General features: G+C 43.5%; 2 protein-coding genes across 11 annotated transcripts; both read right to left on the reverse strand.

Moving 5' to 3' along the window:
* Positions 1–31,621: 31,621 nt before the first annotated feature.
* On the reverse strand, positions 31,622–38,401 carry TMEM174 (transmembrane protein 174). The gene is made up of 4 exons (XM_010127934.2): positions 38,280–38,401; positions 36,945–37,858; positions 35,025–35,676; positions 31,622–34,067 (listed from the first exon to the last, which is right to left on the reverse strand). The coding sequence occupies exons 3-4, from the start codon at positions 35,654–35,656 to the stop codon at positions 33,965–33,967; spliced, it is 735 nt and encodes a 244-aa protein (XP_010126236.1). The 5' UTR covers positions 35,657–35,676; positions 36,945–37,858; positions 38,280–38,401; the 3' UTR covers positions 31,622–33,964.
* A 2,626-nt stretch (positions 38,402–41,027) lies between these two features.
* TMEM171 (transmembrane protein 171) lies at positions 41,028–57,288 on the reverse strand. 10 transcript variants are annotated; one of them, XM_086771339.1, is made up of 7 exons: positions 57,144–57,284; positions 55,719–56,243; positions 55,421–55,607; positions 51,328–51,456; positions 50,166–50,892; positions 48,297–48,438; positions 43,391–43,716 (listed from the first exon to the last, which is right to left on the reverse strand). In XM_086771339.1, exons 5-7 carry the CDS (start codon positions 50,794–50,796, stop codon positions 43,488–43,490), a joined length of 1,002 nt encoding a protein of 333 aa, XP_086627465.1. In that variant the 5' UTR covers positions 50,797–50,892; positions 51,328–51,456; positions 55,421–55,607; positions 55,719–56,243; positions 57,144–57,284; the 3' UTR covers positions 43,391–43,487. The 10 variants fall into 10 exon arrangements, with proteins under 10 accessions (XP_086627468.1, XP_086627465.1, XP_086627466.1 ...); XM_086771340.1 differs by having other exon boundaries at positions 55,421–55,612; XM_086771342.1 differs by lacking the exon at positions 43,391–43,716 and adding an exon at positions 41,028–41,188 and having other exon boundaries at positions 55,421–56,243; positions 57,144–57,288.
* Between the last annotated feature and the right edge of the window lie 3,660 nt (positions 57,289–60,948).

Genomic DNA, 60,948 nt, shown 5'->3' on the forward strand with positions numbered 1-60,948 from the left:
CATTAGCATAGTGAAGAGCAAAATTTGACCTAAAACTCTGAAACCTTTTTTATATATATTTTTACTGGTATGTCAGCAAAGTATAACAAATACCCTGCCAGCGGTCAGTCAAGTGGTATTTTCAAAATTCCCATGGAAAGAACAAGAATACAAAGCCTGTTCTGAAAGGGATTGTTTCCAGCACTGTAACCAATTTCATGGCTGATAACACACACGTCTACCAGCAGATAAGCAAAGAAAATATGCTTGTGTGATTAACTACATCTCTGATGCACTGCATGGTGCATGAGTTGCACTTTTCTCGTCTCTTAACTTCGGAGCTAGTTAGCAATGCTGTTCCCATTGGATTCAACGGATTTCTATTAGCTTATTGCAAACAGGTCTTGTATACAACTAAGCATTTTAGACTGCAGGATATCAGAAGTGATGCCGATAATCCAGTGGGACACTACACAAGCACTTCTAACAAAACCTGGTTCTCCTATGTTCTTAATCTGTAGTCATCCCTAAGTGAAGTGGGGCCATCATAAGCAAAGTTTTGGCTGCACAGCTCACAATAAGCAACTTTCCAGCTCCTGGTGCTTATACATTACAACTAAATTGCTTCAGCCACTTCTGATACAATTCAGAAGTAGCATTTACAAATATTCCCCAGGATCTTCTCAAGTTTTCTCTTGAAGAATTTCAAGAACATCAATACATAATATTTAAATTTAACTTTAAATAGTAGATTTTAACTAAAGGTAAATAAAATTTTCTTCCTAAAGAAAATTTCCTCCAATCTCTTGTTCTATTCTGTTAATTTGCATAAATCTCCATCAGATAATGTGAAACAAAACTGTCAGTAACACTATGGAAGTGACAATAAAAGAAAGTAAATAGCTTTATGAATCCTATCTAAAAACATCTTGCAGAGAAAGGGAGAAGGTCTACCTGAATGTACTATTCTGGTTTAAGCCCTTTTCCAAAGACAATGCCTTCAGAAAATTTCTGGTTTTGTATCATCTCCAAATAGGCACTTTCCATAAGGCTGAAATTGCTCCTACTGAAAAGGAGCCCAAAGAACAAAAGATCAGAAAATCTCATTACTTACATTCCTTTGGCCAAGGATGGTGGTAGATGATATGAAAAGAGCTGACAAATGTATTTCTCAGAAATAATGTCATTCACTGAATATACAAACTAGAGTCAGTATGGGCAGCTTGCACTGAGAGAAACATAATATGTTAGTACTAATATCTGCTGGATGAAACTATCTTTAGGATTTGTTGTATTTTTTGACATTGTATGTTGGAAAAAGTGCTAGAAATATTTTTATAAGTAAGGCTAATTATTCCTAATGTAGAGTCAGCTGTGCCAGCCAACTGGTTTCTTGCTGATAAAGCCTCTTTTCGTTATTAAGGTTAATATGTACAATAACCGTAAAAGTGCCTGTTAGTGGTTTAAGTTGCATCCAATAGCTCATTGTCAGTGGTACAGTTTTACCTCTACTCTTGTCTGCTCAATTGTGGCCACTATAATTCTCCAGTAATTCTTGCCCAGCACACGTTTCCTATCACCAAGTTACTACCAGTGGCCCACTCTAGGGAAATCACTGCATTTCTGGAACATTTTTCTCATGCAGAGAGAGCAGTGAGCTCCCTATTGCTGCTGTCTGCTGCAGCAATACAGTGCTAAACAAGAACAGAAAGTATGAAATAGGCCGATATTTATAATCTGACAGAATATATTTCAATAACCAGCTCATGAGCAACATTCATAACTATCTGTCATGCAAGAAGTATGACAGGTAACTGATTTTATGATTATGCAGGACATGGGAGGAGTTAAGACAAAGTTCTAAGAAGTCCTAGATATCCCTAAATTTAGGCTGAAGTCAGAATTCTGGCAATGATGATCGATGCAATATATGCAAAAAATAGCTTGCCTCTCTCAAATGATCTTTCAAGAACACATAATAGGCCATTGACTATATGAAATTACTTAGATCAACACTCAGTATGCTTTTGGGTGAAACAAAGTGAGTCATAGCAGTTGAGAAACGTTTTGGGCAGAAAGGGTATGTGCACTGTAATCAGCTGAAACAAGAGACAGAGATCAGAAAGGCAGAACAGGTCATGTGTGTGAATGGTCACAGTCTTACTGCTGTGCTTTAGCCAGAGACAGCATCTTTCAAAAGTGTAAGCACATTTTCCACAAGATTTTTAGGCAACTCACTCTTTGTGGGACATACATATCCAGGTACTATTGTACCAGATGGCCTCCCAGTACAGTTCTGGAGTATTGATTTATTTTTAATACCTAAAGAGGGGTGCTGCTTGCTGAATCCCTCACTATCAGCTTAGTACAACTCAGTAACTCTTCACTGCAATTTCTTCCCACTGCTTCACAGTAAATCCATTTAAAGTTCAGACTAACAAGAGCACACTCCAGAGAAGTATTTGCCTGTTTCAATACACAGTGATCAGCATCTTTCTGTGCTGTCTCAAAAAAAATATGGCAATACGTACTAAAAGATCAAAAACTTCTCACACTGCACTTGATATATTCAGAAACTATACCAGTGGCAAAATATAAAAGTGAAGGATAAGTAAAATTTTACAAGGAAGGTGAGATTTATTGTAAGGCACATTTAGAGACACTTTTATCTGTAGCAGATCTGCTCTCATGAGATGAGATCCTGTTTGCTTTCCCTGTTCTAAACAGTTTTACAAAGTTAAAAAGTAGAAGGACTATTATCCCTATCTTCAGGGTGAAGTTAAGTTTACTGTCCATGATTCCTGCAAATATTTCCAGTTAGCATAATCAATGATACAGAAGCTAAGAGATATATTCTATTCTGGGAATGAAAGAGTGAAACATATAATTAGTTGCCTCAGATAACAGTTTCAGCAGATGGGTAGGAGAGTGATGCTTCTAATGGGCCTTTTTTTTGACCCAAGGGAGGCTGGCAATCACTTTTGCTGACTGGATGCAGTATTGAGGGCATCTGGGAGATGAGTCTCTGACAAATGTGTTTACAGAGTTTGTCAAACAAGTGCATTTGTGAGCAGCGCTTTCATGATCATTCCCAGAAAAGAATCACAAAGATCACTAATGGTTGTGAGCACCTCTCATGTTCTGCTGAAGACATACAGGTGTATGAAATGTTCCTTTAGTTATGACATAAATGCTGCACATCATCTCCTGTGTATAGACGTTTAGCTGTTACTTTCTCCCTCCCTATTCTCTGTGCTCTTTCCCCTTCTCCCTTTATCCAGTTATAGTACCATTTTTTAGAGGATCCCTTGTAATTTCAGAGACGCATTTTGAAAGTTCCTTACAGATTCTGTTTCTTACGTCTTATTTTTTAGTATTCATCTTAAAGGCTTCACAGAGTCCAAGTAGCATCTAAAGCTAGCTGGCACTCAGAAGTTTCACTGTACAGATTGTAGTGAGACTTTGAATTTTGTTTCCACTGAATTAGAAAAAGTAGATATTTTGAATTCCCTGAGAATCAGAAATGTAAAAATACTTAAACTAAAATTGTTTCTAAAAATGCATTTGCTATTTAACTGCAAAATATTCTGTTGATTCAGGATTTTTTGTGACTGTCTTATCACTTTCTTTGTTTTCCTTTACTTCATGCTTGTCATATTTTTACAGAATAATAATAAAAATATTCTTTTCAATTTTGTTTTTAAATATACTAAAGGCAGCAGCTACATAATACTGACAACTATCTTATCTTATCTTTAGATCAAAGTCTCTCCAGTTCATGCAATAATGGCAAATTTTGACACTGATATTTTGATATATAGAGCAAGACGATAAGCATCCGGTGCACTAACAGGAGAAAGCTGGTTTCAACATCTTTGAATACTTTTTTTCTAGGACACCAAAAACTAACATAGCAACATCTGTAAACTGAGCATGCCTGTAATATCCTGCTTTCTAGGTTCTAATCTACAGCACATCATCACTGCAGCTGATCATAAGTGACTTCAAGTTCAATGATTATTTCAGAAGACATGCTCCAACTGCATTTAAAATGCTGACATCTGCTAAAGTAAATCCAATAGGATTGAGATAAAAGGGCAAAATTCATCTTATGAGGGTTTTTTGGAGATTATTCATGCAGTTAGCTATATATCAGGCTTCCTTTGTCACACTTCTACAAAAGCATTTGTTGGAAACTGAAGTCAAAGACTAAAAAATTTTAGTAGGAGTCATGCAATTATGTGAATCACTTCCTATTGTATAGCAGGAGAAATTTTGCTTTCCTGCTGTAGGTCAATTGGCACTGGTTTTGCATTCTTGAAACTGTTGTTACCAATGCACTCAGGCATTTCTTTCTGGACCATGGACTATTAGAAATAGGCAAGGTGTTCTCTCATCTTGACGTAAACGAAACACAACACACACACACGACAGATATGCATCTTAGTTAAAAATCAAGCATACAACAAAACTATGGCCTTGTTCCTGAGTTGTATCTTCAGTGTTTCAAGTGAAAGTATCTGAAATGTACAATTCATTGAAAAGATTTGTGCAAGCTCAACTGCAGAAAAGCATGTCATGTGTTATGGTTTCATCTAGGAACCTGCAAAGGGAAAATAAGGTATTTTTTTCCCCTAGCACTTTCTACAACATATGTATTCTATTTGGAAGAGTTGTCTTTTCCCCTTGTTTCCAAGACTGGTCACAGGTGAAGGCCAAAGTAAAAGCTGGTGCTCTCAAGTAGCACAAAGAACACTTTTCCTTTTTGCTGCTTGCTGTCAGATTTTGATTGTATGTCACCATTTCAGATCCAGAGGAAACTATCAGGTTAATTTGTCAGGCATATTAAGACTCTATCCCTTGCTTTTCTGCATGGAATACAACTTGCCATCTCTACTTAAGAAACTCAAAGCCTCCCGAGCTTGTGTTCCAAACTTCAGGACAGACGTGAGCATCGCCTCGTACAACAAACTGTATGCCAGGATCTTCAGGAACTGAGAGATGAAAGATATACATCACAAGCTTCTGAAAAGAGAAAAAAAAAGGAGAGCACCTGAGATATGGCAAATGCTAGCTGAGGCTCCACTGGGAGCCATGGCTAGGCTGCATATGATGCTACATTGCAAGACAACCTGGTGTTTTTAAGCTCTTCAGCATCTATTATCTTGTGGTTCATGGGGGATTTGGCCACAGCCAGCCACAGGTCATGAAGCACAGGAGCTGCACTTACTGCTTACAAACTGTGCATTTTGTGAGTCACAGACTGGTCTCTCTGTAGAGTCGTCAGTTTCCGAGGTCTCTCTCTGTGGTTTTTCAGGTGATGCTATTATCAGAGAGAGTTTGACGTCTACGATCTCTTCCCATGTTTCTAAGTCCTCATTTCCGTGGGTATGGAAGCGCTGGTGCAGACAACATCTTGATTTCAAAGCTGCACCAGTATAATGGCATGCACAAATGTATTTCTTTGCCTAACCCAGCTAGCTGCGTAAGATTGCAAAGTCCAGCTCCGCTTGCTGTCATTCAGCCAACTACCTACTGAGCACTTGCCACAGCTCCTTTGTCAGGTCCTTGATGCTTGGATACCCCTTGCATCCCATTCTGCTCTCATGTATGCCCAGAGAAGTTTATACAGGTGTATTTTGAGGATGTGGAGTGAGAGAAGAGCAAGGTGTACTATCAAAACAAAAAGTAAGGATGGAAATAAAATGTCAGAATTGAGAGAAATTAATAAATACTATTATATCCATTAAAAAAAAAACAAACAAAAAAAAATTTTTTTTTTTTAAAAAAAAGGAAAAATATCTCCTACAGTCCTGATGCTTGTCATCCTCCCAGCTTTTAAAAGGCAAAAGTCTGCTTAGCCCTGTTAATTGCTGAAAAGGTTAGAATGAATCTCTAAGAAAGCTAAGGCCCTCATGGTGACAAACTATTCAAAACATCAGCCAACAAGATTCCTTTAAATAAATCCTTTTAAGATTCCTTTAAAGAAATCATTTAAACATGTGTCCCTGTTTGCGTCTATGTCCATGTGTGTTTGGCCAATAGATATGCGTGGAGCTGAAAGGAAGGCTGTGAGCTCATACAAGTTCTGCAGCTGAACGTACAGGAGCGTCTGGGGGATCTGTATAGGCAAGCTATGGTATTAAATTTGGAGTAAAATGTAGGCTTTGGGGAAGATCCATGCCTTTGTGCTGGGAAACAAGCATATTCTTTAGAGTGTGCAAGGAGAAGAGATTTGATTTTTAAGAACTATGTGTTTAGAGGTATTTGAAAACCAGTACTATTTCACACAGAGCAACAGTGGAATCATATGTGAAACAAGTGGTAAAAATAATAATATAAAGAATATAATGGAATTAATTGAGCTATCGGTAATGGACATTAAGTAAAAGATTCTGTAGTAAGATTCCCTTCTGATACAGCCATAGAAAGCAGAATAGTAAGAGTGAGTTAACCCAAGCTGCTGCCTCTGTGAAGAATATTTGATTTTGTACATGTTACTCTGCATATAAGAAAGGTAACCCAACACCCAAGCACCCAACATCACGTCAGCAAAGGGCCTTTTAGCCACTGAGTGATACCTGAGCTCATGGTTGTGCATCTTAACTTGCCTTTGCTTCTATTTTTTTTACATCATTGAAGTCTACTGGCTAGCATTTCCTTCCCTTGCAGTATTTGCATTTAGTTACTCTTTTTGATTTCTTCTCTGTGGCTTGTGGCACCTGATACACACTGAAACATTTGCATTTTTGTCTCTCAGAAGCCACAAAAATTGATGTGCTGTAAAAGTCCTTTCTTAAGTATTTTCAGATTTCTTTGAGACAATTCTTTTTTTCAAATCTTGCTGCATTATATTAAGATCTACAGAAACATAATAATCTTACCTAGGAAAACTTCTATTAAACAAGTAATAACATTCCAAATATTTATCTCTCACTTAAAAAAAAATAAACTTGTTATTAAAAAACAAATGTGAGTCAAGAAACAGAATTCACTTAGAGATAAAAAAGATTCAATGCTTGGCAACTATGTTCCGGATACAAACATTGCTCTCTCTCCACAACACCATATATTAAGTACTTGACATAGCATGTATGGTAACTATTCCCACTATTTTTCATCCTTTGATGGTAATAAATGCTGGAAACAATTGTAGGAACCTATAGAAATGGTCACAAGTGTATAAAACTAAGGACTGTGGAATTTGGCCAATACAGTACTTTCACATAAGAGCTCCCCTTTCTTTCTGCTGAGCAACAACTAAAGCCTAGTTATTGCTTTGCAGAATGAAGCGTTTGTTGACATATGGCAAAGAATAATGCAGTGGAGGGGACTGGACTAGATAGCTGTTTTTGTGGGATTGGACGGCAGATCTATATCAGGAGAGAAAATAGTTATGCCAGTGTTGGTTTCTGCTACTTAAAGGCTGGGCAGAAACATGTTGGAACTCTTTCTGGGTTGTTTAGTCAGTCTATGTCATCAACAGTAATCCTATGATGTGTGGAGTTTATCTGAATAAGAAATACTAATACAGCCTCCTTGCTCTAGGGAACAGGGGCTCTTTTGCTGAGTCTAGAGAGTGAGAGCTAAGACACTGGAAGTGCTGGTATGAATGGGAGGAAGATGCATAAATGGGAAAGTTTAGGGGTTTTTAATGTCATTAATTTTGGCCAGAGGCTGCTAGAGCCAAAACTCTTCCATGTGTCAAGATCATGGAAGATACTGAGCCAGAATACCTTCCTGATCCCAAGAACCTCAGGAGCTTTGTCATTATATTAGATACTGTGGGTATTTCTCCTTTTATGAAAGAGACTACATCTGTCTGGGATGTTAGTCTGTGGCCATGGCTGAGAGCCGGTGTGCTGCAGCTGCTGCTGGGACTGGTAGAGGTGTTGTGGTTATACCACATTTCCACCATCTGCTTGTTGGATCCAAGTGCTGTGTCTCTCTGAGTATATAAATTTTAAGGTCTTTGGGGCTGAAACCAGCCCTTTAATTTTACAAATTGGATGCACACTATTTTATGTTGCAAACTCTCTAACTGTTTGAGACTTGCAGGCAATTCTGAAGTAGCAATGAAATAGCCTTGGCCCCAGATGTCTCTTTAGAGTTGCCAAATACACATAAAGCCACTCTATTCTATCTACTCTAACTATTACAGGTTTCTTTCATCCTATGATGTAAGCTATAAAATTCATATCACACCTGGTTGCTTCTATGGAGAGTATAAACTCTGCAAGTATATTCTTCCTGACAAGTTTTGCAACAGTTTAGTGATGATTCAGGCACTTCACCAAAGAAGAAGAGATCCTGTGCAATGTGTAAATTCTGCTGAGACCCCACACAGCCTGTGAACTACCTAGGATCCATTGCAGAACACTCCAAACATTAAAGCAGTCAGAACAAGTAAAGCTATTATTATTCTTCACAGAATCTCTACAATACTCACAGGCCCCATCAACAGTACGGACTGAATAAGCCAAAATGTGCTTTTCTAATTCCAGTTGTTGTTGAGATATGGTTTGACAAAAGCAAACAAAAAATCTCTAACAATTTTCAACTCAAAATTTTCCAATTGCTATCAAGCCTCCCAGTAAACAATCTACTGGCAAGAAACTTCCATGATAGCATACAAGCTGATTGGATCCTAAACAACTTGGATTTTTGCAGCAATTTAATGCCGCTTAAAAAGTAAAGGTTACTGTTCAGGCACTTGTACCGCCTGTGCAACTGCACAGGCAATTGCAGTTTAATTATAATATTTTAATAATTACAGCTCAAGTTTCTAAATTAATAAGAAAAAAAAAAAATCACGTTTGTGTTCCAGCAAACAAAGGCATTAAAAAGGGCTGAGTTCAGGGTTGTGGAGGTTTTGGTAAATTATATTGGCTGGAGCTTGGATCAGGAGCTGGGAACTTGAGGCATACCAGTAACCAGCAGAGCACTCTAAAACCAAAAATGTTCCCTCCCTCACACGCAAAGATTTTTAAAAAAGGACTTCAAATACATGAAACACTATCAGAGAGAAAAGGTAAATGTAATAAAACATCAATTTTTAAAAACTGACAGTCTGGGTGGTGCGACTACCAGCACTCAACGCGCACTTCCAATAGCCCTGGGCCCAAGCCTCCTCCTAAGGCAGGGAGCATCAGCCAAGGAAGCTGGCTGTAATGCCTCTGTAGGTCATTGTCTACGTTTACGGTAATACAAGTCCTGGCCATGTTGATCTCTTCCCTCGAAGGCAGTTTCCAGCTGTTTTACCAGCAAGCTGTTTGCCCATCACCGTACTGCTGCTACTTCCACTGCCTCTTGATTACCACTGCAGGCTACTGTGTTGGAGAGGGTAATCTTTTACTGTGGGCAGCTCTCACAAAATTCTTTCATTCGTATATTTCCAGACTTGGATATCAATGTTTTATTTCTCTCAACATATAACTGGCATGTCATTTTAATAAGAATGTCCCAAAGTCCTACATGATACCCATATGAATGTTTGGCCCACCCAAACGTCTCTCCTTGCCCGCCAGCAGATACACACACAAAGTTAAGCGTTTTTCTTTTTCCAGCTCAATAGCTTTCTGCAGTGGGTGCCACACTCTTGTCAGCACTTCTCTTGAAGTGGATTGTCTACCTGATGGAAAACGCTTATCTTCTCCTCTGCTTCCCCAAATATTGTCTTCTGTTAGGCCTTAGCCTTCCACAATTAAAATCAGAACCACATCCATTATACCAGAACTGCCTCTGAGCAAACAGACATTCATTTATAAAATCCAGGGTGGATCAGTGCACAGACATTCCCTAAGTCCCAAGAGTGATGGGAGCAGACAACTTTCACTTTTGCATGCAGGCTTTTTCAAAGTCCCCATTCTGAAATGGTAGAAGAGAAAGTATTCAATTAAATATGACACAAGTTTTGTAATTATGGTGACTCTTTACAGAGATGTGTAATTTCAGAATCCAGGACACACACTTCGGGCAGGTGGGGAAGAAGCAAACTCAAGGAGTAAGTGGCTCCTGTTTAAAGAGATCTCATCAAGGTTTCTGTCGTTCTTAAATATCACCTAGCTTTTTTTAGACACACACATACTCATGGCTGAAGGACCTGCATAGCCTCTAGTTTTTCTGTGAATGTCCTCTCTCTTAACTCTTTCTTATGCATGTAAGAGGGTGAATTATTGAGGAAATAACATTGAAGCATGAGTCCTTGGATTACTATTGCAAACCTACAAAAGCAAGAAGCAGACATATGACAGGAGACTGTGGCAGAACAGGATTTATCTTGCACTGACCTGAGTGTTTATGGAATCTCTGTGAGATTAAGAAAATTTTCCTTCTGCCTTCCCCGTGGCCCTCTGGCTGATGTTGCTCATCACCCTTGTGCGCATGGGTGTGTACCTCTGAGAGGATTTTCTGTTTTCCTTCTCCCACCCCTGCCAGTAATTACCAACACACAGTACCAGGGGAATGAAGACGGAGGGAGATCTCCAAAGGGGTCTACCACCAATTCAATAGGGCTTTGATTTAACAGCTCCAAGTCCTTTGAAAACATTTTGGCAAGAAAAGCTTGCCATCAACACGTATAATCTCTTATCAGGGGCCATTGAAAGCCTGGGCTCTGAGGTTAATTCTCCCTTCGCAACGAGTTTCAATCAGTTCAAAACTCACATCGAGATGAAAGCTTCGAAGCCTTCTCGCCCAGTTTGTCCCGCAAAACCCACTGAGATCAACCGACTGGGGAGGATTAGGGCATGCTCATCTGCTGGCTCTCCAGCAGGACGGGCAGGCTCAAAAGAAAAACAATAATTAGGGATAATTGCTTGTGTCCAAACACAGGCATTAAAGCCCCTTTCCCCTTTGGTACTTTGTGAGCTGGAATGAAAAAGACACCCCCTGTTTTGACAGCTGGGCAGGCGAGCGGAGCTGGTGACAGATGAAGCGAGACGTCCCCGGGCATCGGCGGCGCAGCGGGGCGGGCCCGGGCGGGACGAGGCCGAGAGCGGCCGGGGTGGGCCCGGCCTCAGGCCCGCCCCTCTTCCCCCGCCCCGCCCCGAAATGGCCGCCCCGCCCCGGGGTGGTGGCCGGGCCGCCCCGAAATGGCCGCCCCGCCCCGAGACGGTGGCCGCGCCTTCGGGCCGGCTCCGCCCGGAGGCGCTGCCGTTGCCCCCGAGGATCGTAACAGCCCCGGGGCTCGGCGGCACCGGCACCCCGGCACCCCGCCGGAGTGGGCGTTCCCGGGAGACGCGCGGGCCCCGCGGCGGGGCTGGCGGCTCCGTAACGGCGGCGGCTGAGGAAAAACGCCCGACTTTAGGTGCCGCCCGCCGCGGCAAGCGCCGCGCTGCCGGCCCGCCGGGATCCCGACGCCGCGGGCGGGCGGGGGCGGTGGGTTCCGCTCCGGAGGGTGCGGGGGGTGCGCAGCCGGGGCTGGGGATGCTCGGTGCCGCGGGGAGCCGGGTACCGGGACTCCCGTCTACAAGCGCGGCGCTTCTGGTACCCTTAATCGGCAAATGTAAATCAGATGGGAGCAGTATCGCGCTTCAAAACAACTGACTAAAATTACACTCTTGAGCTGTAATGTATACAACGGCATGAGTGATTAATTAGGGAAACCCACATCCGACAAGAAAGATTTTTGAAAGGAATCTTGGAAAGCACTGCAAATGCAGCTGGGATCCAGATTAATACGTTTATCTAACTGAGGTCTTCCCGGTCGCCTCCTGTCTCTCGCCTGGTCCTCTCTCCTTCCTCTTCTGCCTCACGTTAGGGTCGGCTCGGCCAGCACTCCGCCGCCTCGTCGGAGGAGCTAAACTTTTTAACAAGAGAGAAGGTTGGTCGCGCTAGTGGTGACTATGATAGCGCTAAGGCGTTGGACGACAAAAGACCGGGGACAGGCAGATGCTTTGCCTTTCCTTTTGGGAGGAAGTGCTCAGTCCATCCTCTGAGAAGGGAGGTGAACACGGGGCTGTGCTCCGCCGGTGGAAGGAGGCAGAGCGAGCGTGTTCAGCAAACGAGATCTTCGGCAGCAGCACCCCTGCTGCGGCAGCGGCGCTTGCCGACACAAATCGAGGTGCATTTTTGGAGCGGCTCGAGGTGAGGCAGTGCCGTGGTGATGCCGGCTACGCTGTTAATACGGGCGATCACACAAAACCGGTCCGCAGGGCGATGAATAAAACCAGGCGCGGAAAACGGTAACACGTCTAATTCCAGACTCCGCTGCTTGAGCTGACTCCTGTTAAAAAAAAAAAAATTAAAGGATTTTTTTTTTTTTTTTTTTTTTTTACGTCTGTGTAAAATTCCAAACACCCAGAAGCTGGTTGACTTCAGAATACGACGAGGAATAAAATGGATGGAAGGGTTTAAATCTCACAATCTTATTTTACAGTATTATGAGGAGCTCATAAACGATAGCAGTTTTCTTCCCATTTATCCTGGACTTTAAGCATTCTTAGCAGGGAATCTAAATCTGTCTGCGTAGACAAGGTCTCTATAGTTACATATTAAAAATATTTTTAAACGTGTACTAAAGCGTTAAGGATATTTAAAAAAATAAAATTGCAGCCTTTTTCCACAGCTCCACGTCAGTGGCCCCCGGCCGCGCTCCCGCTTGCCCCGGACGAGGCCGGGCTGCCTCCCTCCCCACGCCGCCCGCGCTGGCAACGCCGCGACAGCCGCGACAGCCCCCCCCCCCCCCCAAATTTTTTTTTTAATTGCAGAGAGCAAATTCTGCAAGGAAACACGGTATATCATACACGGGTAATGCCAGCCAGAGTATTCTCGGGGGTGTTTTTGTTGCCACTCCTTTCCTCAACTGCACAAAAATAACGACGGGAAGTTTGAAATGAGAAACATTAAAATAAGTTAATCACAACGCAAAATGCAAGCCCAGTGCCACGGGGAGAGATGGAGCATGTCCCTGTACTTTCTCAAGGCGGTTGCGGATATCTGTGGAGATTTTTCTATGACTAAACCTCCTGCTACCGGACGGGAAAACGGAACAATTATTAAACCGAGCAATTGTTAGTTCGAAAGTATCTCTGAGTTGGTTCAAACGCAAGAGATACCTCTTTGAAGGTCCCGGGGGTCCCCAGGTTGTCATTTAAATGCGGTGTGTGTGGGTGTGTGGGTGTGTGGCGTGTGGTTTCTTTTTTCTTTCCCCCAAGAGTAAAATCTTGACAGCTGTTTCTCACGAGAATCTTGCGGATTATTTTTATGGAGAAAAATTGAGAAAGTACTGGCGATGTTTCCCAGCCCAAATGTCTCACCAGCACCCTGGCATGAGCAAACCCAACTCGGCTCCATCCCTCATCTCCCAGCTCCAAAGTTGCACAGCCAAATCCCCGTCCTTTTTCTCCCCATTTTCGCTTCTCTTGATTAAAAAAGTTTTGACAAGCTGCAGAACCCTGATAGAGACCATACCCTGCCTTCTGGGACTCGGAGGGGTCTACCCAAATTTTTTATTACGCTGCCGTACCGCAGTACTCTTTGCTGCTGGATGGATATATTTTATTGGGAGTCATTTTAATATTCGTGGTTGTGATTATAACGGTAAAAACCGTCCGTGGCTTGCTAAACGCCGCAGTTCGTTCTGAAAAGCTCCTAGAAATCATAAGTATAGACAGGAAAAAACGAAAGGCAAATAACGCACTAAACTACCTCTCTCCAGATACTCCTGGAGAGCCTTCCTGCCCGGTGCGGGACCAAACTCCGAACGAGAAACGCTGCACTTCGGCGTAGATGGCAAGACGAAGTCTGAACGAGAGGGGCCAGAGTAATTTCAGTCTACTGCAAAGCAGCCTCCCAGCACGAACGAGAAAGCACCACGGGTTTGTTCCTCCAGCTCCCCTTTTCCCAGGGAAGCTCCTGAATGTATCAGTAAGAAATTAAAAGCGAGGGGGAAATACCACAGACTCTGGGACGGGATTTGTGCGGGCATAATTCTCTCCTGGTCTTATCGTACACGTTGCAAGTATATATATAGAGAAAGCGTCCTTTAAAACGATATTTGAACGGGTACTTTTAAATTTTCTTTTAAAATGAGGTCTTTTTTTTTTTTTTTTTTTTTTTAACTGCAACTGCGTGACAGCCTGCCGCGGCCAGGCGCCTGAGCACATCTGATGACAAAAATGCGAATCAGAACCGTAGGCTGGATGCTGCATCGGCTTGGGTGGTGGTGGAGGGGGTATTTTAAACGTTACCCTTCGAGGCTTACGTTTCTGTTCGTCTAACACTATTTATGCCGGGTGGTTTTCTTCCAAATTAAGCAAGAGACGCCGACGCTGTAAGAATTAGCTTGTGTCAAGTTTTAGGTGGAAAAAGGAATTTGACAATGCCGCAGTCGAACATTTCAACAGCCATTTACCACTAAAAAGCGCAGCTTCCAGAGTTATATACCTTGTACCACAGTTCATAAACTTGATTTATGATGAAACAGGATTGCTCGGTTTTACTGCTCTGGCCCTCCCAGCTGGTAAGAATTTGCTTGCAACATGTGGGATTTACAGTGAGGGAAAGCAGCATCGCACCGAAAGCTCCCAGCCCGCAGGTAGTGGGACTCGCCGGACCTCACGGACGTCTTCAGAACCAGATTTCCACCGTCGGACGGGGCAGACCGAGCACCCCCGCTCTGTGGTCCGCCCGGTGCACGTGGAGGCGCCCCGGCGGTGCCTCCCAGGGGGGCGGCGGGAGCCTTCCTACAACGTATTTGCATTAACACAACCAAAACGCCGCCCCACAGGGTGACCCCCGCTGCCTCCCACCCTGCCGAGTGGGCCACGGAGGTCTCTTTGCCGTCGCGTAAGAGGGGACCTCGCCGCCGCGGGGCCTCGGCTGTGCCCGCTCTGGGGGCAGGGGGCTTCCGGGGGGACCCGCGGGGCTCCCACGGACACACTCCTGCTTCTCGTCCTCCTCCGACCCTCTCCCTTCATCCCCACCGACCGCTCTGGAGCCCTGTCCTAAAATGCGCGGCGTCTTACCGGGGGTCTTGGCAGAGGGCTACCTCCCACCAGGGAAAAAAAAAAAAAAATTAAAATGATGGTTTTCGAGCCTGTGTGGAGGACGTGGAGTGGCTCAGGAGAGCGGCTTTCGCTGCCTGTACCCCCGAGGGGCTGAGGCCGTGCGGCGGGAGCGGGAGCCCCGGGGTATTTTTATGGGTGACTTGTACGAACCCGTGGAAAGCTCGGGAGAGGGAGGGAGGGAAGCGGAGGACATTCGGGAAAGTGCAAAACGCGTGCTGGGGGGGGAGACCTCGGCTTCGGAAGTACGGAACTGTATCTTGCAAGGTGATAATTGGAAAAATATCTCTGCAAGTCAGCGTTTCTATGGGTTCGGTTTCTTTCTTTTTTTTTTTTTTCCCTTTTCTTTTTTTTTTTCCTTTTTTTTTTTCCTCCTGCTACAGCACAAGTTCATGAAAGCTTTCAGCAGCTGAAGTCGTCAGTTTCCATCCCTTACCCAGAAAGCCACTAATCTGGGTTGCTTTAGCAGTGGCTATTTACAGGCAATCGTAGGATATGCATATGTTACCGAAAAGCAGAAACGAATGTAGTCTTGCGTCCTCTTCATGCTTTTAATTAAGCGGTTCTCTCTGTTCGTTTCGTGCACACTTAAACACTTTTTTTACTTGCCTCCGAAGCCCCTTGCTTAAAAAATACTGCCGTACCACAGGTTTTAAAGAATTTTTTTTTTTTTTTTTTTTTTTTTTTTTCCCCACTGCGGTCCTCTCCGGGCCATGAAAGGTGATGGTTTCGCTTTAGACCATTCATACGCTGGCGAGAAGTGTCAGATAACGATTAACGAGGGTATTTCACTGCAGGGGGTGCCGGGGAAGGGGAGGTTTTGCTGCGCGGCCGGGCGCGGGCTGTGCTCCCCCCACGCCCCGTCCCGCTGGGTGGGTGCTCGCGGGCCGTGGGAGCGCCGCAGGGGCGGAAGGTGCTGTGGAAACAAAAGGTGGCCTTATTATTCGTATTATTGTTATTATTATTACCATTACACTTACTGAAAAGCAATAATGTAAGCAGGCATTTGGAGAGGAAAGTGAGCAACTTCTGGTTTCAGCGGTTTTGCGGGACGTACAGCTTCTCGTATGCGGGTCTTGGTATTTTAATTTTTGCTCCCCTCGCTGTGGAGAAGCGGTCTTGACACAGTGGAGTTGTTAAGTCAAGAAGCCACCAAGAGACAGTCACAGGCAGGGCTGTCTCCTTCGCTGAGAAATAGTAACCGAACACATCGCAAACCCAACGTTACCATCTCAGCGGCAGTTTAAGTCATACTCTCCAGTGCTCTTAGCATAGAGGGGCTATTCCTAAAATTTTCTCCTCAGTAAAACTGTTCATTTTCGTTTGAGTTCTGTATGTATGCCATTTCCGAATCTTCTGTGGTGCACCCTCTTTGTTTAGAGTTCAAAATATTAACAAAAGTGGATTTAAAAACTCGGGAATAGTCCCTTGCTGAGAATAAGTGTTATGTTCTCTGGCTAATATCTGCTATTAAAAAATATCGTTCTTCTTTCCCCCAGACGAACTGTCTGGGGAACAGGATATCAGGCAACTCCTCTTTATTTGCAGCGACGTGAGGGAGAGGAGAATTCCCCGTAATAACACCACCGCCAGTGATCAGGACATTCAGAAATCCTGACGCTGCAATTCTGTTTTGTTTTTTATCCGAATCTCCCCTTCCATCCCCTTTCTCCACATCTCATTTTCCGCTCTTTTTCTTAGCCCAGCCTGGCTTTCCTTTCTCTAGACCCAAAAGTTAATTCTTCATTAAGCTCTTCAAACCACCCCCCTCTTTTCCCTACACACCTTTAGGACCTTCTCCGTCATTCCCGAGAGACGCTCGTTACGAGGAGACATCCCCCCAGGGCGCTGCATTCAGCCTTGACCGCAGCCTCTATGTCTCCAGTCTGACATACTGGGAATTCAAGAGGCACACTGGATGAGGGTCCAGATCAAAAGGAGACAATTCGAACGACGCTGAAGTTTGAGCTGTATCGTTTCACCCTTCTTTCTAAAATATTTATTGGAGGCAACAGTTCATTAATTGCAGTAAGATAGGACAGCCCTACTGATGCCAGTGGTACACCACAATTTACAGCAATCACAGATCCGTATCACAGTCAAATGTCAACCTAACAGAGGCAGACACTTCAGCGAAGAAGAAAGCCTGTTACGGGGTTGGAGAGGAAGGGACAAGGACTAGAACTGGGACTTTTTTTTCGAAATCTGAAAAAGGAGGCAGATCTGATTCCATTTGAGGTTTGTGCCATTTCTTATTTTATCCTTGTGGTTCACCAATTCCTTGCTAAACAATAATAGACATTCTTACATAATTTGATATTTAGCTATTAAAACGATTCAGCATGTTCTATTCGTAATTTCATTAAGATCCCACCTTAAATCAAGCACTTGTGTATAACAAGCCTAAATCCAATGTCGGACAGTGGCTCTGCTGCTTTGAAACCCCGGTGCGGAGTGTGCCCACACAACGTGGGGCAATTCCCGGGCTGTTTGCAGCCGGTCCCTTCGGATCTGGGCCTTTCCCTTTGTTAGACATCTGCCCTGTGATCCGTGTGGAGGACTGGAAAGGGCAGCCTTGTAACAACATTATTTCAGGAAGATAATAAGTAGCCATCATAAATTCCTTTTTTAATAGTTTATTGCCGGTTGTAGTCTATTGACAGTGCCTGTTTTATAGCATGGAGGAAAACAGTTCCTTGTTGGCACTAGTCACTAAAACTGTTTGATAGCTCTGGCCCTTTTTAGTGCCTTCAGAGAAAACCTAGTGTCTCATGAAATGAATCATAAATAGCTGAGTTGAAGTTGAACAAAAGACGGAAAGAGGGAGGAAAAAACCAGTCTTGCACTTACTGAAATATGTTTACTTTGGACAATAATCTATTAACTAGATTAACAAAGATACTTCAAGGCTCAATCCTGCTGTCTTAGCTGGAAGAAAAAATAAATTCCATTAGGATTGTGTCTTTGGCCTTTATACGGAGACTGCTTAGCAAGGATTGTCTTTCTTCTAGCTCACAGAGGAGTATACACAAAACTCTTATGTACTAGACTTCACCTTTTTGAAAGCAGAAGCAACTCAGTCCAATGCTTAGAGCTGTCTTGTCATCACTATCCCGTTGTGTAACATTGGACAATTTATGCAAGATATAACGAAATATATAGGCATTTAGAGAGGGCTGAGAAAGAACTGGATGCCCAGTGGGTTCCACAAAATCCCAACTAGGCTGCTGTGTAACTCTCCAGAGTTACAATCCCTACCCTTTTACTCTGAAACCTAAGACAATCACTCTTATTTAAGTCTGTTCAAAATTCAGAAACCTGGGTGTCCCAGTCAATACTTTGCTGGCCATGTAGAAGGACTTGAAGTCTTTATGGGCACCACTGTACAATTTTGCTAAAGGTTATGACCCAGTCTTTCCCCCTTCCCTTCCCAAGGGCTGATGAGTGCAATGTAGATACCAAGACTTCCGTTTCAGCCTGAAATATTAATTTTATTTTTTGCCAGTTTTCTCCCTAACCAGCTCTTCCCTATGTGACCTATCTGAGCAGGTGACTTTTAAGCTCATGCAGGAGACACCAGGAAGATCTGACTTTGGACATAATTCATTTTGGATGAGATATGTTGCCAGATGCCAGCTTGAAAGACAGGACTAATGATGGAGCCCATTGCATATATAAAACTGAGACAGAAGTGAGGGACCTGGGTTCAATGCCCTCCTCAGCCTCAGAGGCTAAAAAACCTTAAAGGAAATCTATGTCACCCATTGGTTGTGTGAATATCTAAGCTACCGCCCTTCTCAAGCTGAGCTGTACTGCAGAAATGAATCCAAAACTCAGTGGGATGGAGCAGAGCTCTGGATCCTTGGTTTTCAGGCATTTAGTTATGCTCCTGGTACCTACCTCCTGGTCTGCTAATACTTTTAATCTAATGCTTTTATTTTTAATTCTTCAGAAGAGGACTCAAAACCCCAGAACTCCCATGCCTTCCAAGCAATGCTGGTTATGAGGCTACAGCCATGCTCCTTCACCGTGTTAGCCTAAACTCTTCGTTCCGTACAGCTACAAGAGGAATGAGAAAGGTATACGCTTTTATGGATAGGACAGATGCAAGTATAAACCACTAGCCACTGAGCTAAGACAGGAAATTAAGCCATCCTTCCCACTTCCAGATAAAATGCTATAATCCACTTTAAAAACAAAAACAAACAAACAAACAAACAAACAAAAAACCAAACTGTACAGCCAATGGTAACATTTCCTTCATCTGAGATAAACTGCATGCTCTGTGTGAATCATCTGACCCCAAGAGGGTACCAGGCCATGTAGGTCTCATATGGGTGAAGACAGGTTCCTACAGAGATATCCATCAGATGCTTAAACTGCAGAAGATTGGAGAGTATTTCATGTGCTCCCCCTCATTAGCCCATTCTGTACAGCTCCATGCTCTACCTTTTAATTGCCTGGGCCCTCTTCTTTGGTGTGTATGCACTATTTAGGAAACCTGGGCACTTCAGGCTGAATTCTGGATTTCAGTCCAGACTGACTGGTGTCGCCCCTGGTTTGTGACAGCTTTTGTTCCTTATTGTATCACAGTCTAGTGATTTTATGGGGTGAGAATCTGTGATTTTATTTTTTGCACGTAAGCTCATATTACTATAGTTATCCCTGCCTTGTTCACGTCAGGATCAGATTTCTCTTGAACCCTCCTTTTCGACACTGCTCCTGAACATCATCCAGCTTGATCTACTCCATCAGACAACATTGTGCCTATGATTTGTGATTGGCAGTGGTTCTCAGTTTTGTCCTAGTGCCAACACACAGCATTAGCCTTGTCTGATGATCTGAAATCTTATCTCTATAAATGCCTCTCTCCTCATGTCATCTCTTGAGTGTTGGCATTGGCTGAGGATGATGAAGATGATGAAGATTATTAAGACCTAACATGTCTGGTTTTGGTGCAGGAGGAGACAGCTGCCTTTCTTTAAAAACTTTAATGAAGAGTCATTATGGTGGAAATCGTGTACCCCCTAGGGTATGATCTGGGATAGACTTCTCTGAGGAGTGTACAGAGTCTGATTTGTTACAGAATATGTTGGAAATCTGAGGAGCAGATAAGGAAGTCCAAGCAGAAGACAATAATAAATATCAGATCACTCCTTCATTTCTGGCACCTTTTTTTTTTAATTTGCTATATGCTTTGAGTAAGACCCATTAATAAATGAAATAAATATTGCAGTTATCCTGTCTGTTATTTGTCAACCACCCAACACTGCAGATGAAAGATGTGACTGTTGCCAAAATGAGTATACAATGCATATCTTGCTTATTTTTGCTATGCCAAGCATGAGGCTTACATGAACGTATTGTCGCAGCCTCACACAACCCCAGTGAAACCAACTGCGCAGCTGTTTGCATGCAACAGGCTACAGGGTTCGGGCCACAAGTCCTGATTTGCATGCAGTTACACAGAGGTAACTTTGCACTGATGAATGGCTTCCTTTATTTTTATTACCTCTGAAGCAGAGATAATTGTCTTCCTTATTTCATTTATGTTGTAAATGTGAAGTTGCTTGTTATCTTTCAGCACTTGCAGGATCCTGGCCCACAGCAATAAGATAAAAAATAATTTCTTTTTATGTCTCTGTTTCTTTTTAAAGATTCCAGTCACCTGTGAGCACCTGGCGCAACAGCCCATGTTTTATTAGTGTGCTCTACCTTTCTTTCACTCGCATTTCAAAGTCTGCTTATTAGACAGAGTCAGCAAATCCCTTTTTTCCATTGTTGTAGGACACCTACAATTTTCAGAAGTCTGCAGAAATGTCTGTGCATGGAGACTGAGTATAGGTTGGGTGTTCTTTTTTTTTTTTCCCATGAAATACTCCACTTTACATATTCTGGCATAACATTTTGTCTTTGCAGATGGCTCATTCACTATTCCATTTGATATAAAGTCTTAATCCTTTTCCCTCTGGCTTTTTCCCCTGTAAGGTGTGGAAATGCTGTGCAATACTGATACCTGCCAATATCTGTCAGGAGACCACTAACCAAATCACTAGTGTCCCCTCATGACCTGATACTCCTGCAGGGAGGAAAATCCTCTTGACTTAAGCAATATTTGGAGAAGACAGGCAGAAATGTTGGGGTCTTCTACCCTTTTCCTCTTAAAAAATACATATTTTTTTCTTCAGCTGGGGAAAATATGAGTAAAGAAGTCTTCCAAACCAAAGAGAAATTTAGAATAATCGAAGGAAAATACATGTGCACCCAATCATTTTAGTGATATATTACTTTGCCTAATCATTAACTTAAAGTGCCATATAAGAATTTGTAATCCACAGTAAATCATTTGGTAAGAATGATTTAAATGTACTGCTGACTAATGTAAAACAGTCCAGTTTCCACACTTAGTTGGCTGCCAAACATTGTTTAAGAAAAAGGGGGGAGGGGGTGTGATCCGAGTTGACATAAGTTATAGCAGATACAACGCTCAATATAGTGGTGGTTTGCAGATTATTGGTTTTAAGAGATAGGAAGAAGATGACATATTAAGTACCATGAGGATTGCCAGGACTATTTTGTGCCTTAATTAGGATACTTTGCAATTCTACATTTAATCCTTCTCAAAGCCTGCTTGGAAATGCCTTTATGACCATCTTATCTGCAATGATACTGGACAAGTGAAACACTGGTTAATTTACTAACACAACAGCAAAACAAAGAGGCTACTTCTACGGTACAAGCACAAGGTTGCTCTTCTTAGTGTGATGACAGGGGAGTTAGTGTTTAAAAAACAATTAAATCAAGCACACTCTGTGCTGAAGTGCAGAAGGAAACAGGAGACACGTCAAGTGGACGTGTGACGTGTTGTTGAGGAGGGAGACAGGGAATGGCCTTGGGCTTAAAGAATGACCGTGATGTGAAATGCAGCAAGCAGTAGTAAACAGTGTGAGGGAGATATATTCTCTGTCCCCAGGTTTTTAATTTAGGTTTTTCTTTGAAAGAAAGGAGAAGCCCAGGATATATAAAAACTGATTTTATCGTAGACAACAGTCGCTTCAGTGAAGTGCTTCCTATTCACTGTCTTGTAACAGATATATGATTTCTGCTGTCACAATCAAAATATTCTAGCAAATGAGCCACTTACGGATTGGCCAGCATGTTGTGTCTTTTATTTTTCCTTAGACTAAGATTATGTCAGCACAGTGGTGCAAGGAGGGTGGAGGAGGTCTGCTCCATAGCCACTGTAACGTGATGCAGCACAGCTGAATATCAACCTTGACACTCTTAGTAGTCCAGCTGTAGCATCATGGGTGAACTGTTTGAATATTTACTCAGCTTTTCAAACAGTTTGTTCAGCCCTCCACACTGCCCCCACCACATGATTGCTGGTACCTGAGGCAACCAGCTCTGGCCTTGCTGGAACTTCTGCCTCTGGTACTGCAGCGCAGCAGATCCCAGCAATCTGGGCAGGGTACCTATGATATCAGATCCCTTTGGTGAATTGGAAAATACCTACCCCGTGCTGCCTGCCTGCAAATAATGCCATCACAGCTTTACTCTTGCTTGAGGTATGAGAGCATGTTCCCAGCAGAGGAATCATGGGGAAATTAGCTCATTCTGCACAGTCACTATGCAGTTCCTGCAGACCTCCTCCTGCCATGCTACCCCCTCCAATGCTCCTTTTAAAAATACAGCATGATCAAATGGGTGTAACTCTTCCAGACACTGTGCAGAGAACAGCTTTTGCAAACTCAAGTGTTAATACACCAGACAGAATCAATGGGTTTACAGAAAAGCAGAAATATCACAACATTGGGAGCACTGCGTATAGTAGAATGGAAAGAAAGGCTATTCCCTAGGAAGTTAAAAAATCTATTTCATTCATGTATTTTGCAGCCTAAATGGCCACAGGTGACTAATGACTTCTGAATTAATCTTTTTTTTTGCGTACCCAGCTGTAACACCTTAAATCTATGTGGTTTTCAGAGTGTTATTAAGCATTTTCTGACAATCTGGTTGTTCTTAGGCAAAGGCACTCACAAAGCAGACGCATCTAAAATTGGTGTTAGAAAGCAGACAGCAAAGAGGGGAGGAGGCTTGTTAGAAGGTGAGAGTAGGTGACATTGAAGAGGGAGGGAAGGTTTGGTGCAGCAGGAAACAAGCCAGCCAGACAATTACAATGAAACTGAGATAAACAGTTTCAAGAGACCTATTTGATCTGTTTGGACTTACGTTCTCCTGTCACTATCACTAATCAGCATCTGTACGCCCAGGGGTAACTTACCTCCCACAGACCACCAGCGTCTAGTCCTGACGAAGCTTTAGCCCTTACAAGTCAGAAGACCCCAGCAAGACTTGCTTAACATCAGATTGGTTGTGGCTGTGAGTGGAGCAGATCTCTGGAGAAGCAGAAGCAAACACAACTCCACCTGCAATACGAAGAGCCATACTTGGAGACAGGGATGAAGTATTAGGGCAGATCCAAAGGTGAAAACAGCAGGGGATGGCCACCGTTGCCTTTGTGGCATTTATGTGTCAGGTTGGACGCACTGGTGGATGTAAGCACCAGTCTCACTGAGTGAGGGAGCCAGTCACCTTTTCCTTTGCTTTGGGCACTGCACAGCCACCTGATCAGGAGCTGGAGGGGGGTAAATGTACCCTGCAAGGCTCCTGGCTCATGTGCATGTTAAAGTGTGCACTTGTTGGCAGAGTTTTGGCTGCCACTGCCTCTCTTCTTTCTCTTATACCCTCCACAGATGATGATGCAGTGGAGCTCTGATCTTGGCTAGGCTAAAACTAGCCAGTGACATCTGATAGGACCTCAAAGGTCAGCAATTTGGCATCATCTCTGCATGCTACCCATGGCTGTAGGCAGACGGTGTCCAGTGGGGATGCCAGTTTTCCCTGCCACAGAAGAGCAGAGACCCAGTCTTCTGCTCTGGAGCACCAGCTCGGATCCCTCCAGGTGTCCTGGGTTCAGGGTCTACAGCTGCCTCCCACACCATCCCCTCAGTCCCTTTAAATCTTTTTCTCAACACTTTCGTAGCTCCTGGCTCAAAAGGAAGCCATCCACGCAAGATAGCTTTCTGCTTGAAATTCTTGCCTGTGCTTTTCTGCCATTTCCTTTTAATCCCGTGGCTGAACCTGCTATAACCTTTGAGGTCCTCCTGCCATCCCAGTGCGCCCAGCACCTGTGACGCTCCCAAGTGCTCAGCCTGTCCCAGTGGCCTGTTCTCCTGCTGCTGAGGGTGGAAACCCTGCAGAAATGGCACTCTGAGCCATGGCTTTGCTTCAGCAGCCTCAGAAATTTTTGCCTGCTCAGCTGATAGCCCTGTTAGCTGCGACAAAATTAATGCGTGAAGGAGTCATATCCGCATGCATGTGCACATCACTATTTCGTCTAAACAGCGACATCTCCTGACACCCCAGCTGCAGCTGTGTTAGTGGGTTACCACTCCAATAAAGTTGTTGTTGTTGTTACACACAGTAAATGGCCTCCCGAGGGCCACCCCTAACAAGAACCATGTCTGCTCCTGCGTTTCATTCAGTGCCAAGCGTGCTGTCAGCACTTAACAGCTATTAATAATAACAGAAAGAATTACAAAGCTTCATGGGACAGAATAAAGCCTGCCTAAAGACAGTTCTTTGAGGTCTGTCCTGCTTTGCTTGTATTCATACATTCAAACTGGATCTATTTAAGATGATAAAGTTAAAATTACCAATGTAATTCTGAGTTTGAAGCTTTGCCAGACACTAACTGCTAAGACTATTTCTATAAACAAAGTGCACTTTCTAAAGGAACGTTCACTTCAGCTTTTAACTGTGATTTCCTGGGGAAAATAGTTGTGTTGGTAAAATTTCAAATATGCAGTTTATTCATATGTTAATTACAAACCGTTTATAAAAGCAGTAAATATTTCTGTTTTGAACATTTTCTGGCAGTCTTTTGATGAAAGCTATCTTGAAGAGTTCATCATATTCTTCAGCTCCCATAGCTGGCTGGTAAATGGCAGCAAACACCTGATATGAAGATAATTATTTTTCATATGTATCAGGCCAATCTGGCATAACTGGGGGCAAGTGACATTATTTTAAATGACTGTGCCTAGGGAAACAGGGCTGAATTTATTCCAATGTTGCAGGTAATGAGCTTCTTCAAAGTTTTAACAGAGGGCTGAAAAACATATTAGTGTATAAAGCATGAAAGGTAGTGTGTAATTTTCCACTTTTGAAACAGATGCATTTATCCCTGTTCTCTGTGACAGGTCAGGCAAAGTTAGTCACGCTGGTGAGAGGCAAGAGAGCAGGGTAACATAAAATTCTGCTGTTGAGGGCCATCAAATTAGGATTAGATGTCTCTTTAGTGAATGGAAGATGGAAAATTTATCTGCGAGATACAAATTCTGAAATATTTTTATTATTATAAAATGTATTTCACTCCTAGGAAACTGAACAATGAAAATGGTTTCTGCTCTGATAACAATGAACAATAACATCAACTTCTGAAAAATACCAATGGATACTATTTTCCTAATAGTTCCATTCTTGTTTTTCAGTCTTCAGCAACTTAATATAGAGGTATGTTAATAGGTTAAATCAAGATGTATGTATTTTAGGCATGCTTGCATGTGCATATCAACTACCTAAACTCAGGCACCTCAAGATGATATAAACGGACTCTGCAATCACACCCTGTTTTCTGTCCTCGTTGCTTGTCTGAAATACGTGTCCTAGTGCAGCAGAGAAGCACAGAAGCAGAAATCCTGTTCCACATTCAGGATCCTGTTATCATATCTACGCCTTTGACAGTGAGTTCTTCAGACTAGACTATTTCTTTGGTACTTCTACATTGATTTTCATACACTGTGGAAACAATAGCAAAAAATAATAGCCAATTGAAAATTATTATAATCAGTTCTGTTTGCTGGATGTGTACAAGCACATGATGAATCTGGCAGCCATAACATTTTTGTTAGTTGTTTTATGGGGTCTAAGAAAAACCTCTGATTATATTGCTCTGTGGCAGTTTAATGGTGTTGCTGGTGGTGAAAAATTGAAGGACTTCCAACACCAATATAAGCAGCTAAATGCCAGGTAAAATGAGCCTGAATTCATTAAGTTACACCTGCACCAACAATACTCAGGCTGATACTCATTCTGAGCTGATGATATTACAAGTGAGTTATTATTCAGTTAGATCACAAGCCCGGCTGTGATTATGAGGGCATGTTTATTCACATTAAGGTTTCATTATTTGTTTGGAACCAGGGGCATAGTTGTGCAGGTCATTTGGACTTTTTTTTTTTTTTTACTAAGCAGATGGAGGAGGGTTTGTTTTTTGTGAAAATAACAGAAAGGTGACATAAAATACTTGAACACATAATGTAAAACTAAAACATCTTAGTAATTCTACCCTGTGGGTCACCACCTCCTGGTCTGTATGGCTAAGTAAACATTAAAGATTAACACATTTGTTGCTTGATTTTGATTAACCGTCAATATTAAATGCAACACACAGAGCATGGGCTGAGAAGGTAGAGGCATTTAAAACAGGTAGCATAATGTGTAAAAAGAGTTATTATTTTTTTCCCCCCAGCTGTTTCTTGGTTCTCTCTTTTCTGCCATGTTGGGTCTTACTCTCTCTTCTTAACTTTTTCCTACCTTCCATTAAAAGCAAGGCCAAATCCTAACTAATTTTCACACGGAGCTTGAACAATTTATGAAAGGGTCTGTGCAGTTGCCTACCACAGCAGGAGTCGTGCAAATCTTTTCCACTTTGATGCTCCCAGTGCTGCAGTCTCATCAACTGCCACATTAGTCCAGTTCCCACTGACACAGCCCTACAGTAGGTGATTTTAAGCAAGTTATTCTACTCCGTGAGTGTGCGTGCTGGTGTTCCTCTGTATCTATATTTGTGTGTTTCTGTGCTTCGCACACCTATCTAGCAGCTTTTTAGAATATCATGCAATTTATTCAGAAATGCAGTTCTAGGAGGAAATCTCAAATGTGTTCACTTGGAAGAGTTAAGGAATTATTTTTAACCAAAACACTATTTAGGAAAATGTTCACTTGTGTCATTTTGTGGGGTGAAGAGCTCCCCATTTTTGTCCCTCCTCATTACTTGCTCTTTTTTCCCTGTCTTTCCTTCTCATTATGGAAGTATAAGAATAGAAGCCACCCTTTGCTGGCATTCCCACAATTCACTATTTTTCTATTTTCCCACTTTTCTGGATGTTTATTCCTTTGCCCTGTGGCTTTCTTGAAGCTGGGTGGAATTTGATGCCACTACAGTTAAGGGAAGGATTTGCAGATGTGTTTTGTGCTGCAGCTTCTTTGTGTTCCTCCTTGTTCTTTCCCAGCATATCCAGGTTTTAACAGGCTGGAAAAAAACCCAATAAACACATAAGAAGCATTAAATGTTTCATACTACTGCCTTTATTCATCCAATCAAGCATTCTGTGCCTCTCAGGATTTGGTAAGATATAAATAAAGGCCACATTTAAGGATCTTAAAACACAAGAATAAAGTCCATGTCTGATGTGATTGATCTGTAAAGATGAAGCATGTGTGTATTTGCACAGCTTTTACAGACACAACTGTGCTCATTCTGGTTGTGAAAAAAAGGCATCTGGTCAAAATCTAATCCTGATGCAAGGGGCTCTGCGCCCTATGGGTGTCCTGATCAGCCCCTGACCAGCCAGCTTGGAGGGCAGGAGGAGCAAGCACCTGAGTATCTGCAGAAGACCAAAAAGACACAGAAGACTCTGTAATAATGTGGAGTGTTGGCACATTGCAAAACACTCAAGTACCTCTGATTTTGAGGGCAAAATCTGGGGAAGTGGAATATAGAAGCCTTATTTGAGCAAATACCGTTAAAAACAGTATTTATTTTGCCTTAATGTTTTATCAGGATTAGTAAAACTATAAAGTTCATTGATTACATATGTGCAAATTTGGAGCTATGTGACTTCACTATTTACCATAATGTGCCCCAAGAAGGGCACCCCAAGTGATGTCTGTTAGCATGGAAGCTACAACCAGTTTCATGGTTAGAAGTTTAAAATAGACATCTATTTATTTTCTGGCAGTCACCTACTTGGACTGCATTATTGTCCACTATTTCTTTAGGTATGTCTTCAGGCTGACAAAGCCTGAAGCTTCACCTTAAAGTTAAGCTCTTGATAGTACCCACTGAATGGTAAGTAAAGAGGAAGCTGTAGCTATTTAAAACACAAAAATAGCAGGCCATCTACCCAGGGCTGTTAAATAGCATGTCCTGTTCTCTAAGCAGCAAGCACAGCATCTAACAGATTGGTGATTCACCTGAAAAAAATAAACAAAAAGCATCCACTATCTTTTAAAAAAAAATCTGACTATATAACCCAAATATAACCCAAACAGGAGAGCAATAATCTCATCCTAGGATTTTATAAAAGATGCTACAGCATGTCCCATAATATTTGCTAAACAGCATGTGTAGCTGCAATCAGTTGCTCATTTGGCACATACGGCACAGATACAAGCAAATATGGCATTGCTGATTTCCCCTCGACCCCGTGCTGTTATCACATATGGAATGAGGCTCAGGAGGGCATTTCCTGACTGATCACATGAGCGAGGGAGCCATTTTTGTCCGTTCCCTGTGGAAAAATTTTTCCACTACTTTGCAAATGTTGCTCTGAAAGACACAAGCCTGCTCCATCTCAAAATCAGACTCCAGGTAACTTCAGAGGTGCCCTAACACCTCTCAAAATAACCTCCATCAATACTGGGAGAGGCTCTCCCATGAACTCACTGGTGTCAGGAAGCTGAGGCAAGCCTTTCTTGTAGGTCCACATGGGTCTGCTCCACCACATGTGACTCCTGCAGCTGCTGCAAGTCATCCAATGCCTGTAGGGCAATGAGTGTTTCTAAATCAGGCACTTCTGAAAGAGACTCTGACTACAGTCCCCACTTACCCTGTAAGGCTTTGCATCACATCACTAGCGTGAGCTGAATAAAGTCTATTGGATGAAGCTGAACCAGAAAAGACGCACTAGGAGAACCACTTCTGTACTTCAGCTGCTAAGCAGTATTGAGGCCATAGGACTGATGTCTGACATAAACCTCTCCAACCTGCTCTTCGCACATGCTGTTTCACTTTGCGGACCCACTCCTGCTGAGTTGCGCTGCTCAGCTAATGCAGGCACAGCCCATGAGAGCCCACCTGGCTGTGCTGTGTGCGTCTCTGCCAGACGCGCTGGTGCACGCTTGGGGATGCAGCGGCAATAGCGACGTTCAAGCACATCTTGCTGATGTCTATTCGCTCTGACAGCTAAAGTGGAGCCAATAATGATACTTGCAGCAGGCACAGATTATCTTACGTGCTGTATACAAGCAGCATGCCCTAGTTCTTCGCAAATGACCCTTGGACTCCTCCCTGCTCCTTCATGCAGAGAGAAGTCTGTCCCATTAGGTCACAGGGGTGAGGACAAGGAGGAGGAGAGTGCATGTGAGTGCACTGTGCAGCATCCCTCCCCAAGCTGAAGTCATTCCACATGTCCACTCTTCCTATGAGAGTGGGGATACGTAGTTCCTCGGTGATTTCACTGGGTCTTTCACCACAGGTATTTTTTTTCCTTAAACAAGCCAACTCTCAGTTGCGCGGCAGCTCAGGGTGATTTTTAATGGCACTTTTAGTATTGGTAGTACGGGAGAAAAGCTCAAAAGCCAGGCGGCATACAGGAAGGCAGCAGGTTAAAATGTACCCAGCTCCGCATCCTTCCCGCCTGCTGAGTCCCTGGGGACACCCGATCGCGTTAACGCCGTCCAGTTTCAACTCGGGCGGGTGAGCAAAAGCAGAGGACCCGCCGGCTCCCGAAAGATGCCGGGCCGCGATGAGGAGGCAGCCGCTGCTACAGCAGCCCCGCGGCCCGTGGCTGCACCCGGCCCCCGGCCCGGCCCCGGCCCCGGCGTCACCCCCGCCAGCCGCTTCGGGACACTGTGGCGCCCCGGCCAGCCGCTTCGAGACACTGCGGCGCCCCCTGGCGGCGGTGGGGCGCCAGCAGTGGGGGTGAACCCCCTCGGCCGCGGCCCAGGTCGGGCAGGGGGGCCAGCGCGGCCCCGTGGGAGCCGGGGCTCGGGCTCTGCTCGGGATTGAGGGCGAGCACCCCCGCGGGGACGCCGCGCCGGAGGCTGCCGTGTGCCTTACTAGGGCTCTCTGGAGGGGAACGAGCCCTACTTACAGGTTTATTTTTCTCCGATACCCCAATTTCCTAAATCCCAGTTCGGTTTAAAAATAACTCTTTAAAGGATTTCGGCACAACTACTTCTGAGCACCCGCTTGCACGGGCTTTCGGCTTGGCTATGTATATGCTGGCACTTGCACAGGAGCATTAGTGGCAGAAACAGGTACCTGGGTCGAAGTTTGTCTTTTGTGATGAAAGTGCTACAAGACCAAAGCAAAGCAAACCTTGACTCGTATATTCCTGTGCTTCCTCACAGATACGGTAGCGCTGATGTTAAAATAAAACTTCAGATTTTGATTTTATCTGAGAAGAAATTCGCACCCTGCAGCTGCATTTGGCACGTGGCATTTAGTGTTTTGAAATATCCCCTTGATCTTAGAGCAGCTCTATGCAGAATTTTTACTGCAATGAACAGATCGTGCTCAGCTTTATACCAACAGACATGTCTCTACATGTCTCAACTAGCTTATGGTCAAAATCTTATAAATGGAGTCATAGTAGGAAAAATCCCAACAGCCCATTCAGTGTTACATAGTCAAATACTCACATACAACATTCTGTTGCTATAGCTAGAATTTGAGGTGCATCTAACTATGATAAAGCATCATTCTGCACATCTGCAGCAGCATTGCACGCAATGTGGGAGAAGGTAATTTTGCTTAAACAGCACTAGTTTAAAGTAAAGCAGAATGAGTAAAATCTCAAATACAATCTTCCAGATGCTCTGAGGAATTAAATCAGTAAAATCAATCAGAGCTGCATCAGTTCACCTTGGTTGAACGTAAGTCTGGTCAAATAAGTCTGTTCTTTAACTTGCCATAGGGCAGAGAGATCATAATGCTGAGAGGCAAATTCATGTGACGGCCATATCACTGAGGATACAGTGACAAAAGCAAAAAAACCCCCTCTAAATATAAAAAAAAATACTGTTATAATAGAAAAAAAGGATGCAAGTAGAAGCTGGAAGGGAGAGGAGTAAGAAAAGTCTTCACAAAATATTGCTCTATTCTTAAAAACAATAATCAGCAGTCAGGCCAGCAAGGAAATGTCATAGGACTAGAGCTTCTCAAACATCTGTGCAGCATGAAAAGACTCCTACAGAATTCAGGCAGAATTAATCTGATGGGTCAAGATAATTTTAATAGTAGTTATTTAAATTTAATTATTCAGCCTTCTCTCTAAAAAGAAACCCAGGGCTCTTTCAATCAACTTAGTGTCTACAGAAGTAGACTTTAAAACCAGTATGGAGTCCACAGTGCAACCTTCCAGATTTCTCATATTAACTCTGACAGTACGATTTGATGTCATAAAAAGAAAGCTATGATTACCCCAAGAAACATGTTTATGCCATATATTGGGGGGGGGAGGCGGGGGAAGAGCAGGAGCAAAAGTCTATGGTTTCTGACTGAAGGAATTTTCTTGTTGTGGGGGAGGGTGATCGGGTAGAAATTTTGACCCTGGTCCTGCAATTGGATCCATCAAGCCTGACCTCTGTGCTCCTGCAGTGCTTGCTGGAGTCAGCAGAACTACGTGCTAAGTGCAGGGATCTGTCCATGTGGAACTAACTGGGGATTTGGGCCCTTCCACTTCCCTGCTGTGGAGGGAGGATGAGTTCACCTCTGTGTAAATTCTGGAAGAAGCACAAGAGATTTCCATAAGAGAAACTTGCATTTATTTTTAGACCTTCTGTTTTCTCACTCAGTCCTGTAGAGATCATGTTGAACACAGAGTGCTTGCCTTTCTCCAACTACACATGCCTACCTGGTAACACCAGGCCATCATTGCTGAAAACCCACGTGCCCTGTATTTCTCTAGTGAGGAAAACCTTGCATATAGTTTGTAGTCACCGACCAGTAGCTGCTGCTGCAGTTGCTAATCCAGCCTTGAATCAGTTTAAATGCTGTGTCCCAAATATGACATCCATTGGTGTCATGTCTGTCACTGCGGAGAACAGTGGTTGTCTTGCGCCCCTCCAAAAATGCTTGATTTCTTGGCACCCTCTAGGTATACAGAACAGGGAGGCTGGTGTGCACCTGCAGCTCTGTGCAACCAGACAATGTTGTGGATGCACCTCTCCATCCAGAGCCATGTCTCCTGATTGCTAGGGAGGCTGCATGGACACTCAGTGACTTCCAGCTGCCAGGTTCATCCTGTACTGCCTGCCCGTACCCAACACCAGGCTTCTCCAGCCCTCTGGAATAAGATCAATGAGATCAATCACAGATTGATGACAACTGGCAGGACCTGAGACAGCTGTGTGGGCAAGTAAGAGAATGTTCATGCGTTCTACAATGGACATCTGCTTTAAGCTGTGCTATTCCAGGCCAGGAGACTGACCCACAGGCACACCAGCAGCACGCCACTCGATTGCTTTGGACAGTGGCCATTGCCCTCTAGATAATTTTGCTTGGTGCCTGCTCCAGCAGGTGTGGGCTGAGAACAGCTTTTGGTTTGAGCCCTTTGAAGGAGACGGGCAAAACTGATGGGATCCTGCGTGGGGAGATGCTGACTTGTTCAGCTCTGTCAGGGCACTTCTAGGCACACTCAAAAGCAGAACTTGAAGCATATGTGGAAACACAAAACAAAAATGAAAGAACTCATGGCATTCTTGGGGGTTTAGACAACTCTTGAGCAAAGCTTTTTGGGACCTCTATTCTGGATTTCTAGATTTTGGAGCTTATGCACCTCCTCCTTCATTAGATATGGCTGTAAATCCATTTGTAGATGCCTGGAACCACGTTGATCTTGAAAGCTGAACTTGAACAAGGAAGTTCACTGCAGCTTACAGTTGCCTGGATGCTCTGGGAGAAGCTACAGCCTGAGTTGTGCGCCCAGGACACACATTCAGACCAGAAGGGACCTCAGGAGGGGTTCCACCGCAGTTCTCCAGTAGAGTGAGGGTGCAGCAGGGAGAAGCTGTGATTGTTAAAGCCTTTAAAACTAGTAGAACTACACGTCTCTGTCAAAGGCTTCAGAAAGGTTTAATTTTCTTTAGGGACATTAGCCTAGTAGTTGTTTGGACTCCTGGCTGGAGACAGTGCTTCCCCCCCTCAGGTGCGGAAGGTAACTGCATTTGATGCATGCAGGATCTCTTGGAAGTCTGTGTGAAAATGGGCAGAGGTCACTGTTTGTATTTTCTCTCTTGAGCTCTGGCTCAAGCAGAGTGCTCCACAAATGTTACAGGACTGGGTTGTACAGGTAAACCAAGCAGAGGAAATCTTAATCTGTTGATTGCACTTATTAATCAGTGAACTAGTCTAAGAAATCAGATAGAATTAAGACATTATAGACACTTTCATGGATCAGACACTTAAGCACTTTTGAAGTTTCCCAAGCAATCAAGAGATAAAAGACACCGAGAATAAATCAAGTGTTTTCTAATGATGCTAAATATCCAGGACCAATCATGGCCTTCCACAAACATCTTATGCACTCACAGTTCACACTGGTCTGAGCAAGTCTGAAAATTGTTCTTGTTGGGGAACCATGATATGGATTTAGATCGCTGAGTTTAATAGCTATGTTATTAAATAACTAATAGTTCTGCCATTAAACTGCATAGCAAAGGGTTAACGAATCTTGAGGGAGAAAAAAAAGGGATTGGTTAAATATCTTCAGTGATAGTGAACTATGTATCAGTACCAGGATCTTACGAAAAACTTGCTTATCAAGCAAATGTTTAAAGAAAATATTCTCAGGGATTAAAAAGCTGGCATCTCTTAGAATTGTTGTCTGTCGTCCATGGTTATTTCACGAAGACAGTGGGTATATTTCCTCGTAACGCGGAGGTGACAAGTCATCACAGGTGTAGTCTTCCAGCAGTTCCTCTGGCTCGTCAGAACTGTCCTCTGACCTGAAAATGGGAAGAAGAGCAGGTGCAAAAATAATTTAGCAAACACAAAGCATGCAAAGAACCTCGGTGCTGCATCTTTTCAGCCTTATCTGAGGAAAGCACTTCCTGACTTTTTGAGAAAATGCTACCAGATGAAGTTTTACTGCGATTCAACTGTTTGCTGTGTATTTTTTCATGAAGTATAAAAGCGTCAGGTGACCTTTGTTTTCATGCTGCCTATGCCTGTCACACATGTTGCTGAGGATGATTTGTCAGTCAGCAGTTTTTGAAACAGACTTTGATAAATTAAAAAGTGACTTGTGTTCTATGAAGGATATAATTCTGAGTAATTCCTATAATTAGAATATTTTACCTTAGAGGAAGGAACTATATAAAAATATTTTGTCTGATTAAAGCAGTTCCATACTGCTCTGCAATATCAGCAATGTTGATTATGCCCCAAAACTAGGAAAAGAGTAAGGGCTGGGAGGTTGCTACAGAGAGGAGCATGTTGGGACCAGGCATAATCAGGAGGGAGAGCATCTGGTTCAAGGCTGATTCTTGCATTGTTGCAAAAACGCTGTTTGTGTGCTGACTAGTGTGTTGTGATTGTGTTCGAGTGGAAGCTTCTGGCTGTACATATAATAACTGTCTGGTCAACAGTCTGAAGGTAGTAAGACAAGCATAAAAAAACCCCCTATGAACAGGAGCATATATACTAGTATCTTCAAAAATAACAAGAGATTTAGTAGACTGAAAATTGAAAGGGATTAATAGGTTAATTTAGATAAAAATGCTTTCCAGAAAAATTATGTCTCCATAGTCCTTACTCAAGAAATACTCCCAACAAAGAAAAAAGAAATATCTGAAGAAGGATAACACCCTGGACTAGCTTTTGTTTCCTTTGAAACCATATATAGCACTTAAAATACTCAGAAGCCTACGTGCAAACACACTAAAGCATTGCAGAAGATGTACCTCTGATCCCTGGTATTCTCTGCAGGATAAGCAGCGTAGTTCTCGTCTCCAGTAAAAGCCAGGTTATCCAGGGGGTAGGCAGAGCAGAAGTGAGCAGAGCCAGGGGTGGGAATCCGTGAGGTGCTGGAGGAAACAGCACCGCAGCAGCTGAGCACTGGGTGAAGGTAGCCAGGACTCACAGCGATGCCTTCCTGGGCTGGACACGGCGGAGGCATATACTGTACCACTGTGGCGCCGTGGAAAGTTATGGGCTGGTTAATGCCGGTGAAGACAAAGGACTGTCCACTTGCAGTCTGGTCAAGGTCTGAGGTATTTTCCTCTCTTTCTTTACAGGGCTTGCATGTAAGCATGTTAAATTTACAAACAGCAATCAGAATAAAAGTCACCCCGACAGACAGCAGAATAGGCCCTAGTAACTGAGTCCACTCCAGGTGAGTGATGCCATCATATTTTATCCATCCCATTACAGTGAAAGTGATCCCCACAAGTCCCAAAAACACACCTGAGAAGAGCAAAGTGGCTCCGGCTTTATCCCCATCTGACACCAGGACATCGGATCTGTTTGGCTGATAAGGAGTGACAGAAAAGACATTCAAGGAGAAATCTTCTACACTGTTGTTGTTCTGCTCCATTACTGAGTATAATGTCTCTTCTGCCTCAAGAGAAATGGGGCTTGTAAGAGACTCCACTGAGCATTTGAAGTCGAAGGTTCAGGTTAGTTATACAAGAACTTTGTGCATGTATGGTTAACAGGGTCCATCATGTGAAAGAATAAACTTTGCTTAGAAGAATAAAGGTCTGGGAAGTGAAGCCTGAAGTGATCACTAAAGACTTCTTGAATTACCGCTATCGCTTCCGAAATGGCTTCACCCTTGCACAGCTGCGTATCTCTTTTTTAATCCTCTTCTTTAATTTGGCACCCACTGATATTTCCTCTCTGTGCCCACGCCACATAGGAGAGAAAGGAAGTTGCAGCCACCGCAGCTTCTCCTAGGCCCCCTACCAGCTGATGCATCCAACATATGGATAGCATACGTTCAGTCAACAGCAGTGTGGTGACTCCCGCTCTCCTTGGGCCACCACTCCAGCAACCCAGATGGGCAGGAAAATGTGTGGCCACTGCTGGGAGTGCTTTGCAGTGCTCTGAAGGGTGGCATTTATAGCCAATCCTGCACCTCTATTGCAGTTGGTTCTGCAGTGCAGATCTTCTGTGGTTTAAAAAAAAAAATCAAAGTAGGCTTTTTGATATTTTGCCAGAGTGGTGGGTGGGAGGGTAAGCAGCAACAGGGTGGTAAGTGCTGAACAGCCTGGGAGAGCTGCTGGTTGCGGGAGAAAAGCTGTTTCAAGCCAGCCAAAGCTTTCCAGCTGTTTGAAGGTAGCGTAATTGCTCTGTAATTTCCCCTTAATTGTGGACATTTTTTCTTGTGGGATCTCCACCCCTTTCTCAAAGTTTCTAGTGAATAAAGCCCACATACCCTGAATAGCGCACCAATGCATGAATGAGAAAGCATCTCCTGTAATGTTAAACCTGGTAAAGCGAGGGATCTTATCCTGTACTCAGAAGTACTCAGAATATTTTTTTTTTACGTCAGAATGAATTGTTCAGTTGAACATATGCCCCATACATTAAACACACAGATTAATTGAATGCTGAGATCTTCTGTTTCCTAACAGTTTCAGACTAAAGTAATTGCTGTTGGAGGGGTCTGGTAGAATATATTTGTATAATTCCTTAAGGAGGAAAAACCTCCAACTACTCGATCTGTTTTGACTAGCACGGCAGGGGAGCGCACAGAGGACAGAGATCACTCGTCAGGTAGTAGAACATATAATGCTATTTCCTGCTACCAGAGGCTCTGGGGAAACAAGCTTATCTTGAGATTTATAAGATAAAAATAGCTCTATAACTAGAAAACTCACCTTTCAGACTGCTTCTTCAAAATCAGTAAAGGTACCTCTAGTCTACTGTGCATTCATATCACACACAGTGTGACAACAGCTCACCTCTAAAAGGGGCTACTCACCGAATTTGGCACCTTCAGAACTGATGCTGAATGCAATTGCAGATGTGTCTTTCTCATTTGTTAGCAGATAGACCTTGAGGAATATTAGTGCTGGACTCCTTTAAAAAATGTCTGGAAAGTTTCCAAAATCACTATTATCTCTCTTCTATTACCTAGGGTGCCAATAAATCTTCTGACAAGTACACTCGAGATCAGCCTTTCCCCTAGCACCAAGTCTAGTCACCACTCTCTCCACCACTTTAGCAAAGTGTTAGGGCTTGCAATGCAGAGATTGTCTGTAAGGACAAGTAAATTAGAAAGTGTTGAAATACTAGATAAGCTATTCTTGCATTGGTAATTATAGCCAAAACCTAAGTCACTTTTAACCTTACATATGGTAAACTTAATGGAATATACTTCTGTTACTGCTTGCTGCAAGTCAGGATTTTCCATACGATGAATCATTCTTGTCGCTGTTTGCTGAATCTGCCAGGCTTTCCAACATCCTTTTAAAAGCAGCATTATATCCTAACAGCTGTCTAACTAATGGTATATACAGATGTAGCGTCACCTTCCTCTGCTCATCTATTCAAGAACTCTGCAATTGCTATTTGCAACAGAATTGTGCTGGAGCATTTCCTCAGTCCTATGCAATGGTCCATAGATGCTGGCAGGAGTCAGAGTTTTCCAAGTTGAGTGTTACATCATCCCGTGGCTGATGCTCTTCGCCTCTGGCCTAGGACATGACTTCACAGGTGTTGAGCAAGTACACAGCACACAGCAGAGGTGGAGAATACAGCCGGTTTCTTCCAAGGCTACTTGTCACTTGAACTTTGAAAATGGGATGGAAAACACTTTCTGTTTGGTGCAGTAGGGTCTAAAATAAAATTACACCTTTCCCTGCAAACTGCCCCCTCTTTGTAAGATATAATTTCCTCAAAGCCTCCCCACATTTCTCCCATTATTTCCCCAGACAGCAGTAATGCTGCATTCAGACAGCTGTCAAGGTCTTAAGAGATTACTGGATCACATTGATTTTTTAAGGCCAGTGCTTTCCCTTGCCAAGTATGTTCTAGGAACTCACTTAAAGATGCTGATTTACTAAATGCATCCCCTTTTACTGGGAATAAGTTCTAAACAAATGAAAATAGATTTGTGAAACCTAATGAACTGGCCAGAGTGAGTTTTTCAGAATGAGTGCTGTTTTCAGGTCTTACTATAGTTTTGTTCCCATCTACTTCAGGGACCTTACCTCTGAACACAAGCACTGCTTTGTTTTCTTTTGCTTTACATAATTTTCTGTCACCAATGCAGACTTCCCTGACAGCGCTTGCTGCTGGAAGTAGGTTTGCTGTAATGCTCTGCACCTCCTCAGTTCTCTAACCTGTTTCAAGAATTGTAATATAGTGAAGGACTTCGTCACAAAACATGCAAAAGATGTCATATAAAAGAAAATTATACCATGCTACTACTGCACACTGGTTGGCTTTAAAAGGAGTAGGTACAAAGCATAACTCTGTAACAAAACATTCAATTGTAGGGAGATTCAGAATCCAATGATTTTACTAACCGAGACTTTTTCCTAGATAAGGAAAAAATCTACTGTATGTATGTTCTGGTTTTCTTTAGTATGGGGGGGGCTAAGGTGGTAGCTTCTGTAGGAAACTGCTAGAAGTCACTCCCCTTTGTTCAGTGGACTCAGCCGGGCCTAGGGCAGACCCGCTGAGCCAATTGGTAGCAGAATGTCCTCTGATAATGCCTCTGCGATAATGTATTTAAGAAGGGGAAAACAGGAAAAAAACTGAGGAGAAGATGTGAGGCAGCTGAGCTGGGGCAGAGAGGGGGAGGCGTGAGCCTTGTGGGCCTTGCAGGCTTCACCCTCTGGCCTCCCGCCAGGCAGCCAACTGGGCCCAACTCGGCCCGGCCTGGCTGCAAGAAGTGGAGAGGAGATGAGAACTGAATAAGATGTAAAAAGGATCCTGAGAGGCATCGGTCAGCCTGTTGTGAGGAATGGCTGCAGATGCCAAGGTCAGTTCAGAAGGAGGGGGAGAAGTAATGCAGCTCCTGGCCAAGATTCCCCTGCACCTGTGGTGACGACCATGGTGGAGCAGGTTGTCCCCCTGCAGCCCATGGAGGTCCATGGAGGAGCAGAGATCCACCTGCAGCCCGTGAAGGACCCCACGCCGGAGCAGGTGGAGCCCTGAAGGAGGCTGTGGCCCGTGGAGGGCCCACTGGGGCAGATGTTCTGGAGGCACTGCACTCCGTGGAAGAGATGACCCACACCGGAGCAGTTTCACGAAGGACTGTGGCCCATGGGAGGGACCCCATGATAGAGCAGAGGAGGAATGCGAGGAGTTCTTCCCCCGACGATGACGCAGTGGTGTAAAGCAACGCGTGATGAACTGACCGCGACCCCCATTCCCTCTTCCCCGCCTATGCCGCTTGGGAGGAAGGTGGTAGAGATAATGTTAAGCCCCGGAAGGGGGGGGGGGGGGTTTATCTTGTTCCCTATCTCATTCTCCTGCTAGTTTTAGAAATAAATGAATAGTTTTCCCCAAATCGAGTCTGTTTTGCCCGTGACGGTAATTTTAAGGATTTCTCCCCCTCCTTATCTCAAACCTTGAGCTGTTTTTTCTTACATCATCTCCCCCTATTCTCTTGGAGGGTGGGGGGAGTGAGAGAGAGACTGCGTAGTCTGGTCTCAATCGGGGCTGAACTACGACAATGTAGAATCTTTAGTGGAAAACACAAATTACATGTGTAGGAGCCATACCTAAAGAACCACCACGAGTGGACCTCACACCCTGGGGCCCTGTACTGCTGCACTGACAACCTCAAAACGTAAATAAGCTGCGAGGAGCAGGTTCAGCCAGCTGCTCACAACTGTATCTACCTGCAAAGTGGTTTTATCTGCTCCCAGAGAATGTTGTCTTGGCAGCAGGCACACCAAATTGAAGGTATTTCCATATCTAATTGTCCAGACACCTGCACATGTGATAGAGGGAGGAGCATGATGAAAGCTGACATGTTTGCTGCAGAAATGTGGAGGTACTGGCAAAAATGTCTCCAAGGACACAGAAATGCCCCATGACCCATGACTCTGAAGAGGCAGCACGGGAAAGGGAGAGATGGATACAGCACTACCAACCACAAAGGGGCAAGGACGGGGTGGATGCAATCCAATGAGTACTGCTATCCTAAAAACACAGCACCATTACAGAGTACTGTGCAATCTCAGTTTTTCAGATGAGTTAGCTTTCCATTTTTTTATTTAGCTGCTGGTGATGCAGGAAGAGAGACTTCTCTGAGAGAAGAGGCATCCATTTATATTTTTACGAATCCCTCTTATTTCCAAAGGATTGTAGTGATGCAGTTAGAAGCAGAGCAATGTCAGTGCAGGCAGCAAGGAAGAGAGACATTAACTTCACTTACAGAGGATAAGCAATCCTTACCTCCCACTTTGCCTGTTTAGGTAAGTGTGAATCAGTAACCAACTTGATTTGCTCCCTAGCGTTTGTATGTCAAGCACTTAAGCTAACCTTAGGGCAGAAGGGGGGTTATAGCACCATTAGTGTGACAGTAAAGTATTTCACTTCCTCAATAAAAATGCTATTCTGTATTATTTTAAGCTTCTTTTATAGTTTTACAAGGTGTTGCTTCCTTTCTATTACAGACATTTCACCCCTACTCCCCACATCAAAAATTCCTCCCACTAATGCTGTTCACCCAGTGGTAGGCTTCAGGGGTGGAGGCAGATCTGCTAGCCTCTTAACTCACATTTTCTGACCTTGCTGAAACACCTTTCGACACCAAAGTAAGCAAATACTGTTGCCCTGGCTATGTTAGCTCTCTCAGTGCCTAGCAGGTTATGGAGACCCCACTGAGTTTCCAAGGAATGATTCTCCAAGTCAAAAACAGAAGATGCTAATACAGCTGTACATTGAACTACTTCCTAAGTATCTTCTCAAAAAGATACCAAGAGAAATCCTGTTCAATCCTCATTTTTAGAGGTACGTAACACCTGCCCTTCCCAGGAAATTCAGGTGCTGGCTCCAAAGTCTCAGGTCAGCAGCTTTCTAAAGCATGCTTTCCAAGAAGGCTGCTTTTTTAGAAAGTGATCCACAATGGAAACTCTGCAGTAGAAGATCAAAACACAATAACCTGGAAGGAAAACAAGATCATGTTTCAGTTCCAGGGGATTCAGCTCAGAGTCAACATATTCTACTTGATTTGACTGGTCTCTTGGGCACATCTTGGGAACAACTGATTGAGCAAATTGCAGGCAGCACAAAAGGTTAATACCTTTACAGTCAGCAATCAGATGTGAGTGTATTTTTTTTTTTTTTTTAAAAAGATGATGACCTATTTCAAGACTTACTCATTTAAACGCTTTTCAATGTTTAACCTTTCCAGCAAATGAGTGCTCATTTGTAATTCAAACAACTGAACAAAGCCAATATGGGTCTTTGTTTGCATGGGATCTTTTAGGTAAAACCGCCGAGGTTCTGTACTTGCTATATAGTAGCATGACAAATCCAGAGAGAGAGACAAGCTCCTGTGATATGTGGAAGGCTTCACATGCACAAATCATGCAAGGCAGTGGGTACCACTGTTAAACATCAGTTTAGAAACAAAAGCTTTAAAAAAAAAATCAAAAAGATAGTAAACCATAGCTTGGATTACAGAAGGCATTCAAGGAACAGTATCCTTGAAAATCTCACTAGCTAAAAAACACTTGAGAGAAAAAAGGACAAAATACTTGCTGACTTTTGTGGATACGCTTTCTTTATACAGAAATTCCCATGGCTGAGTCATGCCATTTTAACCAGCTCCCACATACTAAATCCCTCTCTGTGCTGTGTTTGCTCATTACTCTGCATGCATAAGCCCCTGAGCTCTATTGCTGGCTAAATACAGCTCCCTCACTGACTGGTTTGTTTTTGTGTGGCTGCACAAAGTGTTGCCCTAGCACGATTGAGGAACAACGCAAAGGTGTAAATAAACGGCCAAGTGCAGGAGCTCCTGAACATTTCCCTAAAAAACTCTGCAAGTGAGAGGCATGTTCACAGAAAGATGACATATGGCAATCACCTTTCTCTAGGTACAGGAAGGAACTTGAGTACTTAATTTAAAGCTTGGCATTCTGTTGCGGCCAGGTTCCCTGAAATTCAGCATGGCAGAAGGAAGACAAGTTGAGGTGTAGCTGAGGTCTCAGAGCATGCAAATGTTGAGACTCAGCTGAACAAGGCAGAGATCATACTTGCAAGACGTTTTAACACTGGCAAGTTCACCATGCTGAACCACACCCAACCGGTAGCTCTGCCACCGTCTGCTCCTGGGCACTGAATCAGGTCTGTTTTTCTCAAACAGGGTTCAGAGCAAGCTGTAAACTGCCAAAGGTCAGCAGCAACTCAGTTCCTGCTAATTATCCATACCTACTGCAAGCAAATCCTTCAGTTCGGGAATGGGTGCAGACATTTGCAAAATAGAACTAGAACTTGTTGTCACTCCATCCTGAAGGCAGGCAGCTACCACTATCACACAGCTGCACAGGGACAGCGGAGATAAGGAGGGCTGTATTTCTGAAGGGTCTGTGAAGTGCTGCGTCAGTTAAAAACATCTGCCACATGCGATCAAAGTGCCTCGCTGGCATTTGCTGGTAAATAACGTCTACATCTGGAAGATACCACTGCTGAGTGGTGCTCACTCTCCCAAAATAAGCACTCCTTGTATAAACCATGAACGATGGCATAATGAATGATGATATATAACAGCAGTATAATCCCCCTGAAATCAGTCATTACCACAGTTACACTGTTAGCCTATTAACTATCCTCAGTGTTGCCTTAGGGATCTTAACTGCTGGCTAAAACTGCTTTTCATAGGGATTTTACTTACATAATGACCAGAGAGCGTCTAAATTAAGCTACAGAGTGTTTGTTAGCAGACTGGCCAAAAAGTAACCATTTAAGCTCTCCATAAACATATTTGGTACCGATCTTAAAGACCCCTATTTGTGATGCTCTCAGAATACATATAAAGTCAATAACTTTGCAAACAAGTATTTTCCACAGAAGTCATACAAAAATAGAAATAAAAACACTTCCTAATTATTTCTTTTTTGAAGCTCCAAACAGATTTAATTAAAATAAGCAAAAAAAGTTGCTCTCTGCTTAGCTCCTCCATTATATAAAGAACAACTAAGAATAGAAACTGAAGTTGTAACAGAACAAAATGAGCATTTCACATTTTTGAAGTGAACTGAATCCCTTCAGACTACTGGCTCAGAAGCTCAGCATTATCTAATATTTCTTGAAACTCAAATTAATCATTAATGCTTTTTGATGAAAAATTAGACACAGCCAACATTATTGCTTTTATTACAAAATGTAAATAAATTCAAAAATCTTAAATCTGAGTGTACAATTTAATTTAAAAATGAAGTCTAACTGACAGTCCTCTATGAGCTGCTGTCAGATGTGGCTAGGGAAAAAGATGAAGAAGACGAAGAAGAAGATGGAGAATATTCATCATTTGTTATTGATGTTTTCTCTTCATACTTTGGAGGTGATTCAGAGGAGAGGTATAGCATTGGTAAAATATCTGAAGGTGAGCTGCTTCCAGAAATTGTATATATGGTTTCATAGTCTCTAACAGCAACTGTTCTTTCATCATCTGCAAGCTGTGCTCTATAAAACACAAAACTGCATATTAGCATAATTCATTTATCTAGAGTGAGTGAAATTCCACTTGACTTACATAAACATGCATGTACGCACATACTCCCTAAAAATCCCTGAAGCAAAGAACTTGTCTAAGCATTAGGATTTCATTCTGTGGGCTACATTATGACTCGTATGAAAATTCTATTACTTCAGAGAGGAAGGGCAAACACGCTCCCTTCTAACCTTTCACATCACCAGTCACAGCCTGGCTTATGCGTATTAGCTGCTTCTGGCTGGGTTGCCTCACAATCTTATAAAATCTTCTTTTGATCCTTAGCTCCTAATGTATCTTCCCTTTGGTAGTCTATTACATACTGTCGTGGTTTTGTTTAGTGAGGGGGGGCCTAAGGTGGTAGCTTCTGTAGGAAACTGCTAGAAGTCGCTCCCCTTTGTTCAGGGGACTTGGCCAGGCCTAGGGCGGACCTGCTGTCCGATCGGGGCTGAACTACGACACATACACACTGTTCCCTTCCCTTATGAAAGACAGTTACTAGACTTAGAATTGCATCACAAATATCACAGTCCTTAGCCATTTGAGATCTTACATGAAAGGCAACTTGAAACTTACTAAGCTTTCCAGCAACCCATGACAGCCGTAAGGAGCAGCATTCCTGCTCAGAGCTGGAGAAACAGAAGCAAATGGACACGATCAGATTGCTAAGTTCCCAGTGACAGTCAAGGAGGGCAGCCAAGTATTCACTGCTCTCCTCTGATGATCATAACTGGATCCCAATTTGTTGCACCTGCATGGTTCTGGTACCCTGCTCATTTTGCCCTGGAGTTGGCCCTCAGCATATTGCTTCAGCTGTCTTCCAAGGAATGGGGAGAACTCCTCATTCCTCATGACTCACTCGCAGAGCTGACTGTTGCCTTTGTGCGTACACCTGTACCCCCAGCAATGCTGTGAGAGGAGCAGGAATACAGAGCATAGTCACCTGATCTTCAGTACTGTTACTGGTGTGTAAGGGTGAGTGTTTAAAGGAGAAAGAAGTGAACGTACTACAAGACAAATGCTGAAGGACTATATAACAGATTGCAGGAAAAAAACCAACCATTTCTGGGATCAGATCATGCCTCTGCTTCCTACAAGCTCTCTCATCCAGCACAGCCTCCACCACAGCACTTGCTGACATAACAGAGTTCAGTGGACTGAAGAGGCAAATCACATTTGCCTGGTAACCACCCATGTATGAAAAGTGTATTCCCTTCCAGCTTTGGGATCTTCAACCATGGCACTAGGTTAGGAGGAACGAGGCCATTGCTCCTCCCCCGTGAAAGGGCATGGGAACCAATTTGCACTAGTCAAGGTGCCATGGCTGCTGCCAAGTACTGAGCCACAGGAGAGCATGACTGAGTGAAACCCTCAGGTGGTATACACTCACAAGGTCTTTGTGAGGACCCTGGGGAGCATGGAAAGACAACAACTAGTGCACCCCAGCCACAGGACACCAAAGCAGGTCAGGGTTTCTGCAACCAAGGTTGAGGTGTTTTGCCCACTCTGCTAGAAACGGCCCCAACAAGCTGGGCTACACACTGCCTCTTTGTGTACATCTGCTCACAAGACAGAGAAGTCCAGACAGGCAATCAACGCTGACTGAGGTGATGGGATCACATACACAGTTTGGAGCACCAGAACTGGACGTCTGTGGGTTAAGGCAGCTGATTCAGCTGCAGGGGATTTTGTATGGGAATAAATGAAGAGGGGTCATTTGGTATGTGTACCAGCAGGGAGAGCCAACAAGAAGTCTGAGGAACTAGCTTTTTGCTCTTCCCCCACTACCCTCTGTTTTTCAGTTTTCAGTGCAGGATGTGCTCCTTGCTCTCTTTCACACCCTTTGATAATGCACATATTTTACCAAGCACATGGGCAGGCAGCCTGTATCTGAACTCAGGGCCTGAAATTACCGCATAGAGAGGACTTATGACCCTCAGTTTTGTGCACTCTACTTCTACAGAAAGGTGGTACAAGAGTCACTCTGTCTCTCAGCTGTCTGTAAGGCAGAATATGTATGTTCCTGTATTTCTCCCACTTATCCACTCCAGACTGGTCTTCTAAATGTATTTAAACTGAAGTGTTTCTTGAGGGTCTCCTTGGACCATATTTGAATTGGCTGTCTTAGGGCTACAAGAGGTCCAGGTTCACACTCAGGGCAAGTAATTTCGCCACATGCATCCATTTGCTTTGTATGTACATCTGGGATGTACATACCAGAAAGGAGTTACAGCACACACTGGAGCTGTAGCATAGACAGGCTCAGTGTGGTGCCTAACTCCAGCAGCTGGTATGAAACAACTTCCAGCTGTGGACGCCTTCACCCAGCCCAGTAAGAATACAGAGTCTTCATGTAAATTCCTTCTTTCAGCAGCAGTTTATTTTGTCCTCTGCTTGCTCTGAGTGTCCTTTGATTGCAGCAGTATAACTCTGAGAGCTGACATATTTCACTTGCAATCTGAGAACAGGCAGAGACTTTCATGCTTAACAAAATAAAATGTTTCTTCACACAACAATTTGTGTCTGGTCATGACAGCCACTGCTCTCTAGAAAGCAGTTTTCCTCTATCAGCCCTGACATCTCATCCCTTACCCTTGTCATCCTGCACCAGCAGGTGTTTAGGGCACTGAGTAATCAACAGAGTCTCATCAGCTTTGTAGAAATAGTATTTCTCTCTGAGACAATGTAAGTGGAAAACCAGCAGACTGAATGAATGATGTGCATAGCTTGGGTTTATTAGGCATTGCATCCCTCAGCACAAGTCATCAACCTCATGCTGAATCTTAGACAGTGGGAACCAAACACTGAGTGGTATGTACATGATCTTTTCTTTTTGTTTGGAGGCCAGTCCCACTGTGCATTAGTGTTGCACCAGTAGCAAGGAAAAGTAATTAGGGAAGGGTTTTGATAGAGAGGTATTATCTGTTTAATAAAAAAGTGACTTTGAGAAAAGATAGAAGGACAGCCTGGCTTGTGGTAATAGCAAAAGGAGGCATATGCTATCTCCAACAAAGACAGGGATAAGATGTTTTGAGGAGGGTACTAGGAATGGAGACAGTATGAGGAGCTGTTGACAATGACTGACTAGAGAACAGAGTGCCTCACACAGTGGGGCTGAGCCTCACGAATTCACCAGGTATAGTTCAAAAGGATGACTAAAAAACCACAGACATGGCTGCACACAGTGTGGGAACAAGAATAAGCATCATTGCTAACACAAGTCTCCTCCTCCTGTGACATTTTGGTCTTTGGGCAGGAAGAGGATTCATGCTTGCTTGCTTCAAAATGAAGATTAACACTAGAGTTTTGAAAGAGTACCAACATCAGGCACACAGCTGGTACAGCTGGTCATGGAATGCACTGCCTCATATGGGTGGAGACGTCTGGAGTACGGTGGAAAGCTATTAAAACAATGGCCCCAAAACTACTATGACTGGACACAGCCAGGCAGGCTGAGGCTCTTGCTGGAGTGATGGTGCTTAGGATGCTGCAGGTACAGTCTTGTAAACTGAAGTAATCCAGTGAAAAAGTCCCACACCATCTACTGACTCGCAGATCAAAACCAGCCTGACACAGGACCTTCCAAAAGGTAAAGCCAAGCCAATTCTGGATCATTAAGGCCCTGAAAATAAGTCAGGGGCTCTAGGCATGTGGCATCTAGCTCTACTGGCCAGATCTAGTTCTGGCTCCTAGTATGTGGCCCTTGCAGTGACCTCTTTCACCCTCAGGTTAGCAGCCCACTGGTGGTAACTCACCGGGGATAAATAACACTAAGTTTTTGTGGTGCAGGTAACTCTTCAGTCAGTTGGCAGCTCTGGGTCCCTCAGCTTGGTGGTGGCAGCATCTACCAGATCAGCTGTACTCAATGCGTCGAAGAATGACTGCGTGGGTAAGGTACAACACCTTAAAGGGAAGTTGGCATTGCAACTTCCCTTTTAAGCTTCCTGGAGCCTTCTGCAATATCAAAGTATCTTTTTATCTTGACACACTGCCAGAGTAGGAATAAGGCAGACCAGCACAGAAGGTCTCACTTCCTCAAGACAGTGCAATAAGGGTAAGAGGGAGAACAGAAAATGCCACACTAAAGTGGCATTCTCAGGGTCACCTGGGGGTGTCATGAAGGGCTTGCCACATTGGTTCTACAGATGCTTCCTAAAATCTGTCAGTGTGGGTATTGTGCTACTGGGGCACTGTGGTCAGGGGCACATTCCCTCAGACAATCTGTGGAAGAAATCTAATCTAAGTATATTTAAATAATGCCACTGACTTAAGGCTTTGTTCTCACTTCAGAAGTTATTTTCAGTCAAAATAAACTGGTAAGAAATTAACTCTCATGAAGGACACACTGTGGTTTATGATTCCTCTTTTATACTAGGATATTTTAATGCCATTTCAAGTAAATTATGTGCAGTTAGTCACTAGAAAAGTCGTCACTAGAAAACTTCGCAGTGCCTAGTAGAGAGTTAATTCACAGTGATAATTTAAGAATATGGTCTTGGATACTCCGAGAAACATCTTAGATTTCCCAAGACAGAGGAGAAGAGAGTCTTACCCATTGCTGAAGATAGAGTGGTATGGTGGAGGATTTTCACTTGTAGGCAAAGCACTTGACATAAGACAATGTGTCACAGTTGGTGACACAGGGTCAGCAAAATAAGGAGGTGGTGGAGGAGGGAATACCATTACAGCATCACCTAGGGAAAAAAAAAACCCACCAATTACCTCTGAAAAACCGAGCATCACTGTTTATTCTAACTGTATCCTAGAATACTTCCTGTCTTTGGAATAAAGTATTTGTACTTGTCTACCTTTTAAGATAAAATGCAATGATTCCACATAGAGAACTGTTGTATTCTGGGCTGTTAAAGTACATTGGAGGTACACTGAAAACCAAAAATATCCCAAAATAAAGATGCTGCAGCATATTCATAAATGGAAGATTTCATTTAGAAAACAGTGCTAGGGAGGGGAGTGTTCCATCTAAGAGACACAAGCCTCTTCACTGTTGGCTGTCTTCAGAAACTACAAGTGCACAGCACATAGTTACTGTTGGCTCACTTTAAGGGTAGGCAAGTATTTAATTTTCCTCACATATCTAGAATAGTATTGTTTAAGTTCCTTCACATCTACTGTAGTGTTAGAACAAAAGTATTCAAGTCACGAATGGTTCTGATGACTGACTTTGCGTGCCTTGACAGTTTCCCTACTAAATTACTTGTAGCTGAAAGCACATTACTAACATTAGTACCACAACACTGTTTTAATAATAATTCAATATTAAGTGTACTGTGCAGCACACCTGCCAATTTCACCTTTGTAATTGAGGAGTTTCACTTTTTTTTTTTTAAACAGAACATTTCAGTTACCGAGCTTGTGTAATTTATATTAACATTCACAGCTGCCTGACACCTTTTTTTCCCTTTGTAATTCGCGTGCAGGGACAGCTCAGGGAGCACTAAAAACGTTCAGTGAGGTGGAGGTTATCTTCTCACTTCAGTCACCACTGTTCCATAACATCACTATGCCAACCAGACCTCAGCCTCCAGCCTTTCAGTTTTACTTTTCCTGATAGAAGTATAAAAGGAATCTGTGCTTTCTCACCTTTAAAGACAATCTGAGTTCCTTCCTATGACCCTTTGATTTATTCTGGTGGCTGGAAAACTGACTTTAAACCCTCACATTTTCTGAGGACCACCAGGTTACAGGTCTGTACAGTGGTTTGACAGGCAGAATGAAAAAAGTTTTGCATAATGAATCTCAAGTCCAGTCAGTCAGATGACAGCCACACAATACTATGATTGACTAATCAATCATTTCAGAAAGCTAGAAAGTTATCAGAATGATCTACACACAGAATATATTCATGGGGTATTAAAAGCAGTAATATATGCAGGGGAGTGTTCTCTACTAACAGACACATTTACTCAAATACTGTGCAATTAACAGAAGCATCTTGCAATTACACCTCTGACTGATAGAAGATGTGGCCATGACTAAAAAAAAATACAATACACTGCTTATGAATCAGATTCTCCTGTTTAAGGGGTCAGACCTCAAGGCTAAAATAAATCTTAAATACAGTTACAGAAGTCATTAGATGTGTCATTTGCAGTTGGCTACACCCTTTGGAAAAGGAAGTGGGATTGGACTTGTGTCATATTACGTGGCTTCTTTTGCCTAGACAGTCAGACCTTTCTTTTTACGCCAAAGGAGAGGTTTTGTCTTTAAGAGAAAGATAGGTGATCTGACCATATAGAAAACATATGAGACAAAGCAAAATTCTTCTGTTTTCCCTGGTATGACATGCCGGAACTGACGTGCTTAGAGCTCAAATTACTAATATTCAGAAGTAAATCATCAGTGAAAAAAAAAAACCAAACCCTACAAACTCAAATGCAAAGTTCACAAATCATTTACCCACCTACAGTAACCTGAAAAGATTCAGGGCTCTGAGGATGTTCTTCACTTTCGCAAGACTCTTGGTTGAGATTTAAGTTTTGTTTCTTTTTAACATGAGCTATCACGAAAAAACACAACCCAGTGAGCACAATCAAAGGTCCCATGATTTGAAGTGACAGGAATCCACAGCCCTGGAGGTCCACATCAGAACTGCTGGTGTGATTGAGCTGTATGTTGTGCCAGCTGGGGCTGCAGCCAGGAATCCAAATACCCAGGATGCTTATTAGCATTCCACTAGTTAAAAACAGGAATCCAAATATGAGAAACTGGGCAAACTGACAGCTCCCACGACAGAAAACAAGGCTGTACACCTGCTCATTCTGCAGTTGTCTTTGTCTTATATACAGCCTGGCCCTTGATCGTGCCACTAAAACACAAACCAGGCCAGTTACGGCCAACACAGGCCCAGCAGCCTTAAGGAGCTTGTTACAGTCACTGAAGGTTCCAGATGGGCAAGACTGGAGAATGAAGACTGAAAGCAGGAATCCAGCGCAGAGCAATACGGCTCCAAAAACAAAAAGGAAGAAAATAAGTTTCCCATGTTGTCCATTATTTCCTTCACCTCCTGGTGCAGAAACAGCCACTGGATACATTACCACAGAATTTCCTCAAGCAGATGAGGTGGGTATCTTTTTTGTGTGTTTTTTTTTTTTCCTGTTAGCATTAAGTGGTAGAAAACTACAGTAGATCTGTGAACATGAAAAATACATGAATCAAAAGAAGAAAAAAAACACAGGGACTAGCTACATTATAATATTTATTTCTGCATTTGCTATTCAGCCTATATTGTATAGTCTTGCTATATTTTCTGTTTTGTAGTACCTCCATTATGGATTAAAGAGCCTCATCAAGTTTGCTGCCATTCAATGCCAATGAAAAGACAGAACTTACTTTACAGTTAGACTGAAAACAACTGAAATTGCTGTTGCACAGCTAAATGAATTGTTTCTTTAGATACACAGTCTTATGATTAAGGGGAACTTATTTTCAAAGGCTGAATCCTTGAAAACAGAAAGCTAGGAGAAACTTCTGTAGTGAATGGCAGGAAGTGACAGCTCTTGAGAAAGAACTCAAGCACTGATAACTATTGGACTTCTTACTAAGTAAATCTTTCTAATACATACCTTTTCAAAACATATAAATCTTTCTTCTTCTTCCACAGGCAATAAATACTTTTCTGTTTCTGTTCTTAAATCAACTTCCTGTCCCATACAGCTGCAGGAGCAAGCACACAGAAGATTTTTGGTTCCGTTCTGAAAAGACAAAAAAAAAAAACCAAACCAAAAACCAAACAACTGAAAAAAGTCATACTAGAGACTATGTACTTCAAGTCTCACTGATTCTACAGTTAGAACTGGTAAGCATACTGCTACCACACTTCCTTTCAACTTCCCTTACTGCTGAACCTGTTGTCTGTGTTCCAATACATTTTTAAAAAGAAATATAACAAAGGTGGCTCCCAGAAGGCTTCTGAGCGCACAGGAGTCTAGATTCAGAAGAAAACAAACTAATGCTGAGGTCAGTAACAGTCGATATGGCAGTACAGACAACAAATCTGCTGGGTGTGTGCAAGCTGAGGCAGGGAAAGCCTGACTGAAAGTTAGCACAGAGTGCCATTCGGTGAGCTTTAGGGGAAGAAGAAAAAAAAAAATCTCCTGTTACCCACAAGAAAGTTTGTGCTGCTCTGACACTCTGGCCTACCAGATGGCTCAGATGGACAGCTGCACTCCATACCATGGTGACGTGCAACCACAGAGATCTCAGTCCAAGTGGCAACCATCCATCAAAAGCCAACCTGAAACCCAGGGGGAATTTCAAACTATGGAAAATAACAAGTCTGGAGGGACCATGAGAGAGCTGTCCCCTGCCAAGTACAGGAGGTACTTTAGCATGCTTGTATTGCAGTGATTTAACATGGCCCTCTTCTCCTCACCAGCAGTTTCCCCATGACAGAAAACTTCACCTACAACTTGGATATATGAGGAATGATAGACAGGAACTGGAGGAGTTTACCACAGCTGGAAGCTGGGAATCAGCTTAGCTACTGCTGTTTGGTAGTTAACTTTCAGCCTTTCCTCTACCAGCTTTCACTGCTCTGCTACCAATTCAGATGACTGGAAGCTAAAAGTAAAGTTAGATTCACTCCTCCTTATACATGCCTCAACAACAGTTACTCCAGAAGAAAACCAAAGTATTATGTGATTTCTGGAAGCAAACTGCTGAACGTGTGTCAGCCACAACAAGCTTCGCGTCACTCCCCAGTAACTGCAGTGCCCCACTGAGATGAAAACAAAATACAGCCATAAAACCCAGGAGTCACTCAAATACGTAATTATCTGTCTGCAATGCAAGGCAATCTGTTGAGTCACTTTACTTACCCACTTGTAAGAGTAGGATCTAATTAAAGAACTGTCTGAGCAGATACACAAATAACAAAGTTATTAGATATTTTCCCGCTGAACATCAAACCAGACCCCTGGCAGCACGAAAGAATGAGCAGAAAGCAGCGTGCAGGCAAAAGGCACAATAAGCACAAGACTCGATGGGTAAGGAAACAGGCTGCACTACACAGCAAGAAGGCCACTGCAGGAAGCAAAAAAGTATCCCAGCTGCCTATCTTGAACAGCAAAAATGAAGATCTCCCTTAATGCATTCCATTACTGTGGTCAGTTAATTTGTAAACGATATCTGCCAAGTGTTTCTTCACTGTTCTGAACTCAATCTATCCCTCTACTAAGATTGGTTTGAAAACCTGCTAACTGAGGCTCCCTTTGTAGAAGAGTCACAGCCTCACTCTGGGGGGGAAAAAAAAAAAAAAAAGGTTATAAGGAGACTAAAGATAGGACAGTATCTCACAAAGAAATTTAATAAATTCTGACAGATCTGAAACTGAAAACTGTTAGCCAAGCACACATTCGATACTGCATGAACTGGAGTCAGTTTGAAGGCTTTACTTCGAAGCAAAGAAAACAGATTAAGTTGGTCACTCCTTCCTCAAATTCGCTGGTTCTTCCTAAGTTAATAAAATCGTTTCTCATAACTGCATACGCTCTTTCATGTCTAGAAATTTTCCCCATTTTCACAACTGATCTGAAGGGGCTCAGATTTACTGACCTAACAACAAATGCACAAAACTGAGTAAAGGGCCTCTGGTAAAAAAAAAAAAAAAATCCAGCAAAGCTCAGTTTCAGACACAACTGTCTTGAGATATTTTTCTGCTGAGGCACATTAACTATTATAAGAGCAATACACTATAATTAGAGAGAACTCTGAATCCTTTCTTCACAGTTCCCTCTAGGGAAGAACCACGGACATAAGTACAAGTAAATTAGGACAAAAGGAAATAATGTGAAGGGGGGGAAAAAAAAAAAAAATCAAACAGTTAGCCCTTAAAAAGAAAAATCTAGATATTTGTTCTCATTATTCCAATATAGCATCTGCTTCTCTTCTGCCAATCTTGTTGTTATGAGATTAAGTTAAAACACACTAGAAATGAAGCATGTACATATTTTCTTAATTCTTTCAGGCCACAAAAGAAGGAACATTCAGAACAGTCTGTTGGGGCTTTGAAGATGAAAGCCACATATTTTATGCTGCAAAATCCAAGGCAGGATTAATTTTCTTTTACACTACCATCAGATTTTAACAGAACATCCAACGCAAGATCAAGCTTTATTTCTTGTGTTTCCAGGAGTAGTATTTTAAGAAAGAACCAAGCCTTAAACTGACTATGTGCTTGAAGTACTTCCATTAGTTCTGCTATCTCCACAGGCATACTGACATAAGGGAATTTTCCCTTCATATTCACCCCAAGTCTGAGAGCAAACATGGAAATATCAGGTCAGAATCTGCCAGAACAAAATCTAGTAGAGTGGAGGCAGTTAAGTATGAGGGAAGAGGGAATTGGAAACACAGCTTGTAAAGGAAGTCTGGTTATGAGCTTAACTTGAATGATATAGCGCTTTAGCCTTTTGTAAGTCTGGCTCATGCTATGTATATAGAATAGGAAATAACATCACAATTTCTTGTCATTTCTCTGTGTAACACTTGTGTTACAACTTTCACATTATAGACAACTTCAGGGATTTTAAAACACAAGTTTTAATGATGAAATTGGGACTTTTTGCTTTCTGTTTGAACCGTCAGAGTTCATATTGTCCAAGATTTCCACCGCAAACACCAGGGCTATAAATTTACTCCCCCTTTCTCATATGAAATTTGATAGCCTCATGCAGTTATATGAATTCAGGAACTGAGGATTAAAAGAAAAAAGCATTGGAAGAATTAAAACATTGCTGTCTCTCTGCGTTATGTTTCCTAGAGTAGGCCCTGTTCCTCTTCTTACTGAAAAAGCACCCAAATAATTTCATGCACAAGGATCAGATCTAGTCTGTGTTATTTCAAGAACTACAATACCCTGTCAATTGTAGTCCACAACGGAAACCCCATTAGAACTCACAAGTCATCCTTTTCAAGATTTTTCCATTTAAGTGTTTTCACCCATACTTCCAACTTTTGAATGGCTACTGGGAAGTTGCCACTGCTATTGTGTGATTTTTACTTTTATTTTTTTCCCAGGTTTCAAACTAAACCATGACTCCTGAAAGGACAAGCTACCTGGAAGGGAAAGTCCTCTCAACTTCACTCAGTTTAAATTCCTGGTCAAAACATGAATGGCTCTCCACTTCCTCTCACTCCCTACATCTAATTTCCTCCTCCATTCACATCTGCCTCTGTACCCATGCCATTTTCTGTCCTTTATCACATCACATCACAGTTTCCCATCTGGACTGCACTCTTGACATTCAGCAGAAACAGCTATCCATGAGAGCAACTGGTTAAACTAAAGTAAATTGGAGTTTGCCACCTTCATCCCCACGCTCCTCCCTCGCTGTGGTGTTTTTAATCACATATATGAAGAGCCAGAGGGAAACGCCCAACAGAATATACTTTCTGTTTTCTACTTTCAAGCAACATTAAGACTACAAGCACTAACAAGTTCTGAGATGCCAAATACATCCAATTTGACATCTTGTGTATGGAATCTCTAATTAGTGCCTGACAGTGCTTGCACCTCATGGAGCATACAACTCTGATATACCAGGAGAAGGACTTCCATGATTTAGACACCGTGCTAAAAGAGCCCTAAGCAGGGATCAGATGCCACAGAAATAAACTCTGCCTGTTCGGGTTGACAAAATGATTGTGTAAGATTACCATAAGAAGAGTAATGCTATGCTGTTATTTACAACCATTGCAGGTGGGGCAGGAGTCAATGTCTGGAGAAATGCTGGAAAGCAGCTGCAGTAGAAATTTCCAGACTATGGGATGAATCCTGCCAGTCTCCAGACACACGTGCATCAGGGATCCATCTCACCACAAAGAGAGAGTCAGGGATTCTGACCTGTGCTAGACAGAACTGTGCTCTGTGAAGAAGCTGCCAACTACTATCCCTGTGGGCTACAAGAGAAAAACAGCTACAGTAAAAGCTGGTCAGCAAACATTCCCCACTCACTTTCATGAGGAAGAGAGTCTTGATGCCATGGTTGGATGTGACGTCTCCAAAAGGGTTTGTGGACACAGAGAGGAGCTTGCAAAGCGAAGTTTGGTAACTGACTGGTTGGATGCCACGCAGGTAACTAGGACAGCACCTAAATTCAACAATGGGCTTTGAAGGGTCCCATGCACGTGGGTGGGATGCTTTTTACATGATACACTGGTGGCACACAAGAGCTGGGACAAAGCAGCTCCTCCTTTCTGCACTGCCTGCAGGGAGACTGTGGAGAAGGTAGACAGACACAGTTAAAGCCAGAGCTGACTTTCTTCAAACACAAAACAGAGCAATTACTGCTAAGTTCTGGGAAGGTCTGTCCCATGAGACTGATGTACCTCAAAGTGGCAAAAGGTACAGGCAAAGAGACTTACAGACCTTTGAGAGGACCATCCAGAAGCTGCCCAAAGCCTTCTTGTCCAAGTTTTTCAAAGATGGCCTGGAGCATTAAACCACAGCCAACTCACAGACAATTAAGCTCTACTCCATCTGGAAAAAGCAGCATCCCATGGCATACCCCTCCTCACGCACCAGCCTGGCAGGCGTGCTCTCTTCTAATTCACACTAAGGTCTTCAACAGGATGGATCACACCACAAAACCACAGCTCCTGTGTGTCATGCTGGAGCGAGGAGTAGGGCAGGGCAGCCTGTCCACCACAACCCAGGGAGGGAGCAGCACCTGGCCCACACGGGGCCAGCCCCTCACCCTAGCAGGGGCCTCCTCACCAGTGCCTTCCCAGCTGCATGCCACCAGCAGCAACTGGAGCATCTGCACATCAGCAGAATATAATCTGCAGAGGCCTCTTCAGACATCCCATCCTCTCACAGGGATAGGATAACGGTCACCGCAGGGAAGCAGTGGGCTCTCCAAGCATGAGACAGGGGCTTTTCTTACCTCAGGACACTGAGGTGAGCGCCCTGGGTGAGTGACACGTAGGAGAACAGCCCCAGCCTCTGCCCTTGAGGGGAGTGAAAATCGCGGCCGCTGGGAGACACGGCACAAGCCCACCCGTTGGCCGCGGCTCCCACACTGAGGGCAGCCGGAGGACGAGCCGCCCTCCAGCACCGCCCGCCTCCCGACAGCAAGCCAGCCCGCCGGAGGTGCCCCCCGGCTCCCCACCGCGCCCTGCCTCTCCTCACACCGGCGCTACGAGGCTTCCCCCCGTTACCCACGGAGGAGCGGCCGGGGGCCGCCCGCCATTTTCGCGCCCGCTCGCTTTCTTCAACCCGGGGCGGGAGCCGTGCGGCCCCGGCGACCAGGGGAAGCGCTCGGCCACGGCGGCGCGCAGCGGGACGGCCTCAGGCGGCCAGCCCCCACCGGGGGTGGGCAGAGCGGAGCAGGTGCGGAAAGGGGCCGGTGGCAACGGGCTCCTAGCGCCCACCCCTTACCTGGCCGCGGTACGAAGAACGACGGCGGCGCAGCCGGCGCCGCTATTTAAGCACCTGCGCCAGGCAGCACGCACCTGGGCGGTGGCAGCGCAGCGCTGGGCTGAGCCGAGCCGCCCCGGGGGCCCATGGGCGCGGCGCTGGCTGCTGCGGCACCGCCTTCCCCGGTGCCGAGCGCCCCGCCCGGCGCCGTCCCTCAGCGTCCCCGCCCCGCCCCGCCTCACCCGGGGAGCCTCCCGGCCTCCCGCGGCCTTCGGAGGGCATTGTCTGGTGCCCTGGCGGGCGAGGAGGAGAGGAGGGTGCCAGGCGACGCCATCTTCGTCACCCTCTCGCTGCCGGGGGCTGAAGGCCAGGCTGAGGAGATCCGCCCGGCTGGCTGTCAGCCGGATCCGCAGCGGTCTGGGTGTGTTTGCCGCGCAGCTGGGAGATTTCCAAGCTGATGCGCTGGAGAGCGGGTGCAGCTGGCTGGGCAGGGCCGCTGCAGGCGTCTGTGGAGGCGTGTGTACGTGGCCAAGGTCTAGTGTGCCCCTGAAATACCGGTGTCTTGGAGGTGAGGTGGGGAGCAGCCCTCTCAGGGGGGTTGTGCCACATCTCCCATTTCAAGAGCCCTTCTTCTTCTTCTTGCAGTCACTTTGGCCTTACCAATCTTAGCCTTACTTCTGCACACTTGGGAACTTGCTAGGCATTAAAGACAGGCCAAGCCTACATGTGACTGATTTCCTTCAGTTGCAAGCCAGATCAGCCACGGGAAATGGGAGAAGATGCTTCTTCCCTTGCTTGCTGAGTGCAGGCAGCGTGGAGGAAGAAGCTGGCTTTGGCAGCGGAGATGAGAGCCATGAAGTGCAAGAAGCAGCTGTGCGAGAGGACAAGGAGCCAAGGGGGGAAGGTCAGGATATGGCACTTGTAAATGGGTGTAGTGGCTGTAGGACCTGAACGACAGCAGGACTAAAGCTGCCCCACTGGTTAGGTGCAGCCTGGTAGCTGGTGAGGTGTGAGGGAAACAGTTTGGGTTTACGTGAGTCAAAATGAGAGGAGCAAAAACAGGGGTGAAGGTTGGAATGATACCCAGGAAATAGATGGCAGGGGGAAAAGGGAGTGGATTAAAGTCTTGCTTGGCAGGGAGATAGTTTAGTTAGATGACTATACTGGGGGGAAATGGGAGATGGAGGTTTTTAGAGGGGGTCTGGGTTTGGGTAGAGAACTAGGGAAAACTTGGAACTGAATGAAAAACCAAAGAGTGTATGAAAATACATGTGGGGTATATGAAGGAGCTTGTGATGGGGTAGAAGGCTTCAAGCTTTCCAGAGCTGTAGATTCTTGGATGTTAGTGATCCTTCTCTGTCTCCACTGTTTTATGTCCCAACTCAGCTACCACTGCCTGAAAGGTTGGCTTCAGTTGTGAACCAGCAGGATGCTACTGTGAAGAATCTCATGGTAAGGAGAGATGGGGAAATAACAATTCCTGTATTCTGTGAAAAGTAAAGTATTTCAGTGAAGAAAAAAAGCAGGGAATTTAAAAAAGGCCTGAAGAGAATAAAAGATGAGCAGTGTTTGTTATGAACATAAGCTGAAGTCTTGCAAAGAGTGAAAGTACATGAAAAGGTATTGTCAGACTATTTTATGATATGTGGCAACAGTGACACAAGGACAATTAATTACATTTATATGGCATTTTTCTAATATCTAATATTTTCTAATATCTAATATCTGGTTTTGTTGTTCTTCCAACACAGAGCTTTAATAGTTAAGAAAAAAAAACATTTCTGAGGTACTCATTTCTGTATGAAGTATTTTATTAGGCTAAACTTTCTTCAGTTGTCTGATACCATTAGGTGATTGGACCACTGCTATGATAATGTTCTCTCTCTTTTCCTGTTGTGTAAATACTTTTTTCCTTTTATGTAAATACTTCTTGTACCATGCCTAACATGTCTTAAGAATTTGAGGTTTTTTTTTTTTAAAAAAAAGGTCAGTTTTGACAAAAGTTAACAGGCTTGTTGGTTAGCGTCTAAATGCAAATTATTTATCTCCTGAAAGCCTATCATTAGCTTTTCTCTTCCGTCCACCACTTGGGTTTCTTTTAGTGCTGGGCTTCAGGGAGTGACACCAGTGATGAAAGAAGGGATTTCAGGAATATCATTCTTCAGTTCATGAGATTCTAGCTGGGCTTGGTGTGAGTTGCGAGTGGATTAAGTGGATGTGGATTCCTGTCATATGACTACAGTAATAAAATGGTAATCTTGAGCCATATCTTGTGATTTAAGATAAGAATTATTTTTTAAACTATTTTTAAAAAAGCCCTTTTAACGTTGTAACTTATTAACTATGAGTACTGCATATTTTAATTCCACACCCTAAGTGGTAATATTTGGCAAAAATGGAGCTAAAGTGGTTTTTTTTTTGCCATCTAGGAAAGTACTGAAAGAGTTGTTTGTGTTAAGTCTGGACATAGTTGTATGGTGGTGGTTTTTTGGATGTTGATGCTAACAGAGAAAATAAAATATTTTGGACTGCCATGGAAAGTAATCCTACAGCTATGGAAAGCTACAGTGCATTCACACCTGGAGTATGACAGGGAACCCAGAACTACCAGGAAGTTACTGCTTTTGAAATTATTTCTGGGGCCACAGTCAGTAACACTTGTGAAGACACTCAGAAGAAGATTACCATTTGGGGTAATGAGTAGAGAAATACAGTTGTTGTAATTTATTGGTTGGGAATTAGTCAACGGTGTTTTGATGGAAACCACTACTTATAGCAATAATCTGATTAAATATAAATGAAAATTAGTAACTTTGCATACTTCTTTTTTTTTTTTTTTTTTTTTTAAATTAACAAACAAGCTTATAAATGGCAAAGCCATTTATGGGGTTGGATTGTTTTCCTAATGATGATGGTCTCTAGAAGCAAGGACACAAGTGCAGCAAGACTGAATGCTGGTCTCTTCCGCAATAAAATTCCACTGTGCAGAAGATATGTTAGCACTATGAAACTGGTCAATAAAATCACAACTGTTAGAGTAATTTTTCTCTTTTGAGATTAGACGTGTGAAATACAGGATGTGCTGAGATTGTGCTTCAGTTCAAAACACTAAATGTGATCTGCAGAACCTGTCCAGACATTTGAAAACACAGTGAGAGAATCCAAACTGTCCTAAACTGTCCTGATGAGAATGTAACCATTAGAGAAATATCTAGTGTTTATAATTCATAGCACACTTGGAAGCTTTTCCCTTCTGTTTTTCTGAAACCCTACAAGATCCTTGAGTCAGGGCTGGTGCTACTTGCTTTCTTTCTGTGAGAGCTGACCTTTTATTAGTATACTTTGAAGCAAGAGCTGCTGAAGAACACAGGGAGGTAGCTTGTAGTAGATTTTACTTTGCAACTTGCAAATTGCAACTTGCTTACTGTGATGGTGCAGAACAAATCAGATGATGGCACAGAAGTCAAGAGTGACCCAGGTCTCCACCTCCCATTAAGTTGTATATGGCCAGTTCACAGCAAGCACTTGGTGTGCACAGAAACTGCAAAGCTTGGTTGAATAGCTAAGAGCTGTGTGTTTTGGTTTATTTGAGTTCTCAAAAGAGCTATACTTAGAAATAGAAGGATATAAAAATATTTGTTTTGTTAGAATTGTCAGTTCATAAGCTCAGAAATGACAAAAGCATTGCTGCCAACATTCAGTAAGCTTTTGAACCAAACTTAATTAACCCTGAAATAGTTCTTTGCAGTTTGGCAGATAGCTACAAAAGAACCACAGAAAAGGGTGTCATGCTGGCTATACTGGAAGGGCGGGTAAACTAGGCATT

The sequence above is a fragment of the Chlamydotis macqueenii genome, chromosome Z, assembly GCF_036417535.1.
Source record: "Chlamydotis macqueenii isolate bChlMac1 chromosome Z, bChlMac1.mat, whole genome shotgun sequence".
NCBI lineage: Eukaryota > Metazoa > Chordata > Aves > Otidiformes > Otididae > Chlamydotis > Chlamydotis macqueenii.

Excerpts from the sequence above, each read along its gene's own strand:
- TMEM174 (XM_010127934.2), bottom strand. The coding sequence starts at position 35,656 with ATGGAGCAGAACAACAACAGTGTAGAAGATTTCTCCTTGAATGTCTTT. Across the intron at positions 34,068-35,024 it reads GAGAATACCAGGGATCAGAG|GTCAGAGGACAGTTCTGACG; the intron begins GTACATCTTCTG and ends TCCCATTTTCAG.
- TMEM171 (XM_086771332.1), bottom strand. The coding sequence starts at position 50,796 with ATGTATCCAGTGGCTGTTTCTGCACCAGGAGGTGAAGGAAATAATGGA. Across the intron at positions 48,439-50,165 it reads ATCTTTTCAGGTTACTGTAG|GTGATGCTGTAATGGTATTC; the intron begins GTGGGTAAATGA and ends TTTTTTCCCTAG. Across the intron at positions 43,717-48,296 it reads CACTCTATCTTCAGCAATGG|AGCACAGCTTGCAGATGATG; the intron begins GTAAGACTCTCT and ends TGTGTTTTATAG.